Source organism: Peromyscus californicus, unplaced genomic scaffold, assembly GCF_007827085.1.
Source record: "Peromyscus californicus insignis strain IS unplaced genomic scaffold, ASM782708v3 Scaffold_9__1_contigs__length_137607984, whole genome shotgun sequence".
In the NCBI taxonomy this organism is placed as follows: domain Eukaryota; kingdom Metazoa; phylum Chordata; class Mammalia; order Rodentia; family Cricetidae; genus Peromyscus; species Peromyscus californicus.
In genome coordinates, this window is record NW_026294617.1 from 64,633,217 (window position 1) to 64,705,305 (window position 72,089).

The window sequence follows — 72,089 nt, forward strand, 5'->3', positions numbered from 1 at the left end:
ATGTGCATTGATGTTTTGTCATGGAGCTAGAGTTACAGACTGTTATGAATGGCCATGTGGGTGCTGGGTATTGAACCCCGGACCTCTGGAAGAGCACTCAGTGCTCTTAACCTCTGAGCCATCTCTCCAGAGGTAAAAAAATTCTTTAGTTGATATCGTGCTCTCTCTCTCGCTCTCTCACACTCTCTTCCTGGCTAGAGGTAAACTTACTTTAGTACATTCTTCCACTACAATATGCTGATCTATCCTAAGCCTAAACACCAACTTGCCACGACTAGAAGCCTTCAAAATTGTGAGCCTAAGTAAATCGTGTGTGTGTGTGTGTGTGTGTGTGTGTGAGAGAGAGAGAGAGAGAGAGAGAGAGAGAGAGAGAGAGAGAGAGAGAGAGAGAAAGAGAGAGAGAGAGAGAGAAAGAGAGAGAGAGAGAGAGAGAGAGAGAGAGAGAGAGAGAGAGAGAGAGAGAGAGAGAAAGAGAGAGAGAGAGGAGGGCAGGAGGGAGAGGGAGAGAGAGATTGTATGTGTGCCATGTTGGAATCCTGGGCCTTGAGCATGCCAAGCACATGTCGCATACTGTTATATTCCTAGTTCCCTTTTGCTTTATAATATCTCATATAATATCTCAGGTGTTTGTTACAGTACCTAAAAACTAACATATGCATTGGGGGACATAATTCAGTCCACTACAGTGGGTTTTGTTCTTGGCATAAGATTTCTGTTCAGTGGATGAAAACCTCTTTTGTAGTTTCCCAAATAGAAGCTTTATCCTGAAGCTTATATTTTTCATTCTCACTTAATTTCCAAAGCCAGTTCTCAGTTTCCCTTGAGGCTGGCTCTGGTGGAACAGAAGAGTGCTAAAGACCATAAAGAGGTCATGCCTGGCCTCAGCTCATACTAGTGATGGAGGCCCTAGAAAATGGTAAATAACCCCAACCGTAACTCAACTATCATGCCCGTGTGATGGCTCCCAGGTCCCTAGAACAACAGAACATTGTGTGTGGAGAATATTCTATATCTGTCCTGTACAGTGGCTACTCATTCCATATGATTAGTGTATCTGCGGGACTGAATTTTTAATTTTAAGTCATTGTAATATAAATGCTACTGTTACACATAGATAGATGATGTTTTGGTTAGGGCTTCAATTGCTGTGAAGAGACACCATGACCACAACAACTCTTACAAAGGAAAACACTTAAGTGGGGCGGTGGCGGGGGGAACGACTTACAATTTCAAAGGTTCAGTCCATTATCTTCATGGCAGGACATGACAGCGTGCAGGCAGACACGGTGCTGGAGAAGAAGTGAGGTTCCTACAGCTTGATCCGCAGGCAACAGGAATCTGTCTCACTGGACATGACTTGAGCATATATGAGACCTCAAAGTCCACTCCCACAGTGACACCCTTCCTCCAACAAGGCCACATCTACTCCAACAAAGCCACATCTCCTAATAATGCTGCTCTCTTTGGGGCCATTTTCTTTCAAACCACCACAGATGGTATCACCTTGGACAGCACAGTCCTAGAGCAAGGAGAAGCAGACAGCACCCTGGTACTTGTGGATCCTGTAGAACTGGAGCACCATACTACCACCCCTCTTACTATGCCCACTCCACGTCCTCTGCTATTAGCTGGAAGTGGCCTTTGGAGAAAGGTGCTGTCACAAAGGTGGCTCCAGTATGCAGTCCCTGCCACCGGCTTCAAGTTGGGGGCACCCATAATGAGCTGGCTAGATTTATTGCTTTGCATATACAAGTCTCCAAGAGACCAGATGAGCAAAACTAGGAATGTTCTTAGCCACAATGGAAAAGTTCCTGGCTACAAAATGTATGTCTGTGGAAATATTAATCTGGAAGATTGGTTGAAAGCAATTTTGAGCCACCATGGACACCTTTTCAGGTGCTTCTCTGAGAATGCAAGCTAGTGGGTTCAGTTGGAATAAGGCCTGGGTTAAAATAGATGGTATCCACATTGCCTATTCTTTTTTTTTTTTGGCATGAGTCCCATAATATAAGCAGTTAAGTTCTTTGGAGAATCAAGTCACTTTTGCTCACTCTTATTGTGCCCCAGGCTCTGTGAAGCTCAGGTAGGGACCAATTTGGGGTGCTACCATTTTTATTTGTTATTTCACAGAGGTAAGCAGGGTGGGAGTTACCCAAGACAATGAAGGTAGCCATTACCCTTTGTCAGGCTAAGTATATAATTTCCCCAGTGATCCTCTGAGTAATAACAAAAACTTATGTGAGGTACATGTAGTGTTATATTCCCTGGGGCTTAATATGGCTCTCAGTAAAATTGATTTTCTGAAATCTTGCAATATACCTCATCAAACTAAATGAAACCTGCACTGCTTTTATAAGAAGTGATTGGATTTCATGTGATAAATTAACCCTCACCATCAGAGAGGTGCTGGGTAATAGGATGGTTCATTTTAGCCCCCGTAGAGGCCATCCAGGATTTTAATTTTTCTACAGGACTTGATTTAATTCCCTCTGTGATTGGAAGGAGGTTGCACCCAACCAAGGAGCTCCCAGGGCTTAGCTGGCATGGTTGAAAAGAATTTCTCCCAAGATAGAGCTCTGTCTGTCTTTGTGGTCAGGAGTGTTGCTGACCTCCAAGGTCAGAGGACAGAGGTGAGGCCACACAGGGAATCCCAGAGAATTCTTAGGGAAGTAGGTCTTGTGAAAAGGCAGAAGGCGGCGTTATCTAAGAGCAAGATTGCTTCTCTCCCCTCCAGTGCAGCCAGCTTTGTTGGGAGGCGTGTGGCACCCCCTGACCTGCTTTTTAAGCTTTATACATTGTGTATATATTCATAACACTTCTTGGGTGGCTGAAATCAACTTTGCAACTCTGAGGGAAAACGGCCAGCTATCTGAAGGAGAGCATTCCCTCTGTAAATCCCTCTGTAAATAAGCATGGGAACCATGCCTTAAGCGACCCAAGGGAGACATCTTCCTTTGGAAGGGAAAAGTAAGTATGATTGGGCTTTGATTCAATCCATCCCTAGGAGACGGTTCCTAAGGTAATATAGCCTGAGAAAAATCACTCCAAGCAAATCCAAGGGGATGACAGGGTACTCCTCTGTGGGAGTGACCAGAATCCATTAGGCACAGGAACACGACTTTCTATGACAATATTGAAACTCAAGGGCCATTGTGTACCATGGGCCTGGTCAATCCATAGCAGCCTCGCTCACTGGGCAGCACCCTACACTCAGGCAGCATGCTGCTCAAAACCTAACTCCCTTCAGTGTGGTGGGTTTGGCAAGACCCTCTGAGGGTAGAAATAGAAAGGGCTTGCCCAGTCTGACCAAGGGTCACTTCCTCTACACCAATCTAGCTCAGAGCATATTGATTCTAGGTCCACATGTACTTATGCCATAAGTATGTATATGAAGGTCCGAGGACAGCCTTATAGAGTTGGTTTTCTCCTTTCCATGGGTTCTGGGGGTCAAACTCAGGTCATCAGGCCCCCAAAAGTGGCTTTACCCACTTAGCCATCTAGCAGGCTCCAGTATGTTCTTTATTTCAATAATAATCAAAAGACGGTGGTATGCAGTTGTCCTGGTCTGACTCCTTTCTTATTTACCTGCATTCTTAGTGCACAACCTGGGTGCTGAGCCTACGAAGCTGTGATAACTATTCTTGGTTGTCAACTTGACTGTGTCTGGAATGAACTATAGTCCTGAAATGGAGGGCACACTTATGATCCAGATCTTGAGGCTGGAAGACACAGGCTTTTGATCCAGATCTTGAGGGGGAAAGACACACCTTTAATCTGGGCCACACCTTCTGATGGAATCCTGTATAATAAGAACAATAGATGAATGAAGCAATGGTTTGTTCTTGCCTACTCGCCCTCACCTTGTTAGCACATCCATTCCTTCTCTGGCATTGGAGCCTACTTCTTCGGGACTCCAGCATTTACAGAAGACCAGCTGAGACACCCAGCCTTGTGGGACTAAGCAACTGCTAGATTCTTGGACTTTCATTCACAGATAGCCATTGTTGGACTGCAACCTGTAAGTCATGCCAATAAATTCCTATACACACACACACACACACACACACACACACACACACACACACACACATATATATATATATATATTTGTATGTATATTTTTATATACATATGTAGAGAGAGAGATTCATTCCATAATTCTGTGACTCTAGAGAGCCCTGACTAATACAGAAGTGCTCAGTAAAAGCTTGTCAAAAGAGAGGATGACAGAGTTCACTGAGGCCACCCAAGAAGCAAACGGCCACCCTGAGTAGTTTAGGTGGAAAATCCCATGAGGGCAGCTGGGACAGATTCCTGGCTGGGTCTCTGGGCCATGTAGCATCTCTCCCACATGCTCCTGAGCCATGATCATTTTCTGTTTGTCGAGATCTGGAACATGAACATGGCCCCTGAGCCCAAGCAGGCTTGGTACAGATCCTAGATTCACTTGAGCGCCGTCTCTCATCTCTAAATAGAGAAAATGGAGCTGGGGCAGCAGCTCAGTCAGTGAGGTTCTTGCTTCCCAAGAATAAGGACCTGATGGCCTCTAACCCGCCCCCAAGAAAGGCAGCAATGAAAACACACACACTTGTAATTCCAATGCAGAGGAGGCTGAGATAGGGGGATCCTTGGGTTTGCTGACCAGCTAGCCTATCTTATTCAGTGGACTCCAGGCCAATAAGAGACCCTGTCGGAAAAAAAGGTGGGTAGTACCTGAAGAATGACACTTGAGGTCGACACAGGGGCACTCATGCAACCCCCCCCCCTCCACATACACACACTATAAAATGGAGACAATGGATAGGGAGCTGCTGTGAGCCAGGACCAGCAATCTGTTTATGGTTTTCCTTTGACCTCAGGATGCTGAGGTATACAAGTGTGTGTGCATATTGGGGGTGAGGGAAGGAGGGAGGGAGGGAGGGAGAGAGGGAGGGAGAGACAGTGGGGAGAGAGAGAGAGAGAGAGAGAGAGAGAGAGAGAGAGAGAGACTAAACCTGAACACAGTCCCTCTCTCTGTGCTTGCAAGGGCACCTTTCAAGGGAGCTCTGACCCTCCCATAACATGCTAAATGCTCATTTTTCATTAGCTTCTACTTTCTTCATATTGCAGCAAGTAATCCTGGTTTCCAACTTTCATTTCTATAAATAAGGGTATTTAACGGAACTGCAGGGTATTTATATCCTCCCTACCTTCTGTTCTATCTCACAAGAGCACATTATACCAGGAGATGCCTGTGCTCCCATGTTACTCCAGAAAGTGAAAAAAAAGAGAGAGAGGCAGTTGTCCTAGCACTCAGGGCTTCCTAGAGTTGAATGTCCACTTCTGAGACACCACTCGGCCCAGATGTGGCCGGATGGGTTGTCTGTTACGCCCTTACGCCTTGCTGAGCTGATTTCAGAGACACACTCTGTGGGCTGTCCCTGGGACTGTGAGGATCTGACAAGGGTCCTCAAGTACCTGTTTCCCAGATCTGCTGCTGCATCTGTAGGATTTAAGACCCTCCCAGGGAAACTTACTGGTGAGGGAGTGAATAGATGCCTCGTGCTTTCCAGGTCCCGTCCCTGACTTGGATGTGTTTTCTTTTGTTAAACACAACGAAGAAAGGACCAGGAGAGCAGCTCTTCCTGCAGCTTCGGTCCTGTTCTGGTTTTTGAAGGAACCGTGAGACCCTTATTTCTCCTGCTAGAACAGGCCATGTGTCTAAAATATTAATGGGAGGGGAAAGGAAAAGGGCCAGAGCAGAGGCAACAGCAGCCCAGGAACCACTGTCCTTGGTCCTGAACACAAACGTCAGGTCCTCGGGTGGGATGCTGCTGTCTCCCAGGAGCCTGATTCCAGGAACAGTGAGCCCAGGAAGGAAGGATAGAGATGGCAGAGGATGAGAGAGATCTCAAGGAAGACAAGTGAAGAAAACATTTTTAATTTTAGCAATATAAAGATTTTTATTTGACAAGAGTTCACAGTTTCTCTTTCTAAAGGGCTGATTTTAAAGGGAAAATTGCAATTTTTGCTTCGCTGTTGAAGAAATATGGCTGTGACTTATGTTTTACTGTATGGCTTATGCTTACAATGTTTCTTAATTTTGTATAGATTTGACAGCGACAAATAATTGTCCTTTGCTGGGGTGTGTGTGAGGGTGTCACAGGTAACTGTGCCCTACCCCCTTCTTTGGGCTCCATCAACCCAAGTCAGCAAGGCGGAGTTGTCCCCTTATGCTGGTTGGTGTGACTTGCTGTAAACAGTATTCAATAGCTAGTGCCAGTTCTTAGCCACTATTAAGAATTTCAGCCCTGCTGTCTATGTCCTCTGAGATGCGTTCTCTGTTCACCCCTGTTCCTGGAAAACCTTCCCCCTAAGTTCCTATAAGTGTCTTTCATCCCACCACCATCTCTTGGCCTTGAAAAGGATTCCTCACAAAGGAGAGAAGACAAGAATAGCATCCAGAAGTCTCATGCCACAGCTGAGAACTCTAGGTGTTTCCGAGAACAGTGTTTTTCAGATGGAAACCAAACCCAAGGCATTTTCAAACCACTGGCCGCCTGTCTCCACCTCGACTTTTCCATGCAAGGAAGTGTAAGGAGCCTGTTTACAACTACTGCAGAATGTAAAGGCAAACCATTTTATTGCTATGTCTATTTCTGGCAAATTGAGAAAATTATTCCATTTAGCCATGAGTAAAACCTCTGAGATTTTTCTTCTCATTTCTCTGAATGTCTGGGGAAGCAGGCCACAGTAAACAATCATGCTGGATTTTGTTTCTAGTTAAATGAATTATCATAATAATAATTACCAGTCAAAACATCTGGTTTTGGCACAGCTTGACACAGGAATTTCTCAGTGCAAAATCTGAGCTTTCTTCTGATTTCCTAACCCTTGCTCAGCTTCCCAGCTCCTTGGACTGACCTCTACACCGAGTTGAACACATACCCTTGGAAGTTGGCATCTCTGTCAAATTTTGACAAGCAATCCTAAGAGACAGTTATTGTTATACAGGGTACCATTTTTGTGTGTTTTATGGCTTGGTTAGTTTTCTAGAGAAACCATATCTATGAAACCAGAGTTTGGTTGCTCATATCTGTTTCTGTTACTTCTCTCCATGTGGCTACTACCTAGGAGAGTCACCCGGTCACTATGGCATTTATCAGGATGCTGCTGTGAGACATTCCTGTCTGGGGGTTTGATAGGATGAATCTACAGTAGAACTTGATAACCTAAGTTTGAACCACCTTTATGCCCTAAACACACACACACACACACACACACACACACACACACACACACACACACACACACACACCAGACAAAGGAACCATTCCTAGATCATACCCTATCTGGCTGGCACCCATCTTTGTAGGAAACTCCCCCAAAGCACATTGAAACTGGCGAACAACTCAGAATATATGGATATTTGTCAAAGCCAGTAACCTTAGCCCCAGGACTTTTGGCCTGATACCTGGATCTGACAAAAAAACACTGGAGTTTGCTTAACGTAACTAATGCTGACGTGTGTGTTCTGGCATCCAGGTGTGTTTCTGGCCTTGCATACTGAGAGCTGGTTAAGCACAACGCCGTGCTGAAGCCCAACTTGCCAGTCAGCGGAAGGAAGTCAGAATGACCCACTCGGTGACACCGACAGAGTTCATGGGTCACAAATCAGGAGATTTGGTTATATCATTATCAAACGCTCAACCTCGGCCATGGCAGTTTGTGAGAGTGTCAGATAAATCCATAAAGTGACATGACCAGGCTGATGGTTTTCATTCCAGCTGTCCTCAGAACCCCAGGCTCCCTGGAGGCCCGGAGAGCAGTTCAAGGCCTGCATGCCCACTTCAATCAAAGAAGCTCAGCTTACATCTCTTGCCCACTCAGACCTCTCAAAAGGTTGCTTTTTAAAAACCTGGGTCTGATGCTTAAAATGGAGAAAAAGCAAAGACAAACATTGGACTGGATGATCTGTAAGTACGCTCTTGGCACTGTGATTTCAAGATTTTTTTTTCTTTTTTTTTTTTTTTTTTTTAGTGGCTTGCTGAGGAAAACACATTTTCCTCTTTTTAAAACAGGCTTGTGTAAGACTACATCAACTGTTTTGCATGTCAGAGCCATCTTACAAAAATGCTAATTTAACATTTGCAGTTTAAAAATAAGTCAAGGATAGAGAAGCTCCCTTTGTCCCTTAAGAAGCATATATAAACTTTAGAACGGTTCTATCAAACAGAAGTTTGGGTTTCCCAGTCTGAGACACTTTAGGAATAGTTAGCGGTAATAGATGGATTCCTAGCACCGTTCGGATGTTGCCCTCAAGACAAACAGCAGGGGTGGATGGAGTCTAGGGTGTTTGAGGAAGCTGGCAAGGATGCTGTGATTGAGGCTTGGGATGGATGCAGTCTTAGATCTCCTGCCTGGGCTTTCTCCATACTAACAAAGGGCAACCAAGAGTTCGTTGCTCATTGAGAATATCTGCTCAGGACTCTTTCGATCTTATCACACAGACTGGAGCTCAGAGTCAGTTACAGAGGGAGAGGACTGGCCGAGCACCCATCCATCCAGGGCCGAGTTGAGACAGCCAGGCAAAGTGATATACTCACCTGAGAAGCAAAGACTGGTGACCAAGAAAACCTCATGTTAGGAAGTATTTTGAAAGCCCATGAGCTGCCATAGCGAAGTACTACTGACCACGTGATTCAAAAGCAGAAGTCTATTTTCTCATCATGTGTGGGGCCAGCAGGCTGAGATGAAGGTACACTCTGCCAATACCCCTCCTTGGCTGCTCTTTCTCCCTGTGTCTTCATGCAGTGCTCACGTTCCTGTGCCTGCCTTGTCTCTGACTCTCTGTCTGTTTGTCCTAATCACCTCTTCTTATAAGGCAGTGATCAAATTAGATTAGGGTACACCCCAGTGACCTCATTTTAACTCAATTAATATAGTCACACTCTGAGGTCCTGGGTATTAGGGCTTTCCCATGTGAATTTGTGGGAGGGCACAATTTAGCTCATAATGGTGCTAATAAAGACAGGAGATTTTGAGCTGAACGTCATAACACTATTATTATCATTAGGTTATGACTACTTGGCATTGCATTTTTCTCCTCATGATTAATTTCTGGTCAGGCCATCTGAAATGCTGCTCTTTAGTGTCCTGCACAGAACTGTCCAGTTCTGGCCAGAGCTGGATATTAAGGATATTAGGGTGTCTAGGTTGTGAGACGCATCTCACATAGCTTCCCCAGGCACCGGTTTTATATACCCCCCATGTCCTGATTTTGATATAAGGTGTTTAATGATGAGACCATTTTGATTTTGTTTTGAGACAGGGGAATGGTTCATTTTTTAAAGCTACCAAATAAGCAGGCACGGCCGTGCAGGAGCAGGATTTTAACAGTGGGACAGTATGCCACACTTTGAGTCATACGGGAAGGATAAAAATAGCTCAACAACAATGGGAATTATGAAAAGCGCCTACTGAGCAGTTGCTAAAAAACCCTGTAGGACCGTAAAGGGAAGTAAACATTCATCGAGGGGCGACATTCTGCACTCATTTGTGAGTGAAGCTTTTCCTGGGGTGACAACTCCCAGGGCTCCATAAATACTGGGTGATTGATTAATAGGAAAAAGAGAAGCCAAACCTAGAACTGCCATCCCAGACATGCTTTTAATATTTGAAAAGTCTGAAGTTAAATCTTCCAGTGTTGCAGGAGCTTAACTCTGGAGGGGAAGATGATACCTCCCACCACTCATGAAGGGATTCAGAATGAATGGGGACTCAGAGTTAATAACAGGCATGGATGGCTTACCTGTCCAGTCTTAGGTGGCAGACACATGTCTACATCAATTAAACACTCCCTAGCACCCCTTTCGACTCTAATATGGGAATTCTCTTGGGAGTGCATCAGCCAAGAGCTTGGGCAGTCTCGAGTGCTTTTCCTGGGTCTTTTTGCAAGATGGGGCCAGGATAGTCTGCCTCCCCAAACTTCGCTGTTGTGACACATAAAGAAAATGATGATTCTGTGGAATCATCTGTAATGACCAGACATGTCCATCAGAAGTCAGTCAAGTTGTTGTAGCTGAGAGAGTTGAATATGGGGACTTGGTTAATAGACATCAGAGCTGAGAAGGTGTGGGACTCAGAAGTTATTTAATGAAAGGCCTCGAAGATGCTATTTCCAGGCTGGGGGAAGAGAAGGGAAAATGAATGGGAGCCTGGATAAGTTTTTAAGGACCCATGGCCAATCTTCTGAAGCTTGCTGACTGGGGATTTATGGAACCATCAGAGTTTGGAGAAGGGGCCCCGGGCACTCTGGAGTCCACTCTTGGAAGTGTATTGTCCAGTAGGTGGCAAAAGCTGGAAACTGGGCCCCACCCCACAGCAGGGCTGAAGAATCAGTAAGCAGGAAATAACAAATTGGTTTTTCCTCTTCCTGCCTCCAGTCTCCTTTTATGCCCTCCCTGGAGCCCTCTCGGGCAGGTCGTCTGCAGAATGAGAAATGCATGTGAAGCTCTGTAACACTGGCCTCCGGGAGTAGAAGGTGGGCCTGGGGCTGGGATGCCATAAGTAACTAGTTGGCACCCAAGACGGTCAGTAAAGGTGTCTTCTGCCACGGTTAGGCATAACCCCATTGCCACCCAGGGCACTGAGGGGCGCCGAAGGACATCAGCTCATCTACAGCCCATTATGGGCAGGTCTGTCAGGAACTACTGGTTTAGTCAGGAGCAGATGAGCTAGTATTGTGGGGAGAGGACGGCACGTGAGAAATGGAAGAGCTCTCGGATGTCAGAAGATAAGAAGAGTGTCCACAGTTTGGGAAGGGAACACAAAGACCCCAGGCATGGGCTCTGGAGACATAATAGTACTAGTGCCGAATGCCCGTTCTACCTTTAAGCTCCCCTGGCCTGGGGGCCAGCTACTTAACCTTCCAAGCTTCATGGAGCTGCTGTGAGGATTCAATGAGGTAATCCTGGTAAAGTGCTTAACCAGGTATTTGCTGCAGGGTGATCATTCAGTAAGTGTTCGGCTCTATTATTGGAAAAATATGTGGAACTCATTCACCCACTCCAACCCAGAGAGGCTCCTGCAAATGCACCTGATGGCTTACTTCCTTCCTCATCCTGGCAGGTCCGTGCTGCCCAAAGTCTACATGGGATGCCAGTTGATCTTGATGGGCCAACTGGCTCCTTTATCCTCCATTGCAAATCTGGAGTAGTGGGATGTCCTGGCTGATTATTTTGCCAACATGACACATGTTAGAATCGTTTGGAAAGAGGGAACCTCAACTGATAAAATGTGCCCGTGCCCCCAGATTGGTCTGTGGGCAAGCCCATGGGGGCATTTTCTTGATGATTAATGTGGGAGGACCCAGTCCATTGTGGGCAGTGCCAATCCTGGGCAGGTTGTTCTGGGTGGTATAAGAAAGCAGGCTGAACAAATCATGTGGAGCAAGCCAGTAAGCAGCAATCCTCTATGCCTCTGCTTCAGTTTCTGCCTCCAGTTCCCTCCTTGAGTTCCTGCACTGACGTCCCTCGATGATGGACTACAAGCTATAAGCCAAAATAAACCCTTTGGTCCCCAAGTTGCTTTTGGTCATAGAGTTTTATCATAGAAATAGAAACCCTAACTGAGACAGGAGAGCTGTGTCATCTCTTGCTCTACTGACCAGTGTGATCTGGGTCCATGTGACAGTCACTGCCTTGCGATCCGGGAGTGTTGTTTGCTCTGTTGATGGAATCTGAACAACAGTTCTTTATTATGAACGTCGATGTTAGAGCAGCTACTCAGCTGCTTATTCCTGGTGACTGCAGGTGCTCCACCAAACGCCTCCTTATGGGCCCCCTTTTGACAGTAACTTCTTCCTCTTTGGTCTGAGTCCAAGGCAAACCAATACTGGACTCAGTGCTGCTCCGGGGTGGCCCTGTCTCCATTGCTTCACATGCTGCTTTAGCTCCCGGCACACCCTTCCTGCAACCCAGGAATCTAGAGCCAGCCACTGCTCCTGTCCATTCCGAGGCCCTGATTCTTAGACACTGCCTCTTGTTCCTTTGGCAACCTGGCTCCTGCGTGTCTAAGTCTGGCCTATGACCTTGACTCTCTAAAGGACCTTGCTATTAAAAACTCTTCCCAAGCTCTAGTCCAGGTTCAGAACTCTGTTGGCTTTGTGTTGATAGCAAAGAGAGACTGCAGAAATAGTCTCTTAGGAACTATGCATGGAGCCCTCATATTATACTCACAAACACTACCTCTCTGATTAAAACAAACATATTATAAGTCGAAGACTGGGAATGTAGCTCAGTGGTAGAGAACTTGCCTTGAGTGCACAAAGGCCCTGGGTTTGAGCCTCAGCATTGTCAAAGAATAAAAACAACAAAATGTAAGTTTACAAAGGTAAAAGGAGTGGAGAACCCATGGAAAACCAAAATGACAAGGCCACTTGTAGTGGGTAGCCATTCCAGCTTTGATCTGGAAGTTCCAACCCCCATTGAGACTTCGGCAACTGTCACGCCTACAAGGCAGGGCCAAGGGAGGCCCCTGGAGACCCGAGATCTGGATTGGCCAGCGCTCTCTCTGTTGCGGGACCCTGGACAGTGGAGGTGGGCCAAGCAGAGCTCCAGAGAACACCGCTGGACTGTGATACACCTTCCCCAGACCCCGCAACCTACCTATCCCTTAATTTGTAAGTTATGCCATTAAATAAATCTCCTTTTAACTACATGGAGTGGCCTTAATAATTCCACCAATAGCTGCTTATGTGACATCATTTACAAATAATTATAACAACAGACACTTATTAAGTGATGAAAATGTTTTGGGTGCTGTGAGTTCTGGGTGCTGAGGGCTTATGGGTGGACACAGCAGGGTCTGTGTTTTCATGGGGCTGATAATGTAGTGGGAGGGAACAATGTGCATGAATAATGAGAAAGTTGATTGGCATACAGGGAGGAGAGTGCGAGGGAAATCAGTAGAGCAGACAGAGGTGATAGGACACAGAGGGGTGGCCAGAGGCTTAAAGAAGGCATCAGGAAAGACCTCTTGGAGATGATGTCAAGGAAATAAGGTAGTGATCTAATCAGAAATCTAGAACAGGCAAGAGTGATCTGGGAAGAAAGGGCGTCCTTTGCAAAGGCCTTTAGGTGTTCGAGCAATAACAAGGAAGCCAATATGCCTGGAACTGAGCACTTGAAGGCAGAGCAGAGAAAAGAAGGTCCAAGTCATAGAAGATGCTACGGGCATTGTAGCATCTGAGGCTCTGAGAAAGATCAGGAGCCGAAGTTTGGTTTTGAACAAACAAATGATGTGATCTGACATAACTATACTTAAACTTTAATTATCATCATTATTATTACTAGTGTGTGTGTGTGTGTGTGTGTGTGTGTGTGTGTGTGTGAGAGAGAGAGAGAGAGAGAGAGAGAGAGAGAGAGAGAGAGAGAGAGAGCAAACTGTAGCACTTGTATGAAGATTATGAAGGCCAAAGGAAAGCTTTGTTAAATCAGTTTCCTGCCCGTGGGTGCTGGGGATGGAACTCAAGTCACCAGGCTTGCATGGCTAGTGCCTTTACCCACGGAGCCATCTCACCATATTTTGAAAGAGCTGAATCTTAATTTATTGAGCACTTGAGATGATGCCAGGAATTATGCTAATTAGTGCACATGAACTGCCCCTTCAAATCTGTGCAGCAGGGAGATTCCATTATTATATTTAAATTGTAAGAATCGAGGAAATGGAGGCTCAGAGAAGCCAGGACACCACAGGTCCTTGGATAGTGATCAGACCTAGAAGCCTGGAGCTCAGACTCACAGCTCCTTCCCAAGCTTTGGGTGGCTCTTCTGGTCTTGCTTCTGTTGAACCTTATAGACTAGCCCCAACCTCAGTGGCCAGGCCATCTCTACAGAGGCCTGGGGCTGGGTCCTCTTGTTTCATTTAGCTGTCCTTGCATGATGAATGCTTTATCCCTGACTTCCCTGAATTGAAATCTTTCTCCACATACAACATCCTGTAATTCAAAGACCACACTCATAAGATCTATCCCAATAAAATCTGTGCTCCAGCAAGGACAACTGAAACTGAGTCTTGGATGCTGTTCAATGAAGCATCTCTTTAATCTCTGCCTGAAGCGGAGTTAGGCCTCTGCTACACACACGGCTGTCCAGTCTCTATCTGAGCAATACCAGGCCTGTATCCCAGGCCTCTTTCAGAGTTCCACCCCCTCCCCAATTCCCCAGAGAGAACAACACATCCTCAATCTCTGGACAACCATGGGGCCCAAATAGGGCACTAGCATCCTCAAAAGATGGGAATCTGAAACCTCGACTGTTCGGGTACACTTAGCCCATCGTCTAAGCCAACATGTGTGTCTGAGGAGTGCAGGCATACATGGAGTTGGGGATCTGATGCAAAGGGTTAGCACAAAAGTTGACAGTTCTGGTGGAGAATAAATGTCCCAAAGGCTGTTTAGAAGGCGGGAAACCACCCTGATGTGTGTGTGTGTGTGTAGGCCTTAGTTTGGCGTCTGCTCTACTGGACTCTCCCATCGATGGCAGTTTTTCAGCAGCTGCGAGAGTAAAATCTCTAACATCAGTTGTTGTGTAAAGTGGCAGGTACCTCACTAGAAGAAGGAGTCGGTAGAACCCCAATCTGTGTCCTTACAGGCTACCTCAGAAAGGTAGATTTCTGCCATGGAGTGAGGCAGAGTGTCCCTCCAGAGACATGAGGCTTGAGGATGGGGCTCTGTCTTCTGCTTTCTGTCAGCAGCGCACCCAGCCATGGCCAAAGTCCCCACTGCGGGTTCTGGAGGGGCAGTTGGTGCTTCTGAGGAAGATTTCATGGTCCATGACCTTTTCCTCAGCATAGGAGGCTGGTCCAAGCACACACTTTCTCCCTGGAGATGGCATTGCCTGGCTTTTGTGATGAAGCACGTTTGGCTAACGGGCAAATGCCAGATCCCTGTGAAGAGCACTACCCTGTGAGCCCCTGGTAGACAGGCAAAGCTGGAATGTCCTTCTTCTAACCTGTGTGTGGGCAGCTCTGTTTATATAAAAGACAGTCCACACTGTGGTGAAGAACAGAGCAGATGTGGCCCAAATGACTTTTTCCTTGTGTCTCCACTTTCAGAGGTGGGGAGATGAGATGGGTGACGTTTCTGAGTAAAGCTGGAAGAGGCCAGACTCTTGGACATGGTGCAAAGAAAAAGGGAGCCATGCGAAGGGAGGTATGGCGAGGGCATGGAAGGGATGGCTGGGGAGTACCTGTGAACATAGACATGGTCACACTCCTGAACTCAAGAATCACTGCAATGGGGCAGTGCATCCCACTGTTAAAAAGTGGTCAGGACCCAGTAGGGCCAGCCCCTTCAGAAAGCAGAATTCTTAAACCATTTGCTCTTTATTGTTGTTGGTTTTTTTTTTCCCTTGTCCTGAACCAGGCATAGAGATGAAAACCAGGCAGTCTGGTTTTGTCATCGAGGACTTCACAGTTCAGAGCAAAGTTGACCAATGTGCTTTTTGAGGGCTAGAAGCTATGACACAGCCTGCACCATGTCTGTGGTAGAGGCTCCACGGGGGGGCTTCGAAACACTACGTTTGCGGGAAAAGGTAACACACTGAATTTTACATTATGTAAACTGTAAATTATACATGCTATGATAAAATCAAAATTGATTAGCATCTCCACAGCCCCATGCAGTCACTGAATTAGGCAATTACAGGGTTAGGGGAATATTGATTCCTGTGCTGAGAGTCTTAGAAGACACAATCCAAGATGAGAGAGTCTAGAGATGGTACGGTGCTGGGCTGGTCCAGTGCCACCGTTCAGATGTGCTCTATGTTTACAGAGATGGTGTGGTGCTGGGCTGGTCTAGTGCCACCATCAAGGACTCAGATGTGCTCTAGGTTTACGTTTTGTTTCTTCCTTAAGCTTGCCCTCCCCTAGTCACAGGTAGTCACAGTCACAGCATCAAGCACTTCTTAGAAGCCCCACTGCCCCTTCCCCAGCACTCTTTCTTCCCACTTCACAGAAGCATTTGTGTCACACGGCTTTCTTGAGCTGAACGCATATGGCATTGTCCTGAGAAGGCCCGAAAGGTTCACACTTCGGGCATGGGAAGGCTGAGCGCTCCCGAAGCACTGAATGTGGGCTGACGCAGAACCAAGCTGGGCTAGGCTGCCAAAAGAAGGGAGTACTGAGGGGTGTTGAGTAGACAGCCGCAGAACCAGGCCAGCAGGGATTCCAACATGTATGCAATTCTAACACATGGAAAACATAAGGCCCTAACAGAGGTGTGAATAAAGGGCTCTGAGAAAATCTTCTTGGGAGATTTCGAAGTGTCAGAGAAAACAGAGGCTTTGAGCAGAGCCTCGGAGAGGAAGATTAAGAACAGTCACACACACACACACACACACACACACACACACACACACACACACACACACTGCTTTGCCTGTGGATGAGCATGTTTTACAGACTTCTCTAGCAGATGTGGAACTGTTCAGGCTGCCATGACTTCAGAGAGAGGACTGCACCATTTCCATTGCTTTTTCAAGTTAGCTGTAGTTTCCTTCCTCCCTAAAGACGTAAAAGGAGAGGTCCATTGAGGCACACACTCCACCTTTTTGCTCTCTTTTGCCACCACCTTTCAACTGGGCCACCTACCCACACCCTTAGTCCTTCTCTGCTTTATCTAAGTAATCTTGGAAAGACAGATCTGGGGGGTGGGGGGAATCTGCACGAGAGGCAGTTTACAGAATAAACACGGGAGCTGAGACACAGCACACATACCATCCAAGACTCAATGCCCTCCAAGGGTCCCTGATGATCCACGACGGCGCCACAGACACAGCCCGATTAAGCCAATACTGGGCAAGTCAGGAAGGTTGTGGTAAAGGCATGCCAATAACAGCAACAGCAGTGGTACCCACCGTCCTGTTCTTCCTTCCAGCTCCTGTCTTGGCAGCACTCCATTCCATGACTCCCTGGGGCTGTCTCTGGTGGGTGCACCTGGGGGCCAGCCTCCCAGGAAGCCAGAAGCTGGTTCTACGAGCCTGTGACTCTCCCTCGTGGAAACGGACCAGGGAAATGGCATGTGCTCCCCTCAGCTGCGGCATCCTACAAGTCCATCGTTCTCCTGGCCCACAGCGAGGGAGATCTCATTGATTAATGAGATACTCGAGGGTAAAGGGGGTTCATAAAGGTCATCTGCATAATGTGAGACAGTTCCCCCACTGAATCACACACCTACGCACACAGTGACACACACAGACACACACAGGGCACAAGCACTTGTTTGTGGAGAAATGCCCTTCACAGCAGCTTGTTCCCCTCATTCACTAAATTTTGCTGAGAAAATGTGGGTGACTCGAAGAAAGAGTTAAGCGAGCTGATGGGAAGTAGCGATTATGCCAACACAGTGTTGAGCCTTCTAATTTTTAGCCAATTGTTTAAAAGACGACAGACGGTAATGTTTATGAGATGTATAATTCAAGGCAAATCTGTCCAGATAGAGAGGATAAACGTCTTTTACTCGGCTAACAAATGTCGGGCAGCATCTAGATAAACAAAATCAACAGAACCCAAAGCACATAATTGCAACTTTGGAGAGATGGGGAAACAATTTTTCTTCAAAAAAGAAAGGAAGGGAGAAAAGAATTATGTGTGCTTGAATAAGGAGTTGAGATTTTTCTATCCTTCAGGGCCAATCAAATGCATTATCAGTCACAGGTGAAAACAGGACAGATCCCAAGGTTGGGAGAGGAGGAGGCCTGTGTGCCGTCTCCAGGTCATGCTGCCTGCCAGCTTTGCAGTTTCCCCCAACTTTTGTTTTGAGCCAGATAGCATGATCTTTGTTTCATTAATATTTAAGAGTAATTTCGATTGTGCCAGATGATCTTAAAGCTCATTTAAATCAGCTTGAAGATAATATGAAGCTTTCTCCCAGCATAATCTACTGCCATAAGTGACGGCGTCATCTGCATATAAATGACGGCCGGATATGATAATGAATAAGCAAGGTGATCAATAAAGAATGACAACTGCTTTTGATTTCAGATCAATCTCCCAGAGACCCCTTCTTCAGTTTGCAGATCTTGAGATGCATTGTCTTTTTGGTCCTAAATTTTCTAAAGAAAACACAAAAGGTTTTTTTTTTTTTTTTTTTTTTGTGTGTGTGTGTGTGTGTGTGTGTGAAATGAATCCTTTATTGTGTTAGAAAGAAGGGGGGTGATGTCCACAAATTATACACACATTGTTTTGCAAATACAATAATTAGAGTTTGCACAGATCGTTGCTTTGTTGGATTGAGCAAATGTCTCTTGGCAATTTCCGCTTTTTCTTCTCCTTTTTCTCTTCCTGCTCTTTCTCTTCCTCCTCCTCCGTCTTCTCCTCCAGATACCAACAAGCTGTTTCACTTGGGACTGGTTTGAACACTTGGTCAAACTGCTACAGGCTTTTGGGATTCCTGTCCACACTGCTTTACAGAGGATGTCTTTCTGTACTGAAAAAAAAAAAAAGTAATTTAATAAACTACATCTTCCTTGTTCATTAACCTCGGGCTTACTGGAGTCTCTTATTTGAATAAAATTAACTTTGGATAACTGTGTATTAAGTGGGATTTTTAAGAATTAAATTAATGACACCCTTTCCTTTCCTAGGACAGACACCTTTCACTGTCAAAAGGAAAAATAAAATGAGAAGAAATGAAGAAACAGACAAAAAGAAAAGTTAGCACCAGTACACATGTATCGATCTGTGTGTGGTTGGAGGTACAAGCATGTCACAAATGCGGCCATTTTTCACTTTCTTATCAGCTGCTGAGCAGTTACACGATGCTCACTGTTCTTCCTGCCTTCCTGCCCCTCCTTCCTTTTTCTCCAGAGCCTTGTCTGGACTCTCTCAGCACACGGGGCTTCTGAATCACAGGGGTTGGGAGGTGCAGTCTTGACATTTACAGCTGGAAATCAGAGCGAAGCCTTCCCTTGACCTAGAAGAGGCGGTTTCCTCCTTTTCCCAGGCAGAGGGGCCCTTGCAGAAGCATCATGTTTGGGTGTGGCTAGTCCATCAGAGGCTCAGGTCCTGGAAACTGAGGCCTGGGTGGATAGAGTGAAGGCAGAACCTTTAGGACCTGAACCTGTCTCCCAGCCCTGAGCAGGTCTCCTGGGATTGGATTGGTAACATGAGAGAGAGCTGTGACTGTCTCAGTTCTTGCTTCCTCTCCTGCCCTGTGACTGCCATCTTGTGCACACCTGGCTCACAGCTTTTACACGTGCTCCTGCTGTGAGATGCCACTCCCGCTGTGAGATGCCCTCTGCCATGCAGTGCCATAGTAGTCAACAGGCCTCACCAGAGGCTGACCGCATGGGGCTGCCTGATCTTGGACTTCTGGCCTCCCAGACTGGGAGCTGTATAAACCGTGTTTCTTTATAAAATGTCTAGTCTCAGGACTCCTATCAAAGCGGGACAAGGTAAGTCTCGTGCCCTGGAAGAGGCCATAAGCACCAGGGTGTACTTTGTGCTGTCTGGTCTATCCACAGGTCTCTCACAGAGGCTGCCACAGCCCTGACAGCCCATGGACTGCTCATGTGGCATTTGCTGGGCTGGTCTGGGAATTTGAAATTCATAGAAGGCCATTGTCCTCCTAGAATCCAGGGCCCTTTTGACAACGATGGAGGGGACTTCCCAGGGAGATGGGCATACTGTGTGGTGAACTGTATTTTTAGTGGCCCTGCCTAAAACCAGAACTTTCCTTCCTGTCTACATCTGAGCAACGAGGTCTGGAAATCCAGTCGAAAGTCTACCAGGCAGAGTCAGCAGCTAAGTGAAAGAAGCCGAGAGGGACCTGACCACCTCCTGGTGGCTGGGATGTGAGGCACCAGGACAAAGGCAGCACTAAGGTAAGGTCACGTGGGACACTTGACCCTGAATGCTCTGTGCTCACTGTCTTCAGTCTCACACAGGAGGAGGACTCTAGCCACAGCTATGAAACAACTACAGTTCGTTGCCTTCTGACAGCTAGTGAAGTAGTCGAATACATGTCCATGTTCTCCATAGGTTCTCTCTAAGCGCATACTCCATGGCTCTCCACTGAGGATGTGTCAGGCTCTGCCTGACACCATCTGTGCCTTACGGTGTCCTCACATGTGACAGTGGTGGACAAAACGATCTTTGATTTTCATCCCGTCTATGGTTATTATTTTATCGTACATAGTGAGGAACCTGGGCCGGAGCTGAAATGACCTCTGGCAGAAGAATAGGGATTTGAACTTGAGAAGCTGGACCCTTGCTGATCACTGTATGGGCTTCCATGGTGCTCGAGTAAAGCTGCTTGATTACATCACAAGCCCTGGAGATCAGACACTTCTCCACTGGGGGCCCTGCTTCCGTTACTGGTTCTCAGAGCTCAGCACACACGATCTAACTTAGAGAGGAAGGGGGCGGGCGGTGCAGATCTAGCGTTAGTCTGGGGCGGGGGGGGGGGTGGTGGTGCTGTTGGGGAACACGCTTGTCCTGTGACTCCTCCTTGTCCTTGTCTCCTAACCCCGGGAGTCCCATGCCCTTTTTGCAGACTACACACCTGCAGATGACACGAGACTGCCCGTGCCGAGAGGCCTGCTGGCCCCTCCGACTGGCTGCTTCACTTTCTGTTTTCTTCTTTGCCTCCACTCTTACCTTAACAAGGAAAACACACACAGGCCGCTTAAGAAATGGCCAGGACTTTTCATCCCTTAGGGACCGCTCTAAAAAGAGCTCATCAGGTTCCGTCTCAGCCATGTTGGGTGGCCCACCTGAGGGGAGGGACCTGTTTGACTGAGAAGTTGTATACCAAAGGGGAAGGAGTTGTGGGCCCAGCGTGACCATAGCTGAGGTTCTGACTTCAGGCAGTACAAGGCATACCTGAGGGATTTCTAAACATCTCTACGCCCAGACAACTTCCAGAACTATTAAAATAGAATGGGGGAGGGGCCCAGGTGGCACACCTCTTAAAGATCCTCATGGCACTCCATTTTGAGCTTCGGGTGTCCATACCACATTTCTTTTTAATGCAGTAGCCTGGTGTAGCTCCAGTCCAACTCTTCCCAAGGAGCGAGGTGTGTGCCTACAGTAAAATACAGTGTGGCCTGCAGCTCACATGTGAATTCTCAAGAAGGGCTTGGTTCCTCCCAGTCCCTTACTTTTGGTCTTGCAGTATCTGATAGCCTGGGTGATTAGTTATCTATCATGAATGACAAATGGCCCCCCTACTTAGTGACTTACACAGTATCTACTTACGATTTCGCAGAGTCTGTGGGAGCTGCCTTGCTGGGAGGTTCTGGATCAGAGCCTATCTAGTTGTGTTACTGGGAGGCCTTGTGTTTCCTCTGCTCTCCAGCCCAGCAGCGGCCTTGGCTCTGGAAAGAGAAGAATTCCAACAGGATATAGCAACAGATCCAGCAGTCAAGAGACTAATTAGGGTATTCAGAAAGCAAGAACACTGGCTTCAGAAAAAGCATGCTGAGCCAAGCAGCAATGCCCTTGGTCCTGGCGGGCATGGGCTTCATATTTCCTCACCCTGTTATCGCCCTGCTGTGTCTCCCCCAGGGAGGGCACTTTGGGAAAAGGACATGCTCTTCTTAGAAGTCTATTTTACCCAGAATTCAGTCTGCTGCAAGTACATGTATAAGATGCAAGACTATGTATAGAGTTCAAGTACTCCTGGAGTTTAAAAGTTTACCAGGGGAAAGGGTGAAACATTCTGCACCTAGACCTACACACGCTCCAGCTGACAAGCTAGAGTCGACTAATGCTATCGATTGTTTTTCTGTCCTGTTTTGGGGCCCTACGCTGGTCCAGCTGGAAAGACTACACCCATTATCTCCATGGCCCAACTGGAGCCAACCACCATTAAGTATTGTTATTTGCATCCTGTTCAGGGAAGCCCAGACTGAAGACATGAGGGTGGGGGCTTGGTTGGACAGGACCCTGAGGGTGTGTTTCCAAGATGAATCATGTACTTGATTGTTGGCAGAAGGGTTTGGCTCCACCCCTTCACAGGCTCCTATAAGACTGCTTGAGCATCCTCATGACACGGCAGCTGACTTTTCTGAAGGACATGGCTTAAGAGAGGAGAGAAGAAGGAAGCCACATTGCTCTTGCTGTTCTAGTTCCCAAGGTCTTTGTAGCAGCGCTGATGTCACTGTCACGACCACCACATTCATGTCTTTATTAATAAGTAACAAAATACAGCGTACAAGTTGAGAGGAGAAGCAGATCCTACCCTCTAAAGGATTCATGGACCTATTTTTAAATGATTCCCGAAGGACGTCAGAGAATCATTGCTTTCCTAGGGACCTTTGCACTGTATTCAGAGGTAGACCGTGAAGCCACATGCAAAGCTGGCACACAGTGAATCCTGGGTCGGTGTCATTATCTCAACTTTCTCTCCTTTTCAATCTGGTCCTTAATTCTTTTGCTACAGCCTGCTGCTTACTGGCTTGCTCCTTGTGGTTTGCTCAGCCTGCTTTCTTACAGCACCCAGGGCGGGCCACCCAGGGGTGGCCCCCACCCACAATGGACTGGGCCTCCCTACATCAATCACAAATTGAGAAATGCCATATAAATTTTCCTATGGGCCAATGTTACAGAGGCATCTTCCCAATCGAGAGTCCCTCTTCTCAGATGACTCTAGCTTGTGTCAAGTTGACAGAAAACTAACCAGAGCAAAAGGCTTGATATCCAGCTAGGAGTACTGGGAAATAATGGAAACCTTAATAAGTTGGGACTAATGGAAGGTCTTCAGGTCACTGGAGGAATGACCTTGGAGGGCATTATGACATTCTAGCTCCCTTTGTCTTTTACTTCCTGGCCGTGAGATGAGTACTTCAGCTCCCTATGTACTCCTGTCATGATATACTGCATCACTCAAAGGAACACAGGCAGGGCACATACTGAAACCCCCTCAAGTGTAAGCCAAGCCAACCTTTTCTTTGTGTAAGCTGGCCATCCCAGGTAGATTATAATAGAGACAGATGCTGACTGTCTGCACACATGAGAGACCACGTGCTCGTGGACTCTACGGTATCTCATTCTGTTTTATCACTAGGTATTATTATTAATCTCTTACTTCACTTACAGGTCGACCTTGGTTGTAGGTGTGCATGCAGAAGGAAGTGCACAGTGTATTCAGGAGTCAGCACAGCCTGCTGTTTCACACATCCATGGTGGATCTTGGAACACATTCCTCTCTGACCAGGGAGCACCACTTAGGGTGAGAGAATATTTTTCTTGTTGCCAGATTGGATTGATATCATATAAAGTCTAGATTTGAGCTCTTGGAAATTAGAGTGATGGTAGGAGAAATTGATCCTGTTTGTCACATTTTAAAACTGGATTTTAAATTAATTAGATGCAATTTACTTCACTTAAGGCACAGGTTTTACAAGTGTGTTCTGAGGAACCTGACTCTATGGAGATCTTTCGGGCATTTTGTGAATCTTTGATTTAAAATGCTATATGCTATTAAATGTAAATGAATAACTTATATTTAACAATCAGTATGTTGGCTTTACCTACTGCTCTAGCTTTACGTATGTGAGCCCAGATATTGCAATGTTTTCCCTGCTGCCACTAGTAAGGGAAAACTATCTTGAGTTTGAAAAACAAAAAAATGAAAGAAGAAAGTTAAACTGTTACGTCTGTAGTTACTCATCTGTAGGAATGAGACTTCCCTCCGTATCACACAATCAAAGCTAAATATAAAGTACATTGGATGCTTGGACTGATACAGTTTCAATTTACATCTCTAAATCCCATTTCAAATTGTGTCTCGATGATTCTATTATTATCTCTTTTGATACCTCATAAATAAAAGTCATGAATTAAAGCCTATAAAAATAAATGCTGGCCAGGCGGTGGTGGCGCACGCCTTTAATCCCAGCACTCGGGAGGCAGAGGCAGGCGGATCTCTGTGAGTTCGAGGCCAGCCTGGTCTACAAATCGAGTTCCAGGAAAGGCGCAAAGCTACACAGAGAAACCCTGTCTCAAAAAACCAAAAATAAATGCTTAAAAATAATTCATCAATGTTAACCCATTTTATGTGTCACTCTACCAACGTGCTTACTGCTTCAAAATTCAGGAAACCTATCTCAAAATGGCTGAAGAAGGGTTTGTCATGGCTCATGAAAAGAAATATCAGAGCTGGTAAACATGCTGGTACAGCAACATCAGAGAGAAGACCCAGATTCCTCTCGATTCCCATTTTTCCTTTCTTGGTTATTATCTTTGGGTTAACTGTTGTCAAGGTGGCAAGATGGCCGCCACAATTCCCGGCATCCTTGAATGCATGGAAACAGCCAATGAGAGAAGGTAAAATATCTCTTCTTAGCAGCCAAGGAATTTTCCCAGAAGTCCTTGAGCAAGGGTTCCCTGGCACTTCGCTTTCCAGAACTGTACCCCAGAACATGTACCTACACTCTGGCAAAGAACCACCTTAGCCCACTTTCCCAAACTATAGGGTAAGGAAGACACAGACCATGAATAAATCTGGGCTCTGCCAACAGGAATATTGGGGAGAAAGGTTGGTACTCCACTTACACTGTTTACTAGAATTTAGGTTCCTTGTATGAATCAACTGAAACCATTTTCTTCTTTAAAAAAAAAAAAAAAAAATTAGCCGGAGAGCTGGAGTGATGGCCCAGTGGTTAAGAACATTTCAGAGGAGCTCAGTTCAGTTCCTAGCTCCCATGTTGGGCAGCTTGTAACTACCTGTAATTCAATTCCAGAGGTTCCAACATCATCTAGCTCACACAGGCACTCCAGATATGAGTTAGGGCAAAAGCTGAATCTCTAAAGAATAATTGCTGTTTTGCGGCTGGCCCCATTGGGCTGATGAAACAGTGGGAAAGTGTGTGTGTGTGTGTGGGGGGGGGGGGGGTTGAGAATGACAGGTTTTCCTGCCTCAAGTGTGCATACCTCAGAGAGGTAGGGAGCTGGACAAATCAACAGCCACCAGCACCCCGAGTGACTTCCAGGTCCTTTGTCTTGAGAACTTGAAGAATGAATTTCACAGACAGCAAGATGGAAATTTAGAAAGGAGTTTATTACAGGATTGTAAGTGGGAACTCAAGAGGAAGGCAGCATGCAGGAGGGGGTCTCAGAAGATGGGGTCCATCGGAATGCTAGTCTAGGGCCTTTCATAAGATGTACTGTAGAAACCAGGGTGTGGCATGGAGGACTTTCAATCTAGCTGACCCACCTACGAAGCATCCAGGTGAAGCCTCTTGGCTTCAGTCATCATCACTACAACCCTAGGTGGTGGGGCTCACTTAGGTGGTGGAAACGGAGAAGGAAGATGGCAGAAATGCCCCCTCTGGCATTTCTGACCTCTGGTCAGGACAGAACAAAAGCAGTTTGGGCTAAGGATAATCATCAAGGCCCTTTGTATACACAAACCCATGTAATCCTCTAACTATGGGATTGTCTTGGGCTGCAAAATCTTGTTGCACATTGGTATCTGGGGAATGCCTTTAGGAAAAACAGTCAATCATAGGTCTCACTCTGCCCTCACTGACCTCGAGTCTCCTGAGGTAGGAGAAAGTTTCAAGTTTGGGGTTCCAGATGGACACTGAGACAGGTGGTCTGTTTCTAGAGTAACCAGGGAGTGGTGAGCAGAAGGCTCTCGGGGGCACTGGATGGGTGTCTCTCCTGGTTGACCTCACCTGGAGTCAGACTGCATGGGAGGCAAGAATCTAGAGACGCAAACTTACTTTAGTTCCACAAACCATTTTACTTCAGCTTTCAGAATTGCCACAGTTCCGCCAAAATGGAGGAGCTTTACAGAATGGCATGGCCCTGGCAGCTGGTAGGATCTGAGGATTTAGTTTTTCAAAAAGCAACTTGGATAGTCTTGCTGCGTCAGGATGCTATGACCTTTGGCCATGGCTGAAGACAAGGCTGCCGATGTGGGCAGGGGTCAGGTTACCCTTGGGCCCCAGCCCAGGACTTGGCCTTTTTCCTGACTAGAAACCATCAGATAAGCACTATTGTAATTGCTCTGCTGGTACATGGCTGACTGACAAGGGATGGACATTAATCAGAGCAGTTGGGATAGAAGAGGGGACGGAGCAGGACAGAGGCCAAGAGAAGCAATGAACGGGACTTGATTTCTAATTAAATCGAAAGACAGATCAGATCCAAAGTGATTCCTAGGTGTCTACCTTGGGTGACTGTCCCTCAGCAGGTCACCTCTCTGTCATGCTATTCTGACTTAAGAAAGGCAGCTTTCAGGACTGAAAGACCTCTGCTTGTCCAGCCCAGTTGCCTCTTAAGTAACCTATTCTTCCACACCTTCCTTATGCCCTCTGTTCTTGAACTTTCCAAGATTGCCCGCTCTCATCATTTTCTAGCCTGCCCTCCCACTGCCACAGTTCAACCCAGCAGTTCACTTTTCATCAGAGAAGCCTCATCAGAAATACCCAGGCTTCCCCTGAACTTGACCTGGCGGCTTCTGTCTGCAGCTGAGTGGAATAAGGTGAGTCAATGGATCTGGAGGGAAACATCCCCAGCAAGGAGAGGGCTGTCCTGCTGGGTGGGGTTTGAATGCAACGTCAATGATTAAATGAGGAAGACAAAGAGAAATGTATCATCTAGACTTGGATTAGGATGAGCCCACAAGATGGTTGATGGTTGAATTCTCCGATTGCTCTTTTTGCCTGCTCAGATTTGCCATTACGTTGTGTCATAAGTAAAATGAATTCTGATGTTTTGTTAAAACACTATTGGGAACCAAATGATCAGTAGGAGGAGGTTGAAATGAAAATCCTTGATGTTCATGAACATTGGGTGATTGAAGAAACAGTCCTTTTAAAATTACCCAGGAGCCGGGCAGTGGTGGCATATGCCTTTAATCCTGGCACTCAGGAGGCAGAGGCAGGCAGATCTCTGTGAGTTCGAGGCCAGCCTGGTCTACAGAGTGAGTTCCAGGACAGCCAGGGCTACATAGAGAAACCCTGTTTCAAAAAAACAAAACAACAACAACAAAAAACAAAACAAACAATAAAACAACCCAGGAAGCACTATGATAGAATTATCTCCCCACCCCCATCCAGGAAGTGTTTGAACACTTTTGTTCCTTCCAAGATGGTTAGGTCAACACGGGCTCTGTTTTCCCACACAAACACCCTTACCTGCTCCCCTCTTTGCTGTACTCCCTGGAAACATGACTTGTGATTAGTTACGTCAAACACAGGTGGACCTGGAAACCTACCTCCTGGCCACAAAGTAAAAAATGGAAAGAAATCTTCACTGAAAAGTAGGCAGGAACGGTGTTAACAATAAACACATTTGGGGGGTGTTTTTTCTTTTAAGTGGCCTGTTGAATTTTTTATTATTATTCAAAAACAATAAAAAATAAGCTGCTATGTGGATCCACCACAATGCATGGATGAATTTTGAAACAATTTTGCAGAGAATATATAGTGTACGATTCCCTTTTTATAAAAGCTTACCCTTTTTATAAAAGCTTACATAACGTAAACTAACCCCTATGGACCAAACACAGCAAACTGGAAACATCAGTGGTCGTGTAGGCTGGTGGGCAGGAAGAACCAACCAGAAATGAGAGCAGGGGGTGACTGACCCACTCAGGATCTGACTGCTGTGGAGGGTTCACAGGTGTGTCTATATGTCACATCTCATCTTATTGTGCGATCCGTTGTGTTTGAGTCTATGTGAATAAGAAGCACAGCAGCAGGAAAGAGATTGATTCTTCGTTTGGTGGAAACTTTCCACATAGAGTACTAATTACCTCGGGAGCGACATTTCTTTGTCATTTTACAGCTATTTTTGCAGGTTTCAGTTCCCATGTAAGTCATGTCAGGAGGTTCTGTTTACCAGGCATTTGGGCATAACAAGGTTGCCAGAGGCACAGGCAGAAAAGGATGTGAAATTCATCTTTTCTGTGTGGCTCGGTTCTCCTTGGAGCTGTTCCAGCCCATGAGCCAGCATTTAACACAGGGGGGCCTCCCTCTGCCTGCGCCTCGCCATGTCTCGCTGCCCTTTCTTCTGCCCTTTCTCCTTCCTCTGGTGCTTGAAGTTCTGTGGAATAGAGAGGCTGGCAGCAGCCATGGGGGGAGAAGCAGCTAGAGTTCAGATGATGGGGAGGAGACTGAGGTCCTCAGCAAAGAGAGAAAGCTGCAAGCAGACCAAGGCCCCGGCGGGGTCGGAGGCGGAAGGGAATCACAAACGAGAAACCAGATCAGGGAGGGGTGTGCCCACACAGCCTGCAGAGATAGGGCTGCAGGGGAGGGCAAGTGGAGGTGGGCGGAGAGGCCCTCCTTCCTCCTTGTGTTTTCCTGCCCTCCACTACCAGACAGTACTTTGGCATCTACAGTAACGACACCTGAGCTATCCAGGAGCAACCCTGCTCGATGCGGACCTCAGGATTGACCCAGAGTAGTCCCCCCTTTTCCATGGTTTTCTTTCCATAGTTGAGGTACCAGAGGTCAACAGATCAGAAATACTGAATGGAAGATTCCACAAACAACTTGTAAGTTTTAAATGGCATACTGTTCTGAGTAGCATGATGAAATACTTTGTTTGTTTTGGGGACAGAACCTTCCTGATTCTGTATCCCAGGCTGGCCTCAAACTCATGATCCTCCTGCCCCAGCAGCTAAGTGCCGGGATTGCCTATGTGCACCGCCATGCCTACCCAGTACATGACAAAATTTTATAATGTCCACTCCAGCCCAGGGCGTGAGTCACCTATGTCCAGGGTGTCCATATTGTTTGTTCCCCAAATGTCAGTCATGTAGTAGCTCCAACAGTTATCAAATCACCTGTTGTGAGTGCGGCAGTTAATCAGAAGGTGCAAAGCTTTGCTACAGTTATTCTTTTTATTATGAGCCATTGTTGCCAAGCTCTTGCTGGGACTCATTTATGAGTTAGACACCATCGTGGGAATGGACAGTATATATAGGGAAAGACAGCATGCTTGATTTGATATTGCTTGCAGTTTTAGGGTGCAGTGGGAGTTACAGAAGGCATACCCCTTAGATAAAGGGGGACTGTGTACTTAGGGCTAGGAACAAAACATCAATTATTGTCATTTCTGAAGAGTAGGCAGACATTTGTGCCTTGGGGAGTCTAGAAATCACAGCTCGGAGCACTCAGCCTTGCTTCTGTGAGGCTGCAGGTCTAGAAGGAGGACAGGGCAGCAAGAACAGGAAGCAAGCAGCTAACAACTCAGCTGCTTTAACCAGGACTGGCTGACATCTCAGCTGCTTTGACCAGGACTGGCTGTGGCTCTATGCATTTAAAACACCTGCAGGAACTCACAGAGAGGCTATTAAGTCTTAACACTACACTCAGGAGCTGGAGAGATGGCTCAGCGGTTAAGAGCACTGGCTGCTCTTCCAGATGGACCCAGGTTCAATTCCCAGCACCCACATGGCAGCTCACAACTATCTGTGACTCCAGATCTGGCATCCTCACACAGACATACATGCAGGCAAAACACCAGTGTGGCATGAATCTTAGAGAGTCTTATTAATAAAAGCAAACCTGAGGCCAGTTATTGGGATGAATGCTGGAAGATCAGAGAGACAGAACAAGCCACAGCTAACCTCACCTGGCCAACTTCTCAGCTGATCCTGTTTCCTCAGAATGGAAGCTTCTGTGTCCTCATCTCAATGGCTCTCAGCTGAACTGCTGCTCGAAAGCCTGAAGCTTAACCAGCTAAAAGCTTAACCAGCCAAGTGCCCTAGTTTCTGGTCCTCACGCCTTATATACCTTTCTGCTTTCTACCATCACTCCCTGGGATTAAAGGCTCGCTTTCTGGGATTAAAGGAGTGAGTCACATGCTTGGCTGTATCCTTGAACACATGGATTTCTGCCTCTGGAATGCTAGGATTAAAGGCGTGTGCTACCACTGCCTATCCTCTGTTTAATATTGTGGCTGTCCTGTTCTCTGACCCCAGATAAGTTTATTAGGGTACACAATATTTTGGGGAACACAATACCACCACACACCAGTGCACGTACAATAAAAATAAATAAATTAAAAAAAGAAACTGCACTCAGTGTCTCATATACATTTGGATCCACACTGCACCCTGTATGGAAGTGTGAGCCACATTCTACATATGAGGACATTGAAGCTCTTAGGAGCAGAGTGACTCCCCCCAAACCCCGTAATTGTTAAGTCCAGCTACAGCTACTGGGATTTGAACTCAGATATGTCAAGCTCAAATCTCTCTCTCTTTCTTCTACAGCTCCCTGGCCCTTCCCTGGGTAATGTTGTGTGTGTCCTCCAAGCCAAGGCTCTGCATCCCGAGAACCATGTTGACCGATGAAGGATTTAGATACAGCACTATCGTGTTTGGAACAAGCAGCTCAGGCCTTGGCAAATGATTCTGGGAGGCTTGAGAGGTGAGCTGTGTGCTCTTGCCCCTCTGAATCTCCCTTTGTTCCTAGTAGAAATTGCTTACCTCCATGTCCCCTCTTAAAGCAACCTTAAGCAATCCCAAGATCAAGAACAGACAGGTGACCCCAGAGCAGGGTGCCTCGAGGGTTGCGAGGATGCACATATTGAGGCGCCTCTCTGTGTATGGTGCCAGCGGATGGTGTCTGACCTTGCCAGGGCCCCTGCCGTTAATTTGCAAACCTTCTCTAGTCTTCCAGGGGCTGTCGGTGTCCTCTCATGAAAGACCAGGGGGGATGGAGTGCAGGATGGACAAACAAGAGGAAATGGAAGCTCTTTGGGGAAAGGCGACTGTGACAAATTGAAAGGCAGAAAAGAAATATTAGCTCACAGCAGAGAAGCAGAGTGGACCAGGGGAGAGGAAGCAAAGCTGTCTGCAGCCCCTGGACCAGCAGAGTGCTTGCTGATTTGTTTTCTACGAAGAGAGATGTGTTATTCTCCCCCCACCCCCCACCCCGTGCCAAATGATGGCAGAGAAGGATGGCTGCAGAACCTGCTGAAATGGAATAGTCTGCAGGGGTATTCGTAGTGAATGAAATGTGCTCTCAGATATCTTCTCATGTTCCCCACCAACTTGTTTTTATTTCAAATTGCCTACAACAGGTGCCAGAGTCTGGGCAAAGTATAATATTGTACCTTGCAACAGCTGGGTGCAGAGGAGGCGTAGACAGTAAAGAAAGGTTACACATCGTGACTGGTCTCGTATGGCTCGGGGCAGCTCTAGAATTTAAAACATTTCCTTGTCTTCCAGTTCAATTGGGCCCCGTGGTATGCGTTCTGTAACTTAATATGAAAAGCTGCTGATGGATGTGTTGTTCCTGTGGCCACCAAAGCTGGCGGCCGAGCACCTGCAGGGACACGTGCACCCTGGAGGGGACAAAGCTCTGCAAAGACAGCCCTGTCAATGCAGGGTTTGGCTCAGTGTGTGCTGGTAGTCCTCGCCCCTCCCAGCATGGAATGATTCCAAAAGCTTCTATGCAAATGCTCGCCACACTGTGACCTGCCTCAAGCTACAGTCCAGACAGAATAAACCCTCGTCCATGAAGCACTCCTCAGCAGCATCATGCTGCTCTTTCTCTCCTGTCCGGAGAACACATTTGAATCAAATGAGTGGTACAATGCATTGTATCTGTTCATATTTGATAGAAAAAAATGAAACACCTGTGTTTCTATTCTTTCTTTGAGACAGGCTGGTGAAGGCAGTGTGTACCTGCCCTACAGCTGATCACCAATGGCTCAAGGTACTTTCTTTTTATTTGTTTATTATTTTTCACTTTATTTTATGTGTATATGTGAGTGCCTGCATGTACACCATGCACACAACTGGTGCCTGAAGAGGCCAGGAGAGGGCATGAGTTCCCCCTGGAACTGGAGTTACAGATGGTTGAGTCACCATGTGGGTACTAGGCATCAAATCTGGGTCCTCTGGAAGAGGAACATGTGCTCTTAACCAAGAGCTATCTCCCCAGCCCCTGAAAGGACTTTCTTAATTGGATACTATGCCCTTACTATATAAACACAATGCAGTCCCCGCTCCACCCCCAGCTATCTTCCGTACGTGATTTAGGATAGTACAGAATGTTCTCTTTGGGCAGAAATCTGAGTATCAGTCAGGATTCTGAGCTGCCAGCAACAGAACGAGTGATTTTTAGCTTGAAAAGATGTATTGAAAGGATAAAGCTTAGGTCACACACTTGCTAAGGCCTTACAGGGCAGCACCTTTGAAACAATATCCCACTATAATATCAGCTGTAGAGTTTGCCTAGTGAGAGAACCTGCTCTACTAGGTGGTCCCTGATTCTCAGATGCTGTGGTTGGTCACATTCAATCATGGGATGGGGTGGGAGGACATCTCTGCCAGACCAGAAACAGCATCTTTTTACAAACCCTGTCACTAGCAGAGGGCATGTATGCATGCATACAGCCTTAGACAACTAGCCAAGTGGAAGGCATTGGTTGGAACACTCAAACATGTCTGGTGGGTGACATTTAAGGAAGAATGTCAGTAGGTAATCTGACATCTTGGTAAGTTGTGGAAGGACCACCATGTTCCCTGGGCAAACCTCTGTCCCCAGACCCTAGCATAATGCCCGGCACTTAGAAGGGCTTAATAAGCATTTGTTGAAATGAATTGAAATTGAATTTTAAATTTAGAAGCACCCTTACCAGGGGCAGATTGCCAGTCACTATTGCAAATTAGTTGTAGTAAATCAAAGTCAATTAGAAATGCAATCAGACCCAAACTCCTGCAGTCTAGTGGTGCCATGCTCTCCATATCTACCACAGCATTTGCCCTTAGGTCTCTGAGTTTAGTGGCTTCTTTTCTAAGCCCAATAACAGCTTTGCTTTCTTTAGAAGTGACTGTATGTGTGTGTATGTGTCTGTGTGTATCTGTGCCTGTGCACTGCTATGAGCATTGAGCCCAAAGAGCTCCTGTGTGCTTTTGTGAGGCAGGGTAATAGTGATGCCCTGGATCGCTGACTTTGGCCTGGAACTGGGCATGTAGACCAAGCTTGCCTTGATCTCACTACCACCTCCTGCCTTTGCCTCTCAAGTGCTGGGATGACAGGTGCGAGCCACTCTGCTTGGCTCTGAAGATTGTTTTTTGACCGAGAAAGGAAAGCATCATTAACTTTCACTTGGAGGTCAGTTTCCAGAGTATTTGCTTTTGCTTTGTGAGTCTTCTCCTTGACAGGAGAAGGGGAGGCTCTTTCCCTGTGTGATGGGGGATTTTAAAGGCTGATTTGCAACAGGAGGACCATTACAACAATGAAATGTTCACACTCTATTCCTGCTGAATGATCTCAGATATCCTTTCCTCCTGGATGTTTACAGGATTCCCAAGGTCGAGGCTGGGGAGTAGAGAGTACTGTAGCTCATTCTTCCAGCAGATTCAGCAAGAGAGTCCCTGTTCACACATAATTACCCAGCGGATGTTGAGTTGCACTAGAAGTCTGCAGTATGGATTATGTTCCAAAATATTTATGCCAAAAAAGTTTTAATGGATTCTGCATGAGTCACAAACGTGTAGTCCTTTAAAATTTAGAAGTCCAAAATGTCAAGACATCCAGATTTGGAGAACTCTCTCCTTGAGCTTAGATGCCCATCTCCTCCTGCCTTCCAGCCTCAGAGGTGGGGAGGCTGGGTCCTCTGACTATGGGAATTGTACCTATAACCCCTTTCCTCCCTGCAACCTAGTTCTGAGGTCTTGCACCCAAGCTGAACTACCAGCTTTCTTATTTTCACCAGCTTGCAAATGGCACATCTTGGCCTCCATAATTGCACGTCACTTTCCACACCAAATCCCCTCTTACCTACATCTATACCTCCATCTGCACATAATCTACTGGTCATGCTTCTCTAGACATTCCTAACTACCACAGATTCTAATGCTTTAAAACAAGCATGGATTAGGGCCTATATGTTTTTAAGTTCAGTTAGAGTAAAGTCTGAATGTGCCTATTCTCTGTTGTACAAAATTATATTCTCGAAGTGGAAGGGCCGGTTTTGTTGTTAATTTGTATGGGAAATTCCTTAAGTTATTTGTTTCCCTCATTGGTACATAAATTATTTTATAAATGGTTTTACTCTTTAATTTTGTAGAGGATAGCATCTTGACGCTCATGTTTAAAGTAAGTATATGTAAACTGAAAAAAATTGGTAATATTTTAACAATTATCTCTGAGTGGGATAATTATTGGCTACTTATTTTTCCTGTGGTTTTCAGTTTTTTAGTAATGAATATGCCACACTTTTATGATCAGAAGAAAATATATGTCATAGGCATTTCTTGTCTATATTGCCCTTTGTGAGTTCTGAAAAATCATGCAGCAAAAGCAACCGTTCTTATGGGGAAAATAGAATTGGGACAAGTCAGTCAGCCCCATAAAGTTTGAAACCAGAACACCTATAAAAAGTCACAAACAATCCTAATAAAAAATACTGGCATAAGTAGAGACCTGGGGCTAGTATTTTCTTTTGAAATGTATCTTGTAGGACAACTGTTCTGATGGAGAATTTCCATCAGTAGTAAAATGTGTACCTTTCTTCTTGAGATTGGTTAGTGTAGGGTTCAGTGTCTTCTTTATCTGGACTCTTAGTCTGTCCTGTGGCTTTAGGTTTTGTTTGTTTTTGTGTGAGCTTGATGTAGTTAGGGCTATCTGGGAAGAGGGGATCTCAACTGAGAAAATGCCTCCACCAGACTGGCCTGCAGGTAAGTCTGTGGACCATCTTCCTGATGAATGACTGGCGTGGGAGGGAGTAGGAAGTGCTCCTCCATGGTCTGTGCTTTAGTTCCTGCCTCCAGGTTCCTGCCTAGAGCTCCTACCCTAACTTCCCTGTTGTATGATGTTTTGTTTATGTTCTGACAAATAAAGCTTGCCTGGAGATCAGAGGGTGGAGCTAACTACTAGTTAATCATAGAGGCTGGACGGCGGTGGTGCACACCTTTCATCCCAGCACTTGGGAGGCTCACGTCTTTGATCCCAGCACTTGGGAGGCTCATGTCTTTGATCCCAGCACTTGGGAGGCTCATGTCTTTGATCCAGCACTTGGGAGGCTCATGCCTTTGATCCCAGCACTTGAGAGGCTAAGGCCTTTGATCCCAGCACAATCGGGAGGTGGAGACAGCAACATAAGGCAGGTGGAGACAGGATCTAGGGGACCTTTCAGTCTGAGGATCCGGAGATGTAAGAAGTCACTGATGGCTGCTCTGCTTCTCTAATCTTTCAGGTTATAACCCCAATATCTGACTCCTGGTTTTTATTGATGAGACTAATTAGGATCATGCATCACTTCCTTTCACAATGAACTGTGGCATGGACATGTAAACCAAATAAATCCTTTCTGCACCAGGTTGCTTTGGGTCAGTGTTTTATCATAGCAACAGAGGAGCAAACTAAAACGACAGAGAATACAAGCCACAGAACCCAGCATTGTTTACAAGACTATACACAGTCCTTTCCAGTTTTCTCCCCTGAGGTTTCCTATATGTTTTAAGACCTGAGGCTTTGGGAACCCTTGCTTCAGCTGACATGCTGGGAGAAGCCGTATTAGAACAGCACACTGCTGCGTGATGCTGGCCCCATCCTTTGTTGCTGACCTTCATGAGCTAATCTGTACAAAGAAACAACTGTGGCCACAGAATAGACTGTCTTTAGAAGTCTAGGATCACCAGTGTCTAGAACATACATGGCAGGAAACAGTGAAAAAAGAGGAAAACCATGGTGAACTATAAATTAAATATTTTCTTGAACCAGAGAGGAACCAAGGTTGCAAGAGCAACCACATAGTCTGGAATGTAAGGAGAGGCTGCTCTTCCTAGAGAGATAAGCCAAACATGGACTCATCCAGGGCAGCATATCAGGAGAGACGCCTGTGCCCTATTCATGGATGCAGAATTCCCCGAAATGAACAGCAAACTCGGCCAGGCCAGAGTGACCATATAGAATTCACAGACACAGGGCCTTATATATACTCCCAGGTTCTTCTCCAGTCTCCTTTCTAGGTGTTGACGAGTGAGATTTATGGTGATATTTTATTTGTACTGAAATGTGATTTTATTTGTATGTTAATAAATAAAGTTACCTGGGGGTCAGAGCTAATAGCAAGCCATAGCAGAAGCTGGGCGGTGGTGGTGCACGCCTTTAATCCCAGCACTTGGGAGGCAGAGCTAGGAGGATCTCTGTGTGTTCAAGAATACAGCCAGCATGGAGACACACGCCTTTAATCTCAATACCAACCATAGAAGACCTGGAAGTCTGTACAGACAGGAAGTGACTAGGAGGTCATGTGGTTGGGTTTACAACCAATGAGAAGGCAGAACAGAAAGTCAATAAAAAGGACAAACACAGGAAGTAGGCCTCTTGCAGAGAGGAAGGACAGCAGCAGCAGTGAAGGGTAAGGTTTTTAGCTCTTGGCTATTGCTCTGACCTCTTGGGCTATTAACTCTGCATTTGGCTCTGTGTTTCTTATTTAATAAGACCGTTCATCTACAGAGATTGGGATTAAAGTGGAAGATTAGAGGGAGCAGGGACCCAGAAGGACCAGGAAAGTGGGGGGGGGGGATCTATCTCTGTAGGAGAGGCAAGGTGCGTTATTGGGTCCTCTACAATACTCAGAGGGGTTCTCTAATGCCAGGAGAGAGTAGGAAGCTCTCTTCTCAAGATCTGCCAAAGATGCAAAGCAGAGTTTGGTTGCCATAGTGAGGAGGGACAGGAGCCCTGAGAAAGTCCAACACAGACCCAAGACTCAGAGCTTACCTATGACTGAAGATAAGTCAGGAAAAGAGATACCCCACCTCTCCCCTTCCACCCCCAGACTATCAGACCCCAGTAACAAGTCGCAGGTGACTGGAGCTTCCAGGCTCAGGAATACTGAAGAAGACTTCTTGCAGGTACAGATGAGGCAGACAAGCAGAGTGAATAGTTAAACAATCTGGGACTCCACTTGTTTTGGGACAACCCTCCTTTATCTTAATAATGCACTTGGCAACCTAAAACCCGCCCCCATCTTTATGTAGTATAAAGGGACATCAGTTGCCTAGCAATGCACCAAGCAGCCTAAGACCCCACCTACACACACCTGCATGAAGTTGCATGTACACCCCACGCCATACGACAGAGTAAGTTTCTCTGTCTCCAGCAACCATTGGTGGCTTCCCTTTCACAGACAGTTTCTATTTAAATCTATTCCTAGATACATAGGCTGAGAAATGATGGAGGGCCAGGATTGTTGAGAATCAACCTCTAGAGTCCTATTAGCTGACTCCACCCACTACGCAGACATAATTCAGTAGACAATGCTTTCACAGGCCTTGTCATGGTAATGCGTCGGACCATGTGATTATTTGCTGTAGGGCACCTGGTACATTGTGATATGATCATCAGGAACCCGGAACAGCATTCCCTGTCTCTTCCCACTAGATTCCAGCATCCCTTTCTTCTCAGGTGCGAAACAAAAAATGTCTCCAGTCATTGTCAAATGTCCAGGTACATCATAGGAATTTGAATGCAGTTGTGAACTAAACCATGTGTAAGAATAATAAAACCAAATTCAACTTCTGTTTCTGATCAACTACATCTCCACATAAAGGCCTGGCATGCTTGTTTCCAGTCATAAGCAATATTTGTCTTGGACTCTACTATTCTTCACACAATGCCTGCTACTCCACAAAACAAACAAACAAAAATTATAAAACAAAGAAGCAAGAGAAGCAAATTCGTTGTTAAGGGTGAAATCACCAGCTGGTGCTTGTTAGCCTCAGCTGCTTGAGAGGCCGAGGAAGGAGGGCTGCAAGTTCAAGGTCAGCAATCCTTAGCGCTGGGAGGAGAAAATGAAAGATAAACAGGTGAGATTTGGAATAGAACCAAACTCCGAGAGGACCTGGAAATGAGGAGACGCACACAGTAAATAACTGTTGTGAACATCCAAGTGTCAGTCGGTAGACAACGTGCGTGAATAGATGGGAAAGCTGATCAAAGAGGTGGAAGCCATGAGTGAAACTCAAACAAAACCACCAAGAGTTCAACAAGAGCAAGGTAACAGAGACGAAGGCGTGGTGGTAATCCTGGCTCACAGGAAGTGGAGGAGAGAGAATGCAGTCAGAGGCCAGGCTGGGCTCTACAGTGAGTGAGATCCTGTGTCTAAAACCAGGAAGTGGAGAGAGAAGAGGAGAAGGAGGGAAAGGAGATGAGAGGAAGAGAGGGGAGCAGCGGAAGGGAGGAGATGGGAAAAGGGAGGCTGTGAGGACTCACAACTAGAATTAACACCGCTGACAGTCAGTGAACTTGGAAACAAGTCAATACGGATTATTCAAACCTTGGGGCTGAGGACGTAGCTCAGTGGTAAAACACTTGCCCATTGTGTGCAAGGCTCTGGGTTTTTCACCAACACAGGAAAAAGTACTACAACTGAAATATAAAAAGAGGGGACTGGAGAGATGGCTCAGAGGTTAAGAGCACTGGCTGCTCTTCCAGAGGTCCTGAGTTCAATTCCCAGCACCCACATGGTGGCTCACAACCATCTATAATGAGATCTGGTGCCCTCTTCTGGCCTGCAGGCACACATGCTGTATACATAATAAATAAATCTTTTAAATAAATAGATATAAAAGGAAAAAAAGAAATTCAGAGGTGCAGGGCGATATCAAATGCTCAAACGTACCTGGAATTGAAATCCCCCATGGTAGGAGAGAGAACGGGTGGGTGGAACTATGTGAAGGTAAGGTCCTAGAGATGATAAGAGGAGCTGCACACACTCCACACTTCTATAAACAGAAGAGAAGGCCGGGCGGTGGTGGCGCACAGCTTTAATCCCAGCACTCAGGAGGCAGAGGCAGGCGGATCTCTGTGAGTTCGAGGCCAGCCTGGGCTATAGAGTGAGTTCCAGGAAAGGCACAAAGCTACACAGAGAAACCCTGTCTCAAAAAACCAAAAAAAAAAAAAAAGAGGAGACACAAGAAAATGGCAAAAAGTGTAACTGATTTCTATTCTGAATCTGAACCATCTAGAAGACAGCAAAGTGAAAATGTGAAAACGAAACTGTCAGCTCAGCCAGAACGTATTTCCAAACGGAGGGAGACAAATGCAGCGGGGGATAAGCAAAAGTTGAGAGAATTCATGACCACAACTGTGCACCCGAAGAAACGTTAGCGAGCTCCTTGGCAGAGGGGAGGTGACGTCCACAGAAACTTAGATCTGCACACACAAAATAAGGGTCTCTGGAAATGGTTAAAATGGAGGTCAAAATATCAAAAAATAACTTCAGTCAATCTGTAAAACAAAAGATAGTTACCTGAAACAAAACAATAGGAATGTGTTAGGTACTTAATATATTTAAAAATGCATAGGACAATGGGACAAAGGTCTAGAGGGTCTGAAAATTTACTGTCGTGACATTTATGCATAAAGCCTTATACTATTTGAGGGTAGACTGTAATTAATTATGGTACTATAAATTCTGAAGCGTCCATTAAAAATTTTAAAAGTAAAATGATAAGTCAATGCTAGAGAATAAGATAGAGTAAAAACAATCCATTGGCAGGAAATAGAGGGGGCAAAGACACAACAGACAGAGCAAGAGGAAACGGACAGCTTTAGGTTCAACCAGATCATTGGTGGCATTAAAGTTAAACAATTACACATTGTATTCAATTTAAACATATTCAGTTAAACACCGAATGGCAGAAATTGTTGAAATGGCTAAAACGTAAGATCCAACTTGACACATCTGATAAAACAAATTTAAAATAAGAAAAGTGCAAGGCATTAAACTTAATAAAATAACTAAAATAGACACGCTACATAAATGCCAATGAAAAGACCATGATACAAATATATTTATATAAAAGTAGGTCTTATATTGGGGAGGTTTAAGATGATGTATCATGAGTTAGGTGACACATAACTATGATATTAGTGTTCAAGATATTGAGGCAGGAGGATTGTGAATTTTAGTCCAGCCTAGGCCACATAGCAAAACCTTGACTTCAGAAGGTGACCTAACAACCCTAAAGAAATACATACTTAGCTTGGCGGTGGTGGCACAAGCCTTTAATCCCAACACTTGGGAAACAGAGGCAGGAGGATCTCTGAGTTCGAAGCTAGCCTGGTCTATAAAGCAAGTTCCAGGACAGCCACGGCTATACAGAGAAACCTTATCTCAAAAAAAGCCACCCCCCCCCAAAAAAAAACCAAAAGAAAAAAAAGAAATGCATACTTAGTAACACCACTTCACAACACACGAAGCAAAAACTAGCAAAATTGAAAAGAGAAATAAATAATTGTAATTAGAGATTTCAACACTCCTATCTCAGCGTTAACTGGGTCAGACAAATACACATCAAAATCAGTGAGGAGACACAACGGAATGACCCTATCAGCCAACTTGTCCTGAGTGATCTCCACAGGCTGTTCCACCCAGCAATAGCATACTATCCATTCTCATCAAGTACACTTAGAACACAGATAAGATGGACTATTCTGTACTCTGGGGGATCCGATGTTGACTAAACATTTTAAGAATAAGTCAGTGTAATTCTCCATATAAACAGACTAAAGAAGAAAAACTCTGTGATCATCTCAGCAGACAGAGAGCATTTAAAATCCACTCATGATAAAAAACAGCAGAGTAAATAAAATCATCAATAGACTAGAATTCTCCATCTGTAAAGACGTGGTGAAAAAGCCTGCAGCCAAGAGGACGCTTAGTGGTGAGTGACTAAGCAAGTTCCCCTAAGACAGAGAACAAGCGTGGAAAGCTGGTTCCTACTATTTAAATTGTCCTAGACAGTATGTGATAAGACAAGAAAAAAAATACATGTAGTTTAGAAAGGAAAAAGTCAAGCAGTCTCTACTTGTATCATCATACCAATCCATATAGAAATCTCACATTTAGGAGCAGTACAGCAAAGCAGGATCATTTCTGTGTGAAAGCAATCAACATTTACCAATTGAAATCAATAAACGTACTTTCGATTAAAGTGTCATTTGTAATAGCACCTCAGAGCATTAAATATGCCTTAAAAGTTATGAATAGTGTGTAAGATCTGTGTTTTTTAACTGTAAAATCTTGATGAAAGAAAGCTGATGAGGTAGATGAGAGAGCCACCGTGTCCACAGAGCCACCGTGTCCACAGAGCCACTGTGTCCACAGACAGCGAGCTTCCTAGATTGAAGACGCCAGCTCTTCTCCAACTTGAGGGCCATTTCACTGTGACTTCCTCCTGCAGAAATGAAGCTAATTCTGAAACCACTATTATTGGTGAAATTATTAAGGCCACTCCACGTAGTTAAAATGGAGGTTTATTTTGTGGGGTAACTTACAAGTGAAGGGATAGTTTACAGAGTCTGGGAAAGGTGTAGCGCAGTCTGGCAGTGTTCTCTGGAGAATCTGCTCGGTCTACCTCCAGCATCCAGGGTCCAGGGACCAAGAGAGCTCCCCCATCGATCTCGGGTCTTCCGGGGTCCTCTCTCGGCCCCACCTTGTAGGCGTGACAGTTACTGAAGCCTCTAAGTGGGTGGTATTTCCAGGTCAAAGCTGGACCAGCTACCCACTACACCACTATGGAGATTACCATAGGGAAACAATCAATGAGAGCCGGTCCATGTTGAAGATCCATGTTCTCTTATTCCCAGGCTTTTATCACAGTAACGACGATAACCATGCTACTGACAGGATAGACATCTAGCTCAGTTGAGCAGAGTAGAGAGTCCAGAAAATAGCTATGCGTGTACCATCCGTGGACTTGGGACAGAGGGAAGGACAGACTGCTGAGCATGTTGTGGGCAGAGTCACACAGACACGACACAGAAGAGGAGAGGACAGCATCGATGCAGATGGCTAGAAAACTCACAGGAGAAAAATCCATGTGATTCCAACTTAAGCAGTGAGTTCTTGGATACGGGCCAAGGAGATTATCTAACTGATAAACTGGACTTCACCAAAACGGAAAACTTTTGCTTTCTGCCAGAAGGTGATGAGGAAAAAAAAAAATTTTTTTTTAAATAAAGGGAATGGGAAAGGGAAACAACAACAACAACAAAAAAGAGAATTAGAAAAATAACAGACTGGGAGAAAGCATCTGTAAATCACATATCTGGGAAATGGCTTGTGTGTAGATGGAGCGCTCACAGTTCAGTAGTAAGTAAAAACCAAACTGCTCTATAAAATATGGGCAGACTGTCTTAACAGATGTGTTATCAGAGCAGCCGTCTAGATGGTAAGTATGCCTGCAGAAAGGTTTGCCATCGTTGTCAGACACAGTGAAATACAGCTAACCGCTCACGGAAGTGGCAAAGGGAGAAGGAGCCACGGCAACATCAGGAATGATCCAGTGCTGCTGCTTAGAAGAAATTACAGTCGTTCTGGAAAACAGTTTCACAGTTGCTTCACAAAGTTAAGCGTGCTCTGATTAAATACCAAACAATCCGACTCGGGTTATTTACCGGAATGATAACTTCCAATCACACAAAAACCTGCATTTGGATATATGCTCCAACTTTATTCATAATCACCCCAAACTGGAAACAATCCGAACCTCCCTCAGCCGACAAGTGGGTAAAGTATACCGGCATACTTCCTATCCGTGAAAAAAGGAACAGGTTACAGATGCAGGCATGAACCACGCTAGGTGAAAGATGCTTGTCCTGAAAAGCCACACACCCACTGTATGATTCTATTTTTTGTGCCATTCTGGAGAAAAGCAAAACCACAGGGTCGGAAAATAGATCAGTGGCTGCCTGGAGCTGAGGGGTCAGGATTGATTAAAAGGGGAGATCGGGGGGAACTTCTGGGGACTGTAGAAATGTTTTGTCTTCATCGTGATACTGCTTATATGAAAGCGTGCATTCATAAGAAATGAAAGAATGGTATATAAAAAAGGCTGATTTCAGCAAAGCACATAAATCATATCCCAATGAAATCCGAGTGAAAAAAAAAACCCTAAAATATTGCATTTAACAAACTAGTCTCCCAGCAGCTTACCGATGGAGCCAATGACCACAGTTTATGAAGTGGGTTATGCTGTTTGCTAGGTGAGAAAATTTTGGAAATTAAAAAAAGCTACTTAGTGTGCCTGTGAGCGGGGTAGGTGATGGGTGGGCTTTTCAGGGTGTGGTGATGTCTATGCTGCCTGTGCCCTGTTGCCTTTGGACCACCGTGCTGGGGGAGCTGAGTAACCTGCAGGTCCGAGCAGTTTGCCTAATGGGAGTTTTGGGGGAGGCATTCACAGGGTGCCTCCCAGTCTCCGGGTGATTCTGCACTTGGCATCTTGTTGTCCTTGAGGTACCATCCTTGAGGTGAACCCTCCCCCTAAGTGACAGAGTTCTTGTTCCTGCCCTGGGTGTTTTGGAGGCTGTTAAACCTGTGCTTTCAGGGACCCAGGCCAGGAGCTGAGACTCCTGTCGTTCATGGTCACTTTATCCTCTCCGCCCACTCCACAGAGCCTGGCAGGAAGGCCATCCAGAGCAGCAGGTCAACAGATGTACTGGGCTTGCTGAGCTGAGGCTCAGCAGGGAGGATTAAGCGGCTGAAAGGCCTGTCTGCCCAGACCTTGAATCTCCCAGTTCCTGGGGCTTAAACATAGTCCTGGTGTGCTGTGGGGGCTCCTCTTCCCTTACACACATAGGCCTGAACTCGGGCACTGATTCTTTAAGTACCAGGTAGCCAGGGAGGGCTAAAAGGATAACCTTTCATCTGAAGGCTATACTCAAAGAAATTGCCTGTCTGCCTGCCTAAGGTTCTGGGAAGGTAACAATGAGGAGGAGAGAAAGGAAGGGACCATGAAGTCACTCACTGACTGAAACCCCTGAGCCACAGATCTGCGTTTTTGTGCTCTGTTCAGAGCCCTCCGGCCCCGGCATGGCTAAAATTATTTTGACCTCTTTCAAGTCACCCTTTCAGAAGTCAGCCTGGACACTCAGACTGCGGTGAGGGGAAATGGGCCGTTCAAGAGGCCCGCACTTTGGGGAACAAGGTGTGCTTTTAACCTCATGCTACTCCCCCATTTCTGCATGGTCAGAGGATCTCGGAAAAGACTTCCTGAGCTCTCCACCAAAAAAAAAAAAAAAAAAAAAAAACAAACCTGTTGGCAAGGCCAAGACCACTTGGCCTAGAGCCAGGCTCGGGAGCAGAGCGGCTGCCTTGGAGAGACACGACAGCGTTTGTGCAGCCTCTGGTACCTGGAACAAAAATATGCCGAGCAGCAAATTACGGCTTTCAGATGTCACCGCCGCCATCTGACACGGCATTTCAGCGGCTCACGTCTTCATTACCGGGCTGTAGCCTCCCGTTCAGGCTGTTCCTGCGTGGGAGACAGATTTATGCTGCGTGGGCTACTGTATACCAGAGCAACAGTGCTCCGTCAGGGTTGTCAGGCTGATGACCAACCCCCTGTGGTGGAGAAGCCTGAGCCACAGGGCTGCTTTGCGGGTGGGTGCCCATGTGGGTCCGGGGCCCATGTGCCCACTTCTCTATGCCGCATCTTGTAACAGCTTTAGGGAACTGGCCTCCTGCCTGCAGGACCGTGCTCTGTGTTTCTCATCTCCCTCCGCTTCCGTAGGGAGGGCCTCCCCCTGGCCCATCTGCGGGATCCTCCCTCTCCTCCACCTCTCTGTCTTTGAGGCGGTAACTGGACCAACACAACAATCACAGCAATACCCTTGCGGCCCCTTTCAGTTTCTCAGCCTCGCTCAGACTAATGGAACAGAAACATGTGCTTGCATCTGATGCCAGTAATCATATCCTGAGTGACCACAGAAAGAGAGATTAAGCAGAGGTCTCTGCGGTCCCTGGGGGTCCAGTTACAGGAAGAAAGCCTTGTTTACAGCAGCCGCTGTGCCTAGCTTCCGCTGACCTCCTCCAGCCCCAGCTTTCTTAAGCCCCTTGAATATTTCCCATACGATTGATCAAGGAGTGGGTTTTGAGCTAGGCTCTGATCTGTACTCCTGGCTGTGAAGTAAACATGTTTCCGGATCTTTATTTCGCTGCAATCCCGAGTCTCAGCTTTGAAGCCTTGTTTTGCAGCACTAGAAGCGTGGTAGTGGCTATGGTGAGCCCGTATAAAGCGGGCGTGGCTAGAGAAACTTAGAGAACCAAGGAAAGTGGGGAAAAGTGGGTGTACCTGGCTAGGAGAACCCAGGAAGACTTCCAGGAAGAAGTGGCATTTGAGGTGAGCCTTGAAGGAAAGACAGGGTGCTGACAGGTGCAAATAAAAGGAATGGCATTCCTGAGAAACTTCCTGTTAGACAAAGTCCAGGGATGGGAAGCCACGGACGATCAGGAGGTGAGTGGGAGTTTAAATGGCACTGAAGAATGTGTCCATAAAGAGAAAGGGGAAGAGAACCTCGGATTAGGAAGCGTTTAAGGCCAGGCTCAGCAGCAGGGAATTTATCAGCAATGGGACTCACTGCAGGTTTTAGAGCAAGACAGTGACAAACTAGTCCCTCACGAGCAACCTTTGAGATTGCCCTCAGAAGATGACAGGGTGTAGAGGGCAGGGAAGAGGCGTGGGGGTCGGGGTCGGGGAGACTTCAGATGCCATAGCAATGGTCTGCAAGAACAGCCAGGAAGCATCCTAGAGGACAGGAGAGAGGGTGGTACGGCAAAGAAAGGATGAGGCAACTGGTTGAATTTGGACCATGAGGCTGGTAGTCTCCCAGGGATGATGCTGAGTTTGAGAACGGAATGTGGAGGAGGGAGAGACTTGGGGCAGAGAGGGCCCAGCTCATTTGGGGTGCTGGTGAAGGAGACACCTGGGTCAAGATGCCCCTGGGGAGCTAAAGGTCGGGGCTGGTAGTGATGGAAAGGTGGGCCCTCTCCCTGGAGGCCCCAGAACGGGTGAGGCAGGATGAGGCGGCCTGGAAGGGAGCAGAACTGAGTGCAGCTCCCCAGGGAGAGACAGGACATCTCAAAAAGAGAGAAAACGCTGAGAGCTTCCTGCCAGGAAGCTGAGGGAGGACAGATTCCTGTCACATGCTGAGGTGGCTGAGGAGGCCCCTGGGCTCTTTCCTGAGGCTCCCTCAGGACAGAGGTGGGTGGAACAAGATTAGAAGCCTGTACAGAGTAGAGGGAGTGGGTGGGGAGGAAGAGGAGGTAGGTTTGTTTCCTGAGAGCTTTAAAAAAAAAAAAAGGGGGCGGAGGCTCCTCCTTTGAGGATGGCTTAAGGGCCTTCAGTCTGGCATCCTGGAGCTGGCCTATGGAGGCTGCAAGGGGCCAAAGGCCAGGCCAGTTCACTCTTGTCAGTGCCCACCTGTTTTCTGTGGCAGCCAGAAATGCCAGCAGCTCCTCACAACAGCAGGTGAGGAACTGACTGCATTTGTATATGAGAACATGCTTGTTAATGTCACGAACTTGACCTCTCTTGCAATAAGGCCCACAAATCAGTTGTGGTGGTTTCTAGATTGTTCTGTATCTCATTTTAGGGGCTACTCTAGGGTGACTGTGAAGGAAACATTAGTTTTACAACCTTGATAGGAGGAGCATGAAGAACGTACCAGTGCCTCTTCTCTGTTCCTCAGAAGAAAAAAAAAGGAGCCTATCCTTTTGAAAGCAGAATCGGGGCTCATTGATGTCTCCTCAGGAGAGGCTGCCAAAGAGAAACAAATCCCATAAGTACTGTAACAGTGTTCTGGGAAGCAGCTGCCTGTTCTGGCTTAGCAAAGCAGAGCCCTAGGGTCTTGACTACCTCCCCGGAAATCCCCCTGCCCCCACCCTCATCCCATGGACTCTTCACAGGTAACCTTCATGACCCACCATCACAGGCTTCTCCATCATTCACCTTTGACAGTTGGGCCTCCGCGATGTTGGCTGCTTCTGCCTGTGTGTGTTTGAAAAACATGTATACTGGCTGTGACCAGGCCTGGCAGAAGAATGAATATCGAGAGTCCAGTGGGCAGAGTCCAGTGGATAAGTTACCTGTTGTCTGATGAAGTTAGGGAGCCTCTACCAGTATTTGGGAAAGGGGCTGATGTACTGTTTAGCTGTTCACGGAGAGTATCTGTTTCTAGCACCCAGTCCCTCTGTAATTCCGGAGGAATTCCCCGCGTATATAGTTTTAAAGGTCTCAATTTGTTCTTTCCTGCTATGGAAGTGGAAAGCTGCTGGCTGGGGAAGTGGGGTGTGGACTGGTGACTCAGCCTCCGTTCATCCCCTGGGATACTGAATATTGCAGGAGAGACAGAAAGCAGTAAGCACACTTTATGAATTATTGACCGTTATTGAAAGCCTCCGAGACAGCATTGAGTGTCCAGCATAGGATATCCTGCCACAGTATCACTTCTTCCCGTGGTGACCAAGGTCTGGGCCAGCTCGCTGACCTTCTTGTTTTCTGTGTTTCCTACACCCATGCTGGCCCTCCAGCCTCTCTGCCCACAGTGAATTTACCTTTTACTCAAGTCAAATTGCATTCTGGAGCATGGAATGTTGTAAATATACAGCAGCTACATGATAGGACCTGAGAGATGGGCTCAGCTGGACGCAGGAAGCAAACGCTCCATACTCTTGACTCAGAATGCCTCTCTTCTGGTGGGAGAGACAGAGGATAAAGATGTCAGTGCACACATACACACACACACACACACACACACACACACACACACACACACACACACACACACAGAAGACAGAAAGAGAAGAGAGCTAATTGGAGTACTGGGTGAGAGGGCTCGTTTTTTTCACCTATGTGGTCAAGGAAGAGCGCCCTGAGGAGGCAGCAGTGGGCAGAGGCCTGGAGTGATAAAGCAGCCAGGTGTCTTCCAGGCAGATCAAACTCCAAGTTGACAGCTTGGGAGACACAATAAAAGAAAGCCACTTCTCTTTGTCCTCTGGTTTCCAGGACTCTCTGCCTGTTTTGATAACTGTGCGTCTGCCCTGCAGGTGTGGAGGACATTTGGATCACAAACGTGTGTTAAGGAAAGAACGAAGGGACCGGCACCTGGCCATTGGCCCATCATTCGCGGCTGGGGGAGGGGGGACAGAAGAGAACAAGCTCACAAGGGATGGGGTTAGGACCGGGGCCCTAGAGGACAGAGCAGGTCACCTTAACCACCTCCTGACACCCAATACAGGCTGCATGCAGCTCCGGAGGATCAAGTTGTTAGTGTCTGTAGAAGCCTTAGCACCGTGGACGCAGAGGAAGAGCTGGAAGTTGGCTGTCACTAACGTGGCTGTTCTTATTAATCAATAATCAATTGAAAATCTATATCCTGTGCCCTCTTGGACTTTGCCTATTATTCCCTTTGTGTTGACTTTATGAACCACCGGGCAGATATTCATGTTACCTTTCTGCTGAGGAACAAACACAGGTCAGCTGCCATTCACCATTTGGTTCTCTTTTTGTTTACCTGGTGGGACCCTCGAACCTCTGGCTGTTTTTCTTGGCTCACAAGGGAGAAGGCGGTCTCTGGTACTTGTTTCTTTTCCTGTGCTTTCTCCTTGTCCCGGGTCAGTAAAGCTAGGGATAAGGGCACAGGTTGGAAGGGAACTCCCGCGGACCCTGCTTCTAGACTCTTCCTCTTCTACCCCTCATGGCCACCCCCTTTTTCTTCCTTGTCTTCCTCCTCTCACACGGTTACCACAACTTTTCTGTTCTTCTCCATCCTGCCACGCAAGTGTCTTGATTGGTCGGAACCATCTCCCGAGGAAATGGCCCATAGAGGAGCTTTGAGGGACCATCCCGGGTTGCTTCCCTCACATTTGGCTTTAGGGGAAGGAGGTCAAGGGAAAACCAACTCCCCTCCTGGAGGCCTTGACCTCACTTGCCTTTGTCAGATGAACCTCAGGTAAACTGACTCTGCAACTGCCTTCTCTCTAGACAGCAGATCAGTTAGTTCTCACATGCTTGGGAGGTGTGACTCCCACACCTGGTGTCCAGGGCAAGCTGGGATGCTTGCTATTTTGTCTTTTCAGGGTCTTCTCCAATGCCAGTGGTCCTATTTTCTCTTTGAAATAACTTGCACAGGCTTCCCAGGGTGGCTTCTCCATAGTCATCATTTGCAAGTGTTTACATTGGTACAACAGACTTTTGGACGGCTATTTGGGCCATAGATGAAAATCTTAAAATGTAGATTCTCTTGACCCAATAATGCCAACCCTGGGAAATGTTTTTAGAAAATCATTAGAGACACAGCCAAAAGTGTGTGTATAAGAATATTTATTTCAGTGCTAGGTATAACAGTAAAGAAAATAAGGAAACAATCCACAGGAATGGCTTCAATAATTCATGGCCACACCAAGCAGTCTCCACCACTCCTGTGTGTGTGTGTGTGTGTGTGTGTGTGTGTGCGCGCGTGCACGTGCATGTGCACGTGCACGTGCATGTGCACGTGCACGTGCATGTGCATGTGCATGTGCTTGATATGTGTGTCAGTCAGCTTTCTGTGCTTGCAACATATACCCAAGATAATTGATCTGTGACAAAGAAAGATGTATTTTGGTTCCTGGTTTCAGAGCTTTTGAACCATGATTGACAGGCCCTGTTGCTTTGCCTGTGGATGGGCATATCACACTCACAGCCAGTGGTGGAGCAAAACCATCCACCTCATTCTTGGGATGTGGAAAAGAGGGGAAGATGAGGGAACTGGGGTCTCACAATTCTCTTCAAAGGCAAGAGAGTGGCTGTGGGGCATGTGCCAGAGATGACGTCTGCAGCAGTGTAAGGAGTCCGCAGACGCCGCCTGGGCTGGCTAGCCGGCTGTCAGTTTGACACAAGCTGTAGTCATCTGAAAGGAGGAAACGTCACCTGAGAAACTGCCTTCAGAAGACTGGACTATAGCAAGCCTTTGGAGCATTTTCTTGATTGATGATTGATGTGGGAAGGCCCAGCTCACTGTGGGTGGGGCCAAGCCCGGGCAGGTGGCCCTGGGTGCTATAAGAAAACAGGCTGAGCAAGGCATGAGGAGCAAGTCAGTAGGCAGTGTTCCTCCATGGCTTCTGCTTCAGTTCCTGCCTTCAGGTTCCTGCCTTGATTTCCCTGAATGATAGACTAAAACAATAAGCTGAAATAACCACTTTTATCCCCAAGTTGCTTTTGGTCATGGTATTTTATCATAGCAATAGAAACCCGAAGATACCTCCACTTAGGTGAGGCCTGGAGTATTGGCTTCACTGTAGAAAAGAATTTCAGGATGAGTGGATATAAAACAGAGTAGAAGATATTAAGGAGATTTTAATGCAGATTTAAGCATGGGGGAAGGGAAGTGCTTAGGGAAATGATAAGGAACAACTAAACAGGCTTTTTGTTAGAGGTTCACGCTTAGTTGTCTGTGGAGGCCCACAAAGGTTTCCTAATGAGATCTGAGCTTGCTTTACCCAGCAGGGCTGCATTAGAGGATGGCTTGACCATGTGTTTAGTTACCAGGTGATTGGAAGGATCTACACTTGGCTGTGCTAGGGGGAGGTCTTTTGCTCCACCCCTTGGCATTTCTATAAAAGTCCCTCTAGAAGAGACAGAAGGGGCCAGTGGATAAGGATCCAGGCCCTCCCGAGGCTATCCTGTGTTTCTATCTGTTTTTCTCCCCTCTATCCTTCTATCTAAATATTTTTCACTCCTCCCTTCTCAAGAGCACCCTGGGGGAAAAGTGGGAGCTGGCCTCCCACAGAGAAATGGGTAAGGTCATCCCACAGTTGTCTTTACAATTGCCATATATATATATATATATATATATATATATATATATATATATATATATATATGAGTTTGGTGGGCTCTGAAGTTGTAAGGGTGGCCAGCAAGTATAGGGGGTGGTTTAGTGACCTAGGACTCTATTGGATTTAGTTGTACACACCCCCCACTTTCTTGTGATAAGGCACTTGGCAGCCTAGTTCCTTTACCTGCACATACTACACACAGATACCCCCTCACGATAAGGCACCTAGCAACTTTAGAACCCCTCTGAACCTCATATGAATTGGGCTACATATACCTCTCTCTGAACAGTTGTCTAAGTTTCTCTGCCACTAACTAAACTGATCAAATTAGATGGTTTCTATTCAGGAGTATTCATGATATATCCTAAATGACGGAAATTTAAAGGGCCTATTCAGCCTATTTAAGTGAACTCTTAGGGCAGAACCCCTACTTACCGTCTTCTGACTGTGCATGCATAAGTAGGGTTGCATACGGTTAAAATGAGATATAATATGGGAAGGGACATGCACCAAAGGAAAAGTGAATATATGACCTAATTTATCAATCAAAGTAGAGGGCCACCTAAACCACACAGCTTAGTAACCAGTTCTTCCTGTCCTTAGATTAAAAAAAAAAGAAAGAAAAACAAAACAAAACAACAACAACAAAAAACCACACAAACAAAAACAACAACAACAAACCCAGGCTGTGTGATCCGGGACCCTTGAGAACCTTGGCTCATGTGGCCTGCTGTCACTCTTGACAGTGTTTCCCTCTCTGGTCCACATTCTGAATAACGTTCTCTTGCTCCTTTGGAAATCTGCATAGCCCTTATCTTCAGTTCTCTGGGAAAGAAGCTGAGAACCCAGAAACATCCAACCCCACACTGCCCTCGGATCACTGGTAACAGAGATGGGTTGCTAAGGGATTTAAATGTGATCTCAGGCTGGCTCCTGAGTGCGCTAGGTTTATAGCTGATATTTCACCACCCTAGGACGGCTCCAGGGAGTGAAGACATTTCAACTGTAATCAACAGTCAATAGTCTTGTTTGTGAGATTCCCTGGAAGTATCTGGGAAAGATGGACGGGTCAAACTCAAAGTCATATATCCTATGGCCTTATTGCTATTTTCACGTTCTTATTTTAAAATATCTCTCTATGAAAGAAGTATGGTCTCTGGGTCAGCAAACCTACAGTAGATGTTGTGCTGGGATGCTTGATCCTCAGCTGGAGAAAGGCTTCAGCCAGATTCCCAGAGCAAGGGGCTCCAGCCCGTTCCCACGTTGGTCCTCTAACCTTCCCTCTTTCCACCGTGCCTCACACACACCAATGATTAGACCTCCCATGGAGCCCCACCTCTAAAGGTTTCTACCACCTCTCAAAGTGCCGAGCTGGGACAAAGCTTTTAATACACGGGTCTTTGGAACACATTCTAAATGTCTCTCTTGCCACCTTGATTCATTCTCCATCCTCCAGAACTCAGCCCTCTGACCGCCTTTTTTGTTTTTTTTCCAATGAGAGGTCCAGCAAGAAGGCATCAGAAGGGTTTTCATTCCTGGCTACTTTTCCACTTACAGCCATAGACTCTACCAGGCCTCCCCTTCCAAGTCACTTTGGGGCTCTGGTAACTGCTCCCTTCTCCACATTGAGGTTTAGCAATGGGAAGCTTCCCAAGGTGTTTAGTTCAGGTTCACTTCAACTGTTCTCTGTTGTAGAATATTATTTGAAGATGTGTTGCATTTGTTTATGCTGTGGAACATTTGTTTTTAATGATGCAAAGATGTGTTGCATTCTTTTATGTTGCATTTGTTTAACTCTGTGAAGCTGTGTTACTTTGCCTGTCTAAAACACCTGGTGGTCTAATTAAGAGCCAAACAGTCAATAGCAAGGCAGGAGAAAGGATAGGCAGGGCTGGCAGGCAGAGAGAATAAATGAAAAGAGAAATCTGGGAGTAAAAGAAGAAGGAGCAAGAAAAGAAGGAGGGGGACATCAGGGTCCAGCCACCCAGCCATGCAGCAAAACACAGAGTAAGAAGTAAAGAAAAGAGCAAAAACAACCAACAACAGTTCTGTTGTCCCCCAACAGGCCCTCAGGAGGCCAATGGAAAATAAAGTGTGTTTTCTGCTAGGACTCTACATTATGCAATGCAGGAAAAAAAAAAAAAAAACCTGCTTACAATATAAGGTGAAGTGACAGAATAAGGCTAGAAGCTACAATCTCAACTTGTACATAAATAAATATATTTAGAAGAAGAAAACATTTACATACAGAGGGGAAAAAAGAGTAGAAAGAAACATTGAGGGTCTGTCACCGTGTCTGGGTTGCAAGATCACAGGTTGTTTTTCTTGTCTCTATACAACTCTATATTGTGTGCTTTTTGGCTTTTTGGTTGCTTATTTTGAGGCATGGTCTTACTATGTAGTCCAGACTGGACTAAAACTTGTGACTGTTCTTCTACTTTGGCCTCTCAAGCCCTGGGATTCAAGCCTATTGTGCACATTCTTTGAAATAACTATATATCCCCTTTAAAATGAAAAAAAATCTACATTTAAAAACAAAACTGAAAATGAAATTGGCTATCTATAAATAATAGATCATAGATTTTGAGTAAATATATAACACACATACATATTTATGATATTGTGTAGTGTAGAAAGAAATATAAGTATTTCTGTAGGAGTTTTCATTAGGTTTCAACTCTTGTTAATCACATCTTACCCTTGACTGAGATATTTCCCTAAGCCTTTCTGTTGCTACTTGGATTCTAATGGCTCCCTCAGGGGAAGGGGTGAGAAGGCTTGGTGTCAACGACACAGACACTGGGAGTCTGTCGAAGGCAAATAACGAACTCATTTATTCAATAACAGGGAAGGCCTTACATACCCTCCTCCCAGCGCCCAGTCTGTGTGGTCTTCCCTCATTGGCTGGGTGTGATCAGGAACTCTGACAGCAACTGGGAACTCTGACAGCTCCTGTTGCTAGGCCCTCGGCCGACTCCAGGTTGGTTCTGAAGGAGTATGTTATGTGCAGGCCTTGGCAACTGGTCTGAGCCAATTTCCTCAACCCTATGGGCCTGTCCTACTACAGCCTGTCACTTACTATAACTTCTAGGGTTAAAATCTTGTCTCAGCTCTGGCTTTGGCCTCAAGTTCAGTTGTGCTTGAGGTAGGGTGGCAATGAGGGAGAAGGGGCCTCAGTCCAGATGACAGATCAGGCTGAGCAAGCTAGTGAGGTTGTACTGACAACTCTCTGAAGTATATCCTTGGAGCACTTCATGCTACTTGTTGGATATTATCAAGCAATCTAGCTTTTTATTAGCAAAAATCATGTCTCTGTGCTGAGAATCAGGAACTTGCTACAAACAACAAATGTAACAGTTTAACTTGTTAAAACTAACACTTGGACTTCTTTAACATTTATTTATTTGTTTGTTTGTTTATTTATACAGGTATGGTAGTTTGAATGTAATTGCCCCCATAAGCTCACAGGGAGTGGCACTATTAGAAGGTGTGGCTTTGTTGGAGGCAGTGTGTCACTGTGGAGGTGGGCTTTGAGGTCTCATATATGCTCAAGCTACACTCAGTGTGGTAGATAATTCACTTCCTGTTGCCTGTGGGTCAAAACCTAAGAACTCTCAGCTCCTCCAGTACCATGTCTACCTGCATGCTGCCTTGCTTCCTGTTGTGAGGATAATGGACTTAACCTCTGAACTATAAGTGAGCCACCCCAGTTCAATATTTTCCTTTATAAGAGTTGCCATGGTCATGGTGTCTCTTCACAGCAATAGAAACTCTAACCAAGACAGAAGCGTCTTACTATGTAGCTCTGGCTAGCCTGGTACTTGATATGAGAGCCAGGCTGGCCTCAAACTCAGAGGGATCCACCTGCCTCTGTCTTCCAAGTGTGGCATCAAAGGTATATGATATACTTCTCTCATTCACAGTTTTTTCAATACCCCTAAATAGAGATAACTGGCTGGCTACTTACTCACATAAGATAAAAGCGATACATGGACATGGTTATCAAGACTTATTCAAAATGTTCGAAAATTGAGCAGGGATGTTCAAGGTTCAAAGTTTTGTTTGTTTGGTTTTTGCTTTGGGGGGTAGGGCGGGGTACAATTTCATGTCAGTAGATCTTTTCTATCAGGCTTAATTTTGTTCAGGTTTCTTTTGTATCTTCTAAATCAGACAGCTCCTTTATAGGTAGTGTGAGTGGATTGCATTTTTCTTTCTTTCTTTCTTTCTTTCTTTTTTTTTTTTTTTTTTTTTTTTTTTTTTAAGAAAACCTTGAACATAAGCAGCACTTACTATGCCATGGTTGCTTTGCAAGCTTCAGCTCTGGGGGCCAGCCTTTCAGGCCTCAGGTAGAGCCTGGCAAAGCCCCAGACCACTGCTTGAGCTAATGGCAGAAACGATAAGGAACTTTGAATCTTAACGTAGCCATTGCAGTGTGCAGGGCTGGGTTCCAAGAACTTTCTGCACCCACTTAATCTTCCAGACTGGCCCTTGGGCTGGGGGTTGTCCTCACTGGCTTTTCATTGCTGTGACAAGAGGCTGACCAAAACCAGCTTGGGAGAGGGAAAGGTTTAATTGGCTTACACACCTCAGCCTCAGTCCATCACTGAAGGAACTCAGGGCAGGAACTCAAGCAGGAGAGAGCAGGAGGCTTGGAGGAGCTAGGCTAACTGACTTGTTCTCCTGGCTTACCCAGCTTGCTTTATTTTATGCAATCCAGGCCCACCTGTCAGGGTGGTTAAGTTCAGCCTTTCTACATCAATTAGCAATTAAGAAAATGTCTCTTGCAGAGGACCTGAGTTCAGTTTCAAGCACCCACGTGGTGGCTCACAACGGTCTGAAACACCAGTTTGAATGATCTTTTGCCCAGGAATAGGGGGATGAGGGGATGGTGGCGGGGGGGTCTCTGTGACCACCACAGCAACGATCCACAGGGGGCAAGAAGGCAGTTGTGTTTAACATGACTAAGTAGCCAGTGTTGGTTCAAACTTCAGGGGTCAGACCCTGAGTAGTTTATTTTAGGCCTATTTAAGCACAGCATACTTTGGTGAAAACTTCCCGTGTGCACAATAAAGTACAAAGTAAGCTAAATAAATACCAGACTACATCGAAACTTTGTGAAGAACATGTGACACCTTCCACAAAGATGGATTCTATTGATGGATGAGGAAGAGCAAAACCAGCCCACCGTAAGGGTTGTGGAGGATTGGGTGTGGTCTCAGCCACACAGATGGCTATTAACCACCTTTGCTCCCAGTCTTCCGGGCAGATAACAGGTTCTGCATCCCTTCCTGTTCAGGAAGAACTCTGTGTGTTTAACATTGCTGGCTCCCCTAGTGCACAAGGACCTCCATGCCTCCTGCAGGACCCAGTGCTCTCTTCTGACCTCCACAGGGACTAGATATGTACGTGGTGTGCATACATATACTCAAGCAAAACACTCACATACATAAAATGAATTCTTTTTTAAAAGAAAAATAAATAAAGAAAAGGCCCCGCAGACAGTCACAGGCCTATTTGATGGAGGCCGTTCCTCAATTGACGTTCCTTCTTCCAGGTGACTCTAGTTTGTGTCCAGTTGACAAAAATTAACTGGCACAGGGGTGACTGTGCTTAGCATACACGCGGTCCTGGGTTCAATCCCCTATACGCACAACCTAGCCTTGTTATAATCCTCATTTTATGGATAAGCTTATCAAGTACAAGAATGAAAGAACTTGCCTATGGCCACAGGCCCTGTGGGTCAGCAGAGTACAGCTCTGAATCCCGCAGGCTGACGCCAAAACAGACTCCAAACTCCCTAGACCTTTCTAGACTCTTCGCCAAAGACACTGGGTGGAGTTTTCACGTCTCCTGTCCTATCAACAGCCATGCACGGGAGCCTCAGTTCACTGACACCGCACTGGGGTTTATTCCCACCGTCTCTCGACATTCCTCGGAGATGGGTAACTGGGACAGCTGCCCAGCTCCTCCGAACCTAAATCTGGCTTTGCTGGGCATCCAAGTGGCCCTCATCATGGTACATCACAAAGGCTGCCTCAGTGCTCAGACGAGCTGCATGCTGTTGTTCCCTGAGCCATGGGTTCCTGCACAGTCTTGTTGTCTGAAAGAGAAAATAGTGTCTGAATCACGAGGTATCCTTCGTAATGACCAGTGTCCTCCCAGGGAGTTAGAAGTTATCCTGCAACCAGACTCCTCGATGCCCTCAACTCTAGAGGCGAGCATGGTCTAATTACCTTCATCTGCAAAGAGCCGGGGCCTCAGAGCAGTCGGCCACAGCAGGACTCTTGAAAAACCTGCTGCAGGTTAAAAAGCAGACCTGCCTTCAATTTATTAAAAGCCTTGGCATTTTTTTTCTCCCACTGAGCATTTTAAAATGCAATTAGACAAAATGGAATAATAATCAGGCAAAGGGATTCTGGAGTTTTCATGTGGGGCAATCCTTGCTTATGTGTTTCTGTTGTGTTTCTGTTGTGACAGTATGTTTACAGGACATACTGACAGCCTGGTTCAGTCCATGTCCACATTCCTGAGGACCTGGATGCCCTGTAACCAACCACTGGGTTATCACAATACCCTTTCTTGATGCCAAGGACCCATCATTCTAACACCCTAGTCTACCAGTCAGTCCCCATGTGTAGCTACTGGATCAGATTTCCCCACAGCACAAGCTTGGTCATCTGAACTTTTAAACAAGTTCCCTAGGTAACTGTAAGATACAGTGGCATTATCAAGCCACTACACAGCTGGGAAGCAGATCCATATCCACATTCTATGACACTGAACCCTTGGCCCAACACACAGACTACAACATGAAAGACCATGATGCTTCACTGGATGGTTAGATGCAATTTCATGGGACAAGCTGGGGACTTTGTGGAATATAGAAGGGAAGAATGGTCCTCCCCACTCCTTAAGTGAGAAATACAGGAAACGGTGCTCCATCTATCAGGAATCTCATAATTTTAATTTTGTTAGTACACAGGGGTTTGGCAGCATGCATAATATACACCAGGGGAGTTCCCATGTACCTCACAATGAGAAATGAAACAGCCTCCTTAATGGCCTGTCCGTCACTGCTGGCATAGCCATAACAGAAAGATACCACAAGCTGGTCTAGACAGGGCAAGATTCTGCTCATGAGGCTGCCGTCCATGCTACAAATTCCTAAAGAGGTGATGAATAGCTGACACTTTGGAATTATAGCACACACCCCCTCTAACGTGCCCACAGGGTGGTGGCCCCTGTGCACAGCAGAACATGCCGCCTTCATTAAAATGGGCTGTGTTAGTCAGTTTTTCATCCTGCGACAAAACAACTTAGGTCAACAACTTCAAGGAGGGAAAGCGTTACTTTGGCTCATGGCTTCAGGCCATGGCTAGTTATCACCGTTGCCTTTGCACATCAGGAACCCATGGCAGAGGAGACTGCTCAGCTCAGAAAACAGAGAGAGAAAAGGAAGTGATCAAGATCCCACCATCCCCTTCAAAGGCGTGCTCTCAATGACGTAACTTCCTCTTCTCAAGGACCTAACTTCCTGTCCCTAGGCAACTCCCCTGAAAGTTTTCACAGTCTCCTGATGGTGCTAGGAGTTAGGCACCAGACCTTCAACACATGGGACCCTGGGGACATTCTAAATCCAAACTGCCGCTGTACCGTATTTCACTGTCCTGGGATTTCTTAGCAGATCAGTGGATTCAAACACCTGAGAACCGCACTGGGGCAGCAGTCCCCACTCCACCAGCCTCCGGCTGTCCTGTTCCCTCACTCACCCAGCCTTCCTCTATGGTTTAATGTGCAGGTAACCAGACACAGTCTTGTTCTTTAAAAAGAAACCAACGAATTTGAAAAGGTTTGCAATGAATTTCTGAGCCCGAGCAGGACATTCCATAGTGAAAGGGGAAAAGCACTGGCCAGCCTTGTTCTCCTTCCCTCTCTCCTTCCCCCTTCTTTACCCCCTCCCTTCTTTCCTTGGTCCGCATTACCGGCCTCCACACACGTGCTGCATCTGAAGCAGGCCCACGTTCACTGCCATTTTTGCAGCAGGCCCCAGATCAACAGCTCTGTGTTCAACTCATAAAAAATGTAAAGGGAAATCATCACCTAGGCAGCTTGTTTGGATTTCGAAACCTCCTGGTATTTTCCCTGTCCCTACACCCTTCTCCACTGGAAAGCCCATCAATTCACTGTCCCTGGCCTATGCCAAGGCTTGGCCATTTGGGCATGCAAATTAGCTCCCCAAGCTGCACGGATATTGCTGTTCATGAATATTGCAATGCTTATTCAGCCACGCACCCCATCCAGCTTTGTCTCAGCTTGCTCATTCACCTGTAGCTCCAAGTTGCTTCAAGTCCTTGGCTCTTAGTGGGCTGTCAATTCTAACATACCTAGGATGAGAAGGACCACAGGTTTGACCCTCTGGCTTTCTACTTCCAAGGCCTGGAGATCGGAGAGACTGCCTATTGCGGTGACCATTCATCTAATCATCAACAAATGCTCTCTTGATGCCATGGGCATGTGCCAGGCCGTGTGTCGGGTCCACTGGCATGCTGCCCAGCCACATGCCCAGGAGCAGACAAAAGGCACATGGAATTGGTTGGCCTATGCAATGTGCAAATGTAGTCCTCACCAGAAAGGCCACAGATCCAAGAAGACACAACTGTGTGGATATTTGAGTTGGAGCATGGTTCACAAACCATCTCTTCTTGTGGTCTTGCAGTTGTCCAGGGCCAGCCTTGTCTGAGAGTCCAGGAGGCCTTGGCTTTCCTTTCCTCCTCCACCTGCTCATCCCTGCCCCATGCTCACCCTCAGCTATGGAGATTGATGTTTGGGGTCTCTAGGACAAGAGTCTCATAGAATAGAGCTCCCTGAGCCTTCCCTTTGCAGGGAGGCTCCATGACACAAACCACCTTGCTGCTGACACATTGGTATGCTGAAGGACCACCTTCCTCCCTCATAGTGGGCGAGGGAGCCATGGAGGGTAATTGAAGAGACCAGTGGAGGGCTGGCCAATGAAACATAGAGGTGTTCGATTCCATGTTGTACTAAGGTGGACACTAAAATCTTAGTATCATCATATTTATCTGAAAATCAAGTTTACCTGGGTATCTATTATTTTCATTTCTTAAACCTGGCAGCCCTACCAAGGAAGTCCACGATCAATTCAGGAGCACTCCTTCCCCCTGCCACTGTGGGTAACTCTCACAGGACTCCAGATCAGCACTGTTTAAAACCAAAAGGAAGCGGTCCTTTGAAAAGTGACTTTTATTTAGGACCCCCCACCCCCCCACTCCCCCACCCCTCACCTCCCCACCCCCGGCTGGCTAACTGTTAGCTTGCAGACTCACAGTGGACTGAACGGGTCAGTGTTCTCTTCACTCACTCCTGTCTCCCGAGAGCAGGAGACCTTTCCCTTCTTTCTCTGGGCAGAATTTTCTGAGCATTCCTTCCCTAGGGCTCTCTTAACTAACCATTGCCTCACAGGAGGCTATTGTCTTCATTTCTGAGCTTACAGTATGGCTAACGTTGATTCCTTCTGAGGCTGTGCGGGACAGTCTGTTCCAGGTTTTCCCCTTAGCTTCGGATTGTTCCCTGGTGATCTTGGCTGTTCCTTCACGTCTAAGAGAATGGCCTCCATCTCTGCCTTCATCTCTGTAAGCCACTCTCTCTCTCTGTGGCTTTGTGTCCTGCTCCCTCTTTTTGTAAAGACACAAATCGTATTAAATAAGGGCCCTGACCCCAGGACCTCATTTTAATTTGATTACTTCTGTTAAGAGTTGGTCTCCAAATGAGGTCACATTCTGTGCTCCTTGGGAGTTAGAACTCCAACATCTTGATTCCAGGATATGGTTCAATCCATAACAATGTGTACCTCAGTGCCACATGTATTTACAATCACCAGGAAGGTTAGGGAGCACGGCAGGAGCTCCTGCAGCATGGGGGCCAGGGGTTTGGTGGTGTATGCTGGCATTGGGGTGGAGGATGATTTAAGGGCTTAGAGTAATGGAAGATAAACTGCTTGTCACTGCCCACCCTGTGTTCCAGAAGATTGCATTTCCGTGTGAGGCCGCCCCAGCATTGCCCTGCAAACAGCTTTTCCATTATGCTAAGAGCTAGTGGCGATAGGCGCCATTACAATTCAGCCCTTTGGCCTCCACTGGTCCCCATTCCTTCTGCCCTAAGCACTTCCCAGTGACCTTCCAAGAGGTAACATCAGAGTTATTCTCCCCAGGAGACCTCTGCAATTACTTGCCTGTGTGGGGGGGAGGGGAAGGCAGGGGGTCGGGGGGGGGGGGGACCCCATGATGCTTTGCTTGGAACAAGAGCAAGAGGGAGACCCAAAGGACAAAGGAGCTTGTGGGCTCCACCCCCACTTCCAATCCTGTATTAGAGTAAGTTGTGTGTGTTTGGGGGGTGGGGGGGTGGGACAAGAGAATGGTCTCTTGCCCTTGTCTACTCTCCCTCCTCCAGGCAGATGCTGGGAGAACAAGATAAAATTCCTTGTCAGCTGGGGCTCTAACTTCACATTCATTTATTAGGAAATGATCGCTTTCTCCAAGAGGCCATCTGTCTTGTTTTTCTGGGCACTGGCCATTAGGAAAGAGACAAAGGAAGGGGAAAGATGGCCTTTTTGGTCATGGGGTTTTTTCTGGTGCCTCTTCAATGTCTTTATCACCAGGGGGAATTTTTTTTTTTTTTTTGAGTCTGATTAGGAAATGTGATTTTAAGAACAGCCTGCTCATCTGAGCTGCTTCAGGGCTGACTGGTTTGATAAAGGGGTTGGCATGATGCCCCGAATGCTGGCGCAGTGACTGTGGATGTGGCTCCGTGAAGTTGCTGGGGTGACCATAACAAAGCACCTGGCTTTAACAACAGAGCTCTGTGTGTCCTCCCAGTTCTTCAGGAGAAGAGGTCCAAGGTAAAGATGCTGGCTCTTCCTCCCAAGGCCTCTTTCTTTGGTTTATAAATGGCCGCCTTCTTGCTCTTTCCTTACATACCATCTTCCCTCCTTCTGGGTCAAATTTCAACTTCTTACAAGGACAGAGACTGATTGAGGCCCACCTAATGACTGCCTTTAACCTTAGTTCCATAAAGACCTGTCTCCAAGTACAGCTACAATCTGAGGTCCTGGGTTTGGCAACGAATGTATGGGGACCAATTCATCCCTGAAGAGTGCCTCTGTATAGATGTCTGGGGTCCCAGATTTGGCTCTGCCTCTGAGTAGTGGCCTTTGGGAGGACTGTGGGTTAGGGATTTGGGTTCCCAGAAACCGAAAATAGTTCAGGCTCACCTGAGGATCCAGGGACTTGAATAGGGTGATATGGAAAACAATAGTGTGATGAGAGGCCACTGAACAGGTAGTAACTTTGACAGGTGTAGCGTGGAAATGAGAGACCCAGGAACATCTCTGTGATGGAGAACATTAGTCAGGGTCACTGAGATGAGGAGTTCAGGACTTCCAGGGGGCACTTGCCCTTATTGTTTATAACGTGAGTGGTCCAGATCCTTGGCCCCTGTTCCCTCTGCCGTAAGCAGTAAAGGGAGTCAGGGTCCAAGGCTCACCTATCTCCTAGCTCACTCAGAGACAGGGATGATTGTTCAACAGAACATGGGCAGCTATGAAAGAAGAGTAGATATCAGGAGACCATATCCACGGCAAATGCTTGTCATATAGTTTCCTTACTTGGAAGAAAAGGAGGCTCTGAGCTGGACCACGTCTGCAGTGGACCACCTCTGAGCTGGACCACGTCTGCAGTGGACCACCTCTGACACTTGGCCTTCACAAGCTCTCTCCCACTTCGTTCTCCAGTCCTTTGCCTCTTCATTATCAGAGAAGAGCCGAGGTTTCTGCTCACAGATTTTTTTTTTTTTTTTTTGCTGTTCTACTCACTCTGCATGTTCTCTCAGTGGATACTGGTCTCTGTCTGCCCAGGAAGGTCACTAGTCTTGTGTCACTATATAAAAAAACAGAGTGAACAGCTTTCTGGAGTGCTCAGTTTATTAATGTCTTCTTTGTGATTTGTACTGGTTGTAAATATTATATCCATTATAAATAATGATCCAGCCTGTCATTCTTTCTCTGGTCCTTGGTTACCTGGCCTATAAAACTAGAGGGCTGAATTAAATGATTATTAAGGTCTCTGCAGCTCTAACTCTGATGGATTCCTTGAAAATTAAACTCCTGTGAGTAGACAGGAGACACTCCTGCCAGAGTGAGGTATCCCCAAGAACTTGGAAATGGGAAATATGATTTCCCTCAGAGAGAAAAATTATAAAACCAGCCAGGACCAGAAAAAGGAGATATATTTAAAGTCTTCTTAAATGGATGGGATAGATTTCAGACCAGAGCTGTCTGGACCTGACAGTCTAAATATTCTGAGGGGCAGAGTTTCCTCTCAGATAGATGAAACGCCATACAGACAGGAAGAGGACGCTTCCATACAGGGGAAGGCATCTCTAGGTCCGTTCTGGCTGTGATGAGGTTGGGATATAAGTAGCTCTGGGGCTCCTCCCCAGCCCTGTCTCTGTTACAGACCGGCAGTAGACTGTCATGACTGGATGCCCAAAGGCACAGACAAGAGTCACTATATTTAACAGTCAGTCCATCTAACATGGGGCATCAGGCAGCAAGAGGGGCTTCAGCTGCAGCTGGAGTGGGAATCCAGGGTACCTACTGTAGCCAACACCTGCCTTCTCTTGTCTGAAAAGTGTGGGTGTCTCCAGCATGGGGAGCTCTTTGTAAACACAATGGGAAGCTCAGGATAGATGCCATCAGCTATCAGTTCCCAATCAGCTCAGAGTGCTTTAATACATCAATAACTGAACGCTTTTCAGTCATCCAGTTCATTCTCTCTCTCTCTGAGTGTAATCTCCCATGTGAGTCTGTGAAGAAAGAGTAGCCTGGCTGTGGCCTGGGAGGCAAGGGCATCTACGAAGGATGCAGAGGTCAGAGGGGGTAACAGGAAGATGACTCTGCTCTTTAGGGCCAGCAGAGCGACTCTTCTCCAGTCCCTTGGGAGCCTGCTCATAGCGATCAGTGTGAGCTTGCCCCAGTGAGAGAAACGCACTTTGGGCTTGCTGACAAAGTCAGGTGCTTCAGTTCAAAGAAAGAAGCCCTCAGCACCCTCACAAAAATACTTCTTGGAAGCAGCCAGCCAGTCCTTCGTTCAAACTTAGAATCCGTGGTGCAACAGAGTCTTCAGTAGTTTTCCATGCTCACTGGCTGAGTCTCCACAGCGTGTGGAATTTCAACTATAGGCAGGACAGCATGATACAGCAATTTCTCTCTCTCTCTCTCTCTCTCTCTCTCTCTCTCTCTCTCTCTCTCTCACTCACTCTCTCTCTCTCTCTCACCCTTCCCCAGTCCTTCCCTTTCCTCCCTCCCCCGCCTCTCTCAATATGCACAGTCATAGGCTTGTCAGGCAGCTCGGCTTGGACATCTAATAGGTTCCTCAATCATATTATGTCCAAAACCGTACCCATGGTATCTGCCCTTCTCTGTGCCCGCCTCCTCCCATGTTCCCTTGTCTCTCAGGCCTAAAACCGTAAAGCGCACTCTTCCTAGATCCCCTCTCCTCAAATGCCCGCTTCCACCTGTGGCATCCATTCAGGATGCCCTCGCTTCCAAGCCAAGAGAGCATAGAGAGTCCTTCCCGGTCAAAGCAGGTACCAGAGGTGGTTTAGTACACACACATCTTGATAGTCTGCTTGCTCCCTTCCAGTCTTTCCCAATCTCTTCCACACCTATGATCCTCTCTGGTTTCATATGTAATTTTGGCAGAAACAGGCGAATGAGGCTCCTTGTGAGCTTCAGCTCTTCAGCCCTTTGCCTGGGAAAACACAAGGCAGGTTGGAGCCTGATGGGACTGAGGTTGCTTTATCTTGAACCTAGGAGGGAAACACAGACTTGAGTGCTGGTAGACTCCAACCAGGTGATGTCCCTGACCCCAGGAAAGGAGCAATACCAGCAGGTGAGAGGCCGGGGCTGGCCTGGGCTGGCCTGGGCTGGAGCTAGCTGTGAGCCCTGCAGTTTGGCCCTCACTTTTTCTGTAAGGTATCCTGGACAAAGGCCACAGCTGGGTCCAGGAAGAGGCCCCAAAGGTTGCAGCCCTTTGCTTATCCTTAACCTTGTCTCAAAGCCAAAGGGAAGGCTTTGAGATGTTTAGATGCGTGGGTAGTATTCTCGGGCAGCTCCTTACATCTCCCTAAGGAGTTTCGGCTCAGCCTCCTCGGCAGGCTGATCCTGGCCACAGACAGGAAGGCAGGGACATCCATGAAGGACACAGAGGCAAAAGGGGGGTGATCCAGATAGAGTGCATCTGAATCCCCACGCTAGTCTGAGAAGACGAATCTCCACAGCTCCTCAGAGGCCACAAAGCCAGCCTTGTGGGAAATGCTCCCAGGCACCACCATGATGCCTCAGTAGTGGGGTATCAGCGATGGTAATCTGGAGTAAACACCAGTGGAAAAGTACGTAATGCCTCTTCCATTCCATGGCTGCATCTTTTTCATAACATACACCCACTATCCTCCAGAATAAAACCAATACCACCACACTTTGTCCTTGTCAGGGAACAAGACAAGCTCCAGGACTGCATTCTGGGTCCTGGAATTTATTTAGTGGGTGACATATTATCTTAGCCAAGTCACCTCCACCTTTAAAAAAAAACTTTGGATTAATTTCCCATGATTTACAATTTTAGTTTGTTAATGCCCACTCTAGTTCAGGCCTGTCCCAGGTTCTAAAGAGTAGTGCCAAGCAATTAGACAAAATGTACATTTCTTGTAGTGTTATGGGAAGACTTCCCCTCTAGCCGAGAGTTCAAGCAAGCAAGCCCTCAGACAGATCAGGATAAAGTCTTTATTTCTCTGTTACCTCGTAGAATGATCTCAGCTAATGCTTGAGACCCGCACCCCCCCAACACCAGAAATATTTCATTGCTTATATAGGGTAGAGAGTATTGTCATAATCTTATCTGTGTATCCCTGCCCCCAAAGAGACTTTCTCTGGAACTAAGCAAATTTAACAGAAGGAGAAATCGTGCGTTTTCAGTTACAACAGTTTTATCTTTAGCAAACAGAACAGTAGTTCATGTCCGCCAACCTTCAGGCAGGTCCTAGATCCCCCGTTTTATAGCTGAGGCAGTGGTAGTCCCCTTTAAAACTTTCAGGTTACTACGGGAGGCTCCTGTGGCTGATTCATCTCCTCCAAGTGCAAACCCACCTTCTCTGGGAGCCTCTGCCCACAGGGAGTGCTCAGGGGAGGATGGGAGACCGGAAGAGAATGGGCTTGCTTCCTCTGGGCCTGCGTGGCTTCACCGTGCTTCTGGTCTGTGAGCAGTGCACGGGCTTGCTGCTTCTACCGGAGCAGAGCCGACATCCACTGGGTAGTTTTCCCAGCATCTAGACACAGCTTCTGTGTCCCTTGGGAGACCTCAGTGCGAGCTGAACGTTGTCCCCTCAGAGAGCGCTCCATGGGCTCTCCAGTGTCCCCCATCTACCTGCCGAAGCCGAGGCCTTCATACTGCCTTAGTGTTCTTGCTCTTGGTTCCCCTCAACTGTGTCTTTATTCAAAATCCTCTTTGGTAATGTCCCTGCTGGGGTCCCCGTCTGCTGCTTGGACCCTGCCTGACGGCACCTGTGGTGACATAGACGAGGGAAGGGCAGATCTGGACCCTGGCCCTGGCCCAGATGGTCCTACAGCCTTAGCTGTTGGCATCTGGCTCCTATGGATTAGTGGGAGCTGGGGCTACCTCTGATCCCCAGGCCCCCTCGGGAGGCCTGGCTCCCTGTTTCTCAGGAGAGAGGAAGACAGTGGTCACACACTCCATGGAGGCCCACTTGCTGAAAATCATGACTGTTTGCAATGGTACTGTGCCTGCTCATAACCCTGCCCAGGGCAGCTGGTGGCAGAGTACACTCAGACCCTGGCCTACAAATAGTATTTGGATCAGGCAAAGACCTCCTGGCCTCAGATGAAGTGGCATCCCCTCTGTGTCCAGGGGATAAGCCATGGTTGTTCTAAGTCAACCATGGTTGTTTCCCTCCCTCGATGCCAGTGACTCCTCACTGGACTGTGTTATAGCCAGAAAAATATCAAGTGAGTCCACAAGGGCTTCCCACCAGTGAGAAACAAGCCACTCTCCTATCCCTTTCCTCTAGGTTGGCGCTCCAGCAGCCATCTTGGAGCCATGAGACAATCCAAAGATTCAAAATCCATAGATAGCGCAGGGCAGCAAAGACATAAAAAGCAAGCATTCTTTGTGGCATTCCACAGGCCTAGTCTTGGCGGTTTGTAACTAAAGTGCTCCCGCTGAGTCCAAAGCAGCCATTCCTAAGGACACAGCAACACCATGCTTACTTAGCACCTGTCAACCCTATGCCTGCTGCTAGTGTAAGCTGTCTCCCAGGACAGCAGACCCCGCCCTGACAGCTGGGGACTGCGTGTACTCTGTGGTGAGGCTCCCAGCCCTCCACAGGCATACTGTTGTCTGAGGCTGGGCTTCAGCAGCCTCTGGAGGGGAGGGTGTATAAACACAAGGCTTTGTGTTTTATAGGGTAGTCAATATTTATTCAGCCTGACAGAGCAATGCACAGGAAGCAGCAGAGAGAGCATAAAATGTCTCCAGGACCGAGGCCTGACTGAGGTCATGCAGCCTAAGAGGCGTCTCCCTGCTCTGCTTGCTAGGCCATGCTCAGCAGAGCTGAGAATGGAGGGCCTGAGGAAGGCGGGATCAGGGCTGGTCAGCAAGGATAGGGTGAAAGCCAACCCAGCACACTTAGAAATTTGGAGTTCTCAGAGCATCTTTCTGGCAGCCTTGGACACAAGTGGTTTGTCTCAAAGGCAGGACAAGAAACAATGTCCTTTTGTCTCTTCCCTTAGGCAATCTCATGGCAGAGTCCATAGTTATAAAGGCAGCATCTGTGGAGGCTTTACCAAGTCTCTGGAAGTGCTTGGGTGCAGGTAATATGCATGTGCATGTATGCAGGTAATGTGTGCACCTTGTCTGATGGATGCATGCAAGTGATGTATGCCCTTGTCTGATGGGTGCATACAAGTGATGTGTGCCCTTGTCTGATGGGTGCATACAGGTGATGTGTGCCCTTGTCTGAGGGGTGCTTGCAGTTGGTGCACACCCTGAGTCTGGTAGAAGGCGCATTTCCTCAGGTGCTCGGCTTCTCTTTCATCCCATACTGATCCCTGCCGTGTATCATCACCTTCTGCTCTGTGGATTTGGTCTCTCTGTGTTTGAGCCTCTCATCTGGATAGCTGTGTTCCTTCTCATTTCCTCATTTTCCCTCTCTTACTCTGTGTCTCAGTCTATTCAGACAACTCTAAGAAAATATTTAAAACTGAGTGGCTGAGATTTATTGCTGACAGCTCTGGATGCTGAGGAGTCCTGGATCAAGGTACTACAGAGCCCATGTTTGGCGGGGGCCCTCCTCCTTGCAGAGGGTACCATCTTACTGTGTCCTCATAGGGTGCGAGGTAAGCTAGATCTCTGGGTCCCTTTTATAAGGGCATCAATACCATTCATGAGGGCTCTACTCCCCTTGGGGATTGGCATTAGACATAGGTGCTAGAAAGATTCATGCCTCCAAACTGTAGTACTCAGTCTTAATATAGCAATCTGCTGTTTCCTTTGGTCAGGTAGTGCAATTTTCTTATTTTCAAAACTCTGCCAGGACTACTGGATCAGGCTCTGTACCTGCTGCCTGGTACCTACAGCCCCTCTGCTCATTTCTAGCCCGACCTTGATTTCTCCCTTGCAGGCCTGTGTGCAAACCTAAGCAAATCCATCAAAGCTCAGCTCAAATGTCTCCTCCCTTTCTTTTAATCTCCAGGCTTCTTTATTGCTTTCCTTGGTGAGAGAGCGCTTCCCTGCCTGTGGGTCACTGTAATCATTTGTATTCACCACATTGCGATCACTAGAATTCTCTACTTTATGTGTATGTCCCCCCTTTCACGTCTATAATAGATCAACCATTTTCAACCAGGCCAGGGCGTATCTGGCAATGTTTGCAGACACTCCCGGTTGTCACTGCTGTCGCAGGTGGAGGTCAAGGATACTGCTATCAATATCCCACAATGCACAGGACAGCTCCTCACTGCAAAGAAATAACCAGTCCCAAACACCAATGACCCAAGGTCAAGACATCCTAGATTAGGTCTTAAGCTTCTAGAATTAGAAACCATGCTTCCTGTTCTCTCTATTCTGCACAGTACATAGCTTTGAAATAGCATCTTCTTCAATCACTCTAAATGAATGACTATGTACAATATGCATCTACATATCATGGTTTAAACCTGTATATAGATGCCTGTTGTCCCAAGTGATGTCTCATTGGCTTTACTACTTCTACTTTCCATTTGTCATCACCCCTGGTGTCTCTGAGGGTAGATGACCTATGTAGCCCTTCATCCATGGTATTCTTGGAGGCTCCCCTTCACTGTTAGACCCCGTAAAGCAAAGTCCCAACTCACAGTCTCTGGGATGCCCAGCTAGCCCTTCACTAAGCTATGCTTTAATATATTATATCTTTTGTCTTTATAGAGGGTCAACAAAAGTAGCTCTCCATTGCTGTGTCCCTGACCTTTTGTGGCACTCTAGTTAGTAATATTTCATGCACTCATGGCACTACAAGGTGACCTTAATGTCGTCCCTCATTTTGCAAATGAGACAAGTAAAGCTCTCTGGGGCACTCCTTGCTCTTCAGCCAAGGAACCACAGGATGAATTCCTACCTAGGTTTAATTCCAGGGAAACATTTTGTCACTATAGATGAATATGTATTCTCTATACTGTCAGAACACACAAATCTATGCAATCCAATATGTTTCTCTTTTCGGTTTAGCTGCCAGGAAAGTTAGAGACCAAATTAAATGCCCAAGTGTGAATATCTGCCTCCTTCAGGTGTCTGAAATTATTTCCTTTGCTCTCATCAGCAAGAGCGTTATCCTTAGATGCCTTCTCCTGCACCATGTTCTCATCTCTAAGCTGCCTCAAGTCTTTTGGAAGTTGGTGGGATACAAATCTTAACAAACAAACAAACAAATCCCAACTCTTGTTGCTGCTGTTTTTCCCAGGCATCTTCGGCTGTGGTCATGCAGAGCCAAGGCTCTGGGTGGAGATGAACTGGCCTGGGACTCTGGCTCTGCCATTTGTCATCTGTGTGACCTTGGCTCTGTTTCTTAACCTCTTGAAATCTTTGTAGCTGTATCGCAGGCTTGTTGAAAGGATCAAATGAGAGATGATGCATCAGTGGGGGCGGGCACCTTTTTGTCAGCTCTATACGAGACAGATGCTTCCCATTCCAACACCCAGCCTTGTCTCTGAAGTCCACAACTTGACATCGGTTCTGGGCAGCACCACTCTTGGGTAATAGTAGCAAAATGTTCACTTTAAGGGAGATTCTTAGAGCTCGTGTTTGTCTCCGCCTCTAGAGGTAAAGCAACCCAACTGAAGCTGTCACTCTGTTCCTGTGATTTTAATTGCCTAGTCGAGTTATATAAACAACAGCAAACTATTCCGTTTTGTGGGGTATCACTGCCGGCCTCTGATTGGCTGCTCCAGCTGCTATTTTCAGAGTTTGGCACTAGGGTGGCTTCTGCCACTTCGGCTACGGTTAGCCTTGAGCTTTTCCATTGTGAATCTAGAGAATATGGGCAAAAAGCCAACTTGCCTTTTCTTTTTGCCCAAGGATGGGATGGATTTAGAAACTGGCGAAGGACTTGGAATGTTCTATATCTTTATTGTGAAATGGTTTGCTTTTATTCAGAAGTCACGAGTCATGAGACCTGAGAGAAAGTCAAAGGGAGAGAATGGTCTTATTTGCAAAGAATCTCAAAATTTTAGAGTCTCTCATTCCCTTGGGAGGAAGACAGAAGGACAGAGGCTCACAGGGACACCCAGACTCCCCATCAATTAGAGCATCCCAGGCTGGCTCCAGTTCTCACCGGATTGGGCTCTTTACCTGCTCCCTATGTTACTAAAGCAAGGACCCCACACCCAGGGATAGTGAGATTCTTGTGAATGTATGTGTGTGCATGTATGTGCACACACATGTTTGTATGTGTAGGTTGTACACACACACTATACATGCAGGTATGTGTGTGCCACAGGCACACTTGCAGAGACAGAGAACAATCTTGGTGTGCAGCTCCTCACCTTCCTTCTTGAGACAGGATCTTGTGCTGTGTTTACCAGGTCAGCTGACTCAGGAGCTTCTAGTTTCTCTTGTGTCCACCTCTCATGTCCCCACAAGAGTGCCAGGAATTCAAATGCTCCTGCTACCACATCTGACATTTATATGGGTTCTGGAGATTTGAACTCAGGTCCTCTTACTTATGAGGAAGCATTTTATTTTTCCCACTGAACTATTTCCAATGGTTGTATTATTCAACTAGTAGAGAAGGTTAGGGTTAAAGTAGGTAAACATATCAGAGCTGGACTGTCCAGTTGGGTCACTACCAGCCACACGAGGCTCTGTCAATTGAAAATCTAGTTGATGGAAATATGATCTTAAAATGCAGCCCATCTGTCACACTGGCCACCTTTCAAAGGCTCAACAGCCACCTGCAGCTAGAGGTGGGTCTATGGGAGAGCTCAGAGGTGGGGCGTGTTCTTTGCTGCACAAAAGTATTTTACGTTGTTGTTCTAGACCATTTTTCTAACCTGGACAGAGACTGAGACAAAATAAAGGCATGACTGCAGGCCAGTCATCCCTTACAACTCAAGGAAGTTTTCTTCGCGGGGGACCATCATTTGTCTGGGGTTCCAGTGGGCGGCCTGCCACAGCCCTGCTGTTCCGGTGTGTGCCCAGCTTGCATTCCAAACCTCTCATACAGTTATAGAGAGCTGGTTCCCACAGGCAGCAGGAGGCCTGGGCAGAGTGTGTGGACACTGGGAATTATGATTCAGTCACAGGGCAGGCTCTGATGACCTTAAACTCATCGAACAAGACAATACCGCCCTTGAAGCAAGTAGCATTCTCTTTCAGCAAGGCAAGATGTCCAGGATCCTACTTCTGTACTGGAGGGGCAAAGGGTCATCTGGATCCTGGAAGTCCCTGCTAGCTTTATGTTTGACTGCTTGAATACTGACTGAGAGAAACGGATGTGCGCAAACAGGGCGTTAGTGCTAATGCAGTGCTGAGGTTGCCAGGGAGTTTCTGCTTGATGGCTCTTGGATCGTACAAATAGACAAGATGTTCTCATAGTTATCTCTCCTAGTCTCTGCATCCAGAGTCTCCTAGCTGACCTTGACTTTCCTTCCTTCTGTTTCTCAGGAGGCGCTGGCTCGGGGACAATTCCTTCACTGAAGCCCCGACATGGTACCTTTGAAGCTTACAATGATCTTTTTTCCTGGTCCCAAAATAGTTCCTCTGAGATTACCCCTGATGCCCAGGCTGTTATTATCCCAGGGTCCTGGCTCTGCTCCCCTTGTTCAGATAAGCCTGGCACGCTGAAGGTTATAGCTTTCTTTTTCCTCTAACTTCACACTCCCCCCCCATGTGTATTTT

At 46.7% G+C, this 72,089-nt stretch overlaps 1 long non-coding RNA gene across 1 annotated transcript; it reads left to right on the plus strand.

The window, feature by feature from the left end:
• The first annotated feature begins 8,239 nt into the window (after positions 1-8,239).
• LOC128105705 (uncharacterized) lies at positions 8,240-18,154 on the plus strand. Its single transcript, XR_008216455.1, has 3 exons — positions 8,240-8,737; positions 15,097-15,193; positions 16,919-18,154. It is a non-coding gene; the product is annotated as an uncharacterized LOC128105705 (long non-coding RNA).
• The last annotated feature ends 53,935 nt before the right edge of the window (positions 18,155-72,089 follow it).